Below are 72,089 nucleotides of genomic sequence, written 5' to 3'. Positions count from 1 at the left end.
TGTATTTCATTATTGGCTTCAGCCACATGACCAAATCGAAAGAACACATCTAGTCTTTATGCTGGTAAGAGCACTCTTGCATTTAAAAATCAGCAAAGAGGAAACGAAAAGAAAAAAATGAAAACTTTAAGTAAAATTACAGGGATGGTTACTGAGATGCTTCACTAGTGAAAGCAACGTTCTGATTGCGTTGTCTATTTTCCCTTCAAGTTCTTTTAGGAGTTACAAATGTTCCAATCATACCAGAACAGCCTGTTTTCACTGCCATAAATTTTCTGTAATATTTCAGCATATATTTGTTTATGAGTACCAATACCATCATTATCCTAGTCCTTACATATTTTATGTAGCATATTAATAATAAATACACAAACTTATCAATTACCATATTTTTAAAAAACTTAGTAATTTACAAAGGGAATATATTAAAAATTAAAAGAAGAAATGTACAAACAAAATCAAGTGCTTGTGGCGCTGCAATTAACTGACTGGGCTGCATACTCCATCAAAGGAGTCCTGAGTAAAGAGAGGGGTTTACAAAATGGCACCTGAAGCATCAGCTAGCATCTCCATATACCCAAAGTGGCCAGCACCACTGATAAAGCTGACTTCCAGGTTTCTACAAAATGTAGTAAGCAGGTCATACTGCAACCAGCAAGGCATCCTCCAGTGACCTTAATGATCCCACAAGGCTATACTGGGGAAAGTAACCTATCAGATAACCTGGTGCCAAGCCCTGAACTTAGCTCAATAGTAAATAGGTAGGCAGGGCAAATGCATCAACTCCAGTGTATTATGTGCATGGCCAGACACCCACTCAGCTTTTGGGCTGCTGAATTCTGTACCAGCTGCAGCTTCCGGACCAAATACAAGAGCAGCTCATGTAAAGCTCATTACAAAAATCCCACAGAAGTCATTAAGGTTGCCAGTAAGCATCAGGTACCAAGAGGGGAGGGATGCGTTGGCACAGTGGGTTAAACTGCTGAGCTGCTGGGCTGGTTGATCGAAAAGTCAACAGGTTGAATCTGCAGATGGGGTCAGCTCCCATGCTTTGTCCCAGCTCCTGCCAACCTTGCAGTTTGAAAGCATGTAAATACAAGTAGATAAATATTGGAATTCAGATTGTCAGGAGAAATAACAACCTCAGATATGCAGATGATACCACGCTAATGGCAGAAAGTGAAGAGGAACTAAAGAGCCTCTTGATGCGGGTGAAGGAGGAGAGTGCAAAAGTTGGCTTGAAACTCAACATTAAGAAAACTAAGATCATGGCATCCGGTCCTATCACTTCCTGGCAAATAGATGGGGAAGAAATGGAGGTACTGACAGATTTTATTTTCCTGGGCTCCAAGATCACCTCAGATGGGGGGAGTGCAGCCAAGAAATTAAAAGATGCTTGCTCCTGGGGAGGAGAGCTATGGCAAATCTAGACAGCACACTAAAAAGCAGAGACATCACCCTGCCAACAAAAGTGCGTATAGTCAAGGCTATGGTTTTCCCAGTTGCAATGGATGGCTGTGAAAGCTGGACCATAAGGAAAGCTGAGTGCCAAAGAAATGAGGCCTTTGAATTGTGGTGTTGGAGGAGATGCCTGCAAGTGCCTTGGACCTCAAGGCGATCAAACCAGTCAGTCCTAGAGGAGATCAACCCTGACTGCTCTTTAGAAGGCCAGATCCTGAAGATGAAACTCAAATACTTTGACCACCTAACGAGAAGGAAGGACTCCCTGGAGAAGAGCCTAATGCTGGGAACAATAGATGGCAAAAGAAGAAGGGGACGGCAGAGGATGAGGTGGAAAGATGGAGTCACTGAAGCAGTTGGTGTGAGCTTAAGTGGACTCCGGGGGATGGTGGAGGACAGGAAGGCCTGAAGGAGTGTTGTCCATGGGGTCGTGATAGGTAGGACATGACTTCACAACTAGCAACAACAGCAGATAAAAAGGTACCACTTTGGTGGGAAGGCCACTGCTTTCCGTGCACCTCTGTGCTTAGTCATGCTGGCCACATGAAAATGGAAGATCTGCGGACAAATACTGGCTCCCTCAGCTAGGAAACAGAGATGAGCACCACCCCCAAGAGTCAGACATGACTGGACTTTAATGTCATGGGGAAACCTTTACCTTACCAAGAGGGGACAATATTGTTCAAATATTTGAAGACTGCATTGTTCTTGTTTAACATAACTGAAACTATAGTACAGTATGTTTAATAAAATCTTATACATGCCTACTCAGAAGTATGTCCACTGAGTTAAGTGGGAATTGGAGCCAAACTACATGTTACACTCCCTTGGAACTGAACGGAAACAGTTTTGGGTTTCATTCTTTCTTTTTTATCCTCACCCCACCCCCCAAGGGGATCAAATTTTGGCATTTGTACAGGAGGTTGAGATTCTTAAATCACTACAGTTCCAAGTCTGGATTGGGTCTGTGCACACTGAGGCAGGTGTTTGTAAGTCAATCATACATAGGTAAGCTATTGTTAATTAGCAGAAAGTTACTTTTGGCCCCCTCTCCAGGTTTGTGGTCTTGCAACAATCCAGATCAGTGTAGGGGTTCTGGTAGTGCAGCCACTGCGGACTGAGCTAAAGAAGGGTACGGTTTACTCTGTCCCACCATTGACAGCAATTAGAGGAGAAGTTTCCAGGCCTTGCATACTCTTTCTCCTTTCTTGGGAGCGTCAGGTGGCTTTACATCTGTGAATCCAAGCTTCTTCTGAACCATGTCCAGTATATACCCAGGATGAGCCCTTCTCTCTGCTCTACTGTAAAACAGCCAAAGTGTTCTGCTGACATACTGTAGGAAAGATACATATCTTCAAGTGATGAAGCTTAGCTAATGGGAAACAATTTTAAAATTTTGATATAGAAACAGCACTTCATGTAATATCCTCATGAATAGAACTGCATACTGAATTTCCTTCATTTTGACTTTCAGTTCATTGGTTCATTGGTTGAATCCAGATTTAGTCCAAGAGTGGTGCTCAGCATAAGTAAATTACACCTTGTTTATTTCACTGTGTCTTCTCAAAGTGTGACTACACTGGATCCCATTCCATATATTTTAAGAAATATTTGCAGTCTAGCCTGCCAGTTGCAACAGTAGAATATGTTGTGCTTTGAGGCTTCCTTTGTCATGCTAGAATTTGATTGATGGATTTAGTTATAAAATCAAATTTAGAAAACACACACCTCTTCCAATAAGTTGTGGTGCTTTTCATCACAACCATGGGGAGATGAAAACATAATGACAGTTGTGGTCAAGTCACAAACCAGTCAATCCATAAAAGTAATTACAGCTTGAAACTTCTTTCATTAAGTTCTCATTTTGTGCCCAGTAGTAACTCTAATATTCTTGTGCTGATGAGACATTCTGTCATACTCGGGGTTGATTAATGTTGCCATATAGCCACCTGAAATTTGAATATGTCATTACTGTGTCCAAACACATTTGTATTAATGAACACAGACTCTAGTAGTGCAGAATATTTATATATTCGGCAGACTTACCGGTACATTATCTGGAACATGAGACACAGATACCAGGGGAAACTGGACCCAAACAGATCATGACCCTTGTATGGGTTTTGAGACCCAGATCTTAGACCCAGTAAAAATTCCTTGATATAGTTGTAAAACAATGTCTGCTCTGGCCTTCAAACAGCAGTACTTTTGAAAGTGGTATGGAGTCTTCAATTCACTAGTTGACCCTGGGCAAGTTACAGAGAAGTCTCAAAGTTTCACTGCAATTTCAAAAAATGCTCATCTCCCACTGAAATTATAGGAAGGGAAATAACAGTGCCAGCTTCAGGAGCCGGATAGTTTTTGGATCCTGATGGCAACATGTTAGGGAACTGGAGGACTTAGAATCCTACAGGTCTATGGCTACCTGCAATATGCCCCCAGAATGCCCCATTCTGGATCCTGCCATCCCCTAAGTGCCACAGATGGGTCCACAGTGGCAGAATGACATGGCATCCCACCATTGCCCCAGTAAAGCCCTCACCCATGGAACTTCCCAGCAGCAGGGACAGAGCAAGGTACCTAAAAGATCCCAGATACAGACCCGTAGAATAAAAACATTGCACAATGCAAGGAATGGCTAAGATTTCTAAGTAATCATGTTTAAGATTACAAAGAAAGGGCTCAGTCCTATTAGGATGATTGTAACTTGCAATCCTGTAGCAAAAAGGCTTGTGGGTGTCCAATGCAGAGCAGGAAGAAGGGCAAAGGCAATCTTCATTTCCCCATTTTTCCATCTTGGGTTGGAGGGAAAGAAGACTGCAAGTTATACCCCATCACAGCTTCACCATTCCTGCCTCCTGAAATGCCCCCTTGCTCACTCTTTCCAAGGTTGAGCCCATAACCTCCCAGAGCAGCCAATGCATATCTTTCAATGCCAGCTGCAAGGGCTCAGGACATTATGGTCAGAGCTCCAATTCTCAATTCTGAGGTTGGAGCCTCTCAGATGCAATTTATGAGCCACAGGAGTATTCCCTAAATTTGATGTAACTCTGAACATGTTCCTCATCCACAGATTTCTGCCCACACAACTGTTCTCCCACTCCATATAATGTCATCAGTGATCTTTCCCTCCCCATCTAACTCAGGAGGATCAGATGTGACAGAGATCAGTAGTGGTTCTGTGCCTTTATTTCAGCATAATTGCCATGTAGTCCCTACTGCTGATCTTAATTCAAATGACAAGCACCCAGTCTGTAGCTGCTATCTTGCTCCTGTTTTCAGAAATAACAGCAAATAACAGCAATAACAGCAATTAATAATAATAATAATAATAACAATAAACCTTGCAATTGTTCAGATTTTCACATCTGAGACTCAGCTCATCATGAGACAGCAGTAGACACATTTACTTAGGAATAAGCAACATTTTGTTGAAGTACTCAAGATTCCCCCAGAAAGAATAGTTAGTTCAGTGTGTTGATCACCAGGTTATTATTTCATTAGAAAGGAAATGCAATTTTGTACAACTGCTCAAGGTATTATTCTAGTACTTCACATATTATACCTGTCAGGCATTTCACAGCATTCTGCTACTCCATTTTTGTTATAATCAAACCCCCTCCTTTTCTCCTTCCTTTCTGCTTAGGCTGCACTCTAGTGCACATTTACTTCAAAGAAATCCTTTTGAACTGATTAGAACTTACACAACACAATTATCCCTTTTCCTTGCCAAAGTTCTTGAGTGGGTGATGCAAACCAGCTCCAGGAGCTCTTGGATGCAACTGTTTATCCAGATCCATTTCAGTCAGAGTCAGGCCAGGTTTTGGCACTGAAACAGCTTTGGTGACCCTGTATTATGACTTCTATCAGGGGACGGGGGATTGTGACCCTGCTGGTACTTCTGGATCACTCAGTGGCTTTAATATTGCCCATGTTATTTTTCTAGGATGGTTGGCTGAATGGGAGGGTACTACATCCAGTTTGAATGGCCTGCTCCAGAAGGTGCTTGGGATATATTACTTGGCCCTTTAGGCTCTCCTGTATGGGATTCCTCAGGGGTCAGTCTTGTCCCCCATGCTATTTAACATCTATGTGGAACTGCTGTGTGGAGTCATCCAGAGGTCTGGAGTGTGTTGTCATCAGTGTGCTGGTGACATGCAGCTCTATTTCTCCTTTCCAGCAATGAGACTGTGGGTGTGCTAAAATGGTGCCTGGCTGTGACAATGGACTGCATGAAGGCTAACAAGTGGGGTTTACTCCAGACAAGACTGAGATGCTGTTAGAGGGTGGCTCTTCTGACCAGCAGCTGGAATATAGTCTGATCCAAATGGGTTCTCGCTCCCCTTGAAGGAGCAGGTTTGGAGGTTGGCTCCTTGAGTCATTTTTGCCAGTTAAGGCTCAGGTGGCACCAGGTGCTTTCTACCAGCTGGTAGCCAATTATCCCTCTATCTAGATGTGGATAGCTTGGTTCCAGTAATCTGCACTCTTGTAATCTCCAAAATAGATTATTGCAATGCCATCTAGATGGGGCTTCTTCCCTTGAAGACTGTGTGGAAGCTACAACTTGTGCAAAACGTGGCAGCCAAATCAATAATGGGGACCAGATGGCTGAATATATGTACTGATTCTGGCCCACTTGCATTGGCTGCCTATGTACTTCAGAGCCCAATTCAAAGTGCTAGTTTTACCTATAAAGCCCTACATATCTTGGGACCACAATACCTGACAGAGTGCCTCTCCCAACTACAATCTACCTGCACGCTATGATCAAGATCTGGGCCTGTCTCTGAGTGTTTGAGTGTCACCTGAATTCAGTTGGTGGCACTAAGGTGAAGGGCCTTCTCTGTGGCAGCCCCCAATTTCCTAACTGAGGCCCATCTTGCACCAACTTTAATATCTTTTCAGCACCAGGTTAAGACTGTTCTCTCTGACAGGGCATTTAATTTGCTTTATATTGGGACACTGCATCAACTGTGTAACAGGTCTTGTGACTTCATTTGTGTAATCCATTGTATCTTTTTTAAAAAATTAATGTTGTATTTTATGATGTTTTATTATTATTTTGTATTTTCTATTGTATTTTTATTGTATTTCATCTTCTTTGTTGCATTTTTTTCAGAGAACTTCAATATTGGGCAGTACAGAAATATTAGTGACGAGGACAATGGAAAAGCCTGGGAAAATATTTTAAAAGCCTTCAGCTAGTGCTGCAAAATCCCAGTGTACTTGTCTGGGTAAGGCATTCTGCAAATGGGGTGGCTCCACTGAAAGGAACCTCTCCTAGCAACCCATCTCACCTCATTTATTAGGCTAAGAGGCAAGGACCTCTGAAGGCAATCTGAGCTCTGAGCAGCTATCATGTGGGGGAATGCAGGTTTTATTTGCATAATACTTTACTTACTAAGGAATTAACCTTGACATTGGGAAAAATTATGAAAGTTCCCACACCCAGCCCAAACCCCTGCAAGAGAAATTCTTCCATAATTTCTATGTTGGTGAATTTCCTGAGTTGTTAATAGTTGCAAGGCTTTAATTACTACAAAACATCAAAAATCTTTCACCCTTCAAGCTTTCCAAAGTACTATAGAATTAACATTTAACCAGGCTGTGACTTTCAAACACTGTGAAATACTTTTCCACTTCCATCAGTTGAATTACACATTGTGTAGATGGCATCACCTTTGAAATGGAAATGGTTGGGGTGGGAGGGAATAGATTTCATTTCTTAGTTCCTTCTCAAAAGAGTGGCATGAAAACAGTATAGCACAAAAAGATAGTCTCCAGAGAGCCAGGCAGTCAGAAGAATTGACAAAGCATTGCTTAGCATTTCTCTTTCCCGCCCTCCCTTTCTTGCCCTCAGGAAACGTGATTCACTTCTGTTCTGACCTATGTGCTGGGATGGATTAATGGTAAACATACCAAAGACTGGGGCATTTTAATATCTCAAGACATACAGAACATATGGTAGCCATTCACCACTAGATGTTTTCTAGATGTTTTCTATGACAACTCCCATACAAATTGTTTTATATGCCAATTCCTAGCCATTATCCTTGCTGTCTGGGACTGATGGAGGATATAGTCCCCCATATGTGGAGAGCACCAGGTTGAAGAAAACAGACATGTGAAAGCAGACCCAAAAGCAAAGGAGCTGGTCTAGACTCTTTATCCGTGTATTGTCAACACTGTCTATTCAGACCCACCGCTGTTCTCTAGGATGTTCAGGAGAGGATACCCATCACCTGCTCCCTAGTTCTTTTCACTGGAAAAGCCAGGGATTTGGATTAAATAATTTAAACTGGTCAGAGAGCTGCAGCTGTGGGGTATCAGGATGAAATAAATATGCATTCATGCTCTCTGCTATGGACAGCCCTTCTCTTTCCAACCTACATAATACCTAGAGCAGGGTTGGTGAAACTCTTTCAGTCCTGAAAGGGTTTCACATGTCCCAGTGTGAAATCCAAAGGACAGGCCCAAAGAGCAAAAATACTAGCCTGCTTAGTGTAATCCTCTTGCTTCTGGAAGCTAAGCCTTAAGAAGTGCAGGATGTGGCTAGGCTAAGAGGCCAAGTCCATGGCAACCTGGAAGAGTAATCTGACATTCCACACAGGCTGAATTTGGCTGACAGCTTGGGAAGCAACACCTTGATCTAGAGCGAATCAGCTTGCTGACAAAAGTTCATATTGTCAATGGTATAGTTTTCCCAGTTATAATGTATGGCTGTGAGAGTTGGACAATAAGCGAGACTGAGTGCCAAAGAACTGATGCTTTTGAATTGTGGTGTTGAAGAAGACTCCAGAGAATCCCTTGGACTGCGAAGAGATCAAATCAGTCAGTCCTAAAGGAAATCAACCCAGGCTGCTCTTTAGAAGGTCAGGTACTGAAGCTGAAGCTCAAATACTTTGACCACCTAATGAGAAGGAGGGACTCCTTGGAAAAGACCCTGATGCTGGGAACAATTGAAGGCAAAAGGAGAGGGGGATGGCAGAAGTTGAGGTGGCTGCATGCGGTCACTGGGGAGGTGGGTGTGGGGTTGGGTGGACTCCAGGGGATGGTGGAGGACAGGAAAACCTGGTGTGCTGTGTTCCATGGGGTTGCAAGGAGTTGGCCACAACTTTGTGACTGAACAAGACAAGACAATACACAAGAAAATGGATAACAGGATATTGTGCTACAATATTTATTTATTTATTTATTTATTTATTTATTTATTTATTTATTTATTTATTTAAACAAATCATATGCCGCCCCATCACATGAGCCTCGGGGCAGCTTACAATCATTAAAATCCCATATAAAATTCATCAAATATAGAAACTACAAAAAATAAAATAACAAAATAAAATAGTGGATCCAGCCTGGTCAAATTAAACCAACAAATAAACCATTAACAGTTAAAATAGCGTTTAAATAAAAAGGTCTTGGCCTGGTGCCGAAAAAGAAGTAAGGACGGCGCCAGGTGGACCTCTCTGGGGAGCGCATTCCATAGGTTGGGCGCCACCACAGAGAAAGCCCTCCTCCGAGTACTCACCCTCCAAATATCCTTCATGGAGGGTTCCCAGAGAAGGGCCTCTGTCACCGATCTCGGGGGGCGGGAGGGCATATATGGACGCAGGCACTCCTTTAGGTAACCAGGGCCTAAGCTGTTCAGGGCTTTGTAAGTGATAACCAGCACCTTGAATTGGGCCCAGACTTCAACAGGAAGCCAGTTTAGCTGACAGAGGACTGGAGTTATATGAGAACAACACCCAGTCCCCATCAGCAGCCTGGTAGCTCTATTTTGCACCAATTGAAGTATCCAGACCGTCTTCAAGGGCAGCCCCACGTAGAGCGCATTACAGAAGACTAATCGGGAAGTGACCAATGCATGTGTCACTGTTGCCAGGCAGTCGTTCTCCAGGTAGGGACACAGCTGATGGAACAGCCAAAGCTGAAGGAAAGCGTTCCTCGCCACTGCTGTCACTTGAGCTTCCAACAATAGCTCTGGGTCGAGGAGCACTCCCAAGCTGTGGACTCTGTCCTTAAGAGGGAGTGCAACCCCATTGAGGACAAGATCCAAGTCACCTACCCAGGAGTTTGAACCACCTACCAGCAGGACCTCTGTCTTGTCTGGATTGAGCTTCAGTTTATTGGCCTCATCCAGCCCATTACCTCGGCCAGGCACCGGTTCAGTACAGCCACTGCCTCACCTGGATTGGTAGAGAATGAGAGGTAGAGCAGGGTATCATCAGCATACTGATGATTCTGCAGCCCACACCTCCTGATATTAACAATAATAATAATACCACCCCATAGCTGAAGCTTCCTGGACAGTTTATAACAATCCATAAAACACGAATTGCATAAGGGATGGCATATAAAAGTTTTAAATAAATAAATAAATGATTATAAAATACAATAAAATATCATAAAACCAGAGAAACATTTAAAAGTTTAAAATAGCTAAAAACAAGCAACAAAGAATGACTCTGTAAAAACACATGGGCTGGGCAATCCTGTCAAGCCACTACATGTCCAAGTAAGTCTTTAAAGGCCTTGGCATAAAGAGCCATCTTAACCTGGTGCCAATAGGAAGGCAGCTTTGGTGTCAAGTGAACCACAGTGCGGAACAGGTTGGATTGGGAATGATTTCAGCCAACGAATTTACAAAGATTTTTCAGGAAAGTCCAGATGGCATGGCCTTCCATTGAAAGCCCCCGGCTCCTTCCATCATTTTTCTTACTATAAAATAAACTCTTTAGGAAAAAAAAAAGACAGAATAGCCACAAAATGCCTTTGGAGTGTTAATGGGAGAAGCTCTCTCTCTGGAAGAATGCCAGGATGCACATAGACCTAGAGGGACTTCCAGGAATGGAACATCTGTTCTAGAAACTTTCCATTTCCTGGTGTTGTAGTATAAACTTTGAACCTTGCACTTCGGATGATACTGATCATTTAAAAGTACAGGTGAAGAGAATCCCTGAGGTTATAGATGGACACAATTTGGTCAAATAGACAAATCTAATGGAATGGAATGTGAGCTTAAGGGGACTCCGGGGGATAGTGGAGCACAGGAATGCCTGGAGGAATGTTGTCCATGGGGTCACAATGGGTCGGACATGACTTCGCAACTCAACAGCAACAAATGGAATGGAAACAAAATGATTCACTACTTTCATCTGGACCTAACCTGAGACCAGGTACAAGTACCCTAAACCTTTGTAGTGTGTACTGGCACACCCATTTGTCAGACTGAGACCTTCTGTAACCAGGCAAAGCTGGATGAATCTAATTTGGTCGAATCTGTTAAGATATTATTTATGCATGAGTTGGTGTCATCCCAACACCCCTAAAGGAGTTAAGAGTTATGCATATTTTATGTTTAATCACATCTTCGGTGACACCAAACCACAAGCAAAGGCTTAAATTTCAAATTAGAAGAAGGTGCATTTAAAGTTTCATAAGAATCATTCCTTGCAGACTAATTACATCTTAACAATCACTGGGGTGTTTTATTAGAATATACTTGGTTGCTTGTAGCAGGTAATCTTCCTGGATAATATTTAGATAGTGGAATGAGCATTAAACTATACAGTCCATGGATATAATGTGCATTTGGCAGACCCCATTCCACAAAAATGACCCATGAACATCAAAGGATTTCTACTGTGTGCATAGGGATCAGAATCCAAGGACTGGTTCAGATGTCATCACCAGCAAAAAGAAAAGGAAGAACCTCACATTATTTACCCATCTTGAGCAGCTTGGCACTCTCCTTCAGCATGTAGAGGAGACATTTTCAATCTGTGTTCCAGGAAACCCTGATAGATCCCTGAATTAGAAGACCAATCAAGGTGCCCCAGTAAGGCAGCCTCTCCTTGCAAGAGAAGTGCAATGCAATCAAACGGATGTTGCTATGTCCTGCAGAGTTTACTTCTTTATCAGAGGGTTTAAAAAGGTAAAGGTAAAGGTTTTCCCTTGACATTACGTCCAGTCATGCCTGACTCTAGGGGGCGGCGCTCATCTCCATTTCCTAGCTGAGGGAGCCAGCGTTTGTCTGCAGACAGTCTCTGTGGTCATGTGGCCGGCATGACTAAAAGTGCATGGAAAGCTGTTACCTGCCCACCGAAGTGGAACCTTTTTATCTACTTGCATTTGCATGCTTTCGAACTACAGGGTTGGCAGGAGCTGGGACGGAACAATGGGAACTCACCCCATTGTGCAGATTCAAACCGGCGACCTTTTGATCAACCAGCCCAGCAGCACAGTGGTTTAAACCACTGCGCCACCTGCAGTCGCATAAACATAAGAGTGTTTAGTGGTCCAATTTTCCCTCATGACAGTTGCCTTGAAATCCAGCTCCATACCAATCTCAATGGTGATTTCTTCTCTACCCCACCTCTTTCAAGTGTACCCACCCTAGAGTTTGGTCAACAAGGAGGGGAGGTTTAAACCTCTCCAGCCCTACAGGTTGAGATGTGTGAATATATGGACATATGCACCCTTTGTGCCACCAACCCCAGATGTAACCCTTGGGGCTGCAATGACTGCATACCCCTACATGAAAGAAGGAACTTGGAAATGTTTTAGATCACAAGTCAAATATGAGCCAACAATGTGATGTGGTTGGGCGGGGGCACGGGAGCAAATGTTCTTTGGGGCAGCATTAACAGAAGTACAGGTTCCAGATCATGTGAAGTACTGTTTCCCTGTACTCAGCACTACTCAGGCCTCATCTTGAGTATTGTGTCCAGCTCAGGGCACTTTACTTCAAGAAAGATGCAGGCAAACTGGAAAGTGTTCAGAGGAGGGCAACTAAGATTATCAGGAACTAGAAACAAAGCCCTGTGCGGAACAGTCGAAAGAACTGGGCATGTTTAACCTGGAGAAGAGAAGACTGAAGGGAACTATGATAGCACTTTTCAAATACTTGAAAAGCTGTCACCCAGAAGGGCCAGGATGTGAAATAATGCACTCAAGTTACTGGAAGCCAGAGTCTGACTGGACATAAGTAAAAACCTCCTGATTGTTAGAGAAGTATAGAAATGGAACCAATGATCTAGAGAGGTGTATGGGAAAACATGCGGAAGATTATTGTCTGGCGAGGAGTTAGGTGACATGTCCCATTTCCTCTCATGTTGCCATGATCAAGTATGTTGATTTATGTTGAGTCTTCAGTTATACAATGGAATGTGTTTATGTTTCTCATCTTCTATTCTCCCAGGCATAGAGCATTCAGGAGGATCCTAGATTAATCTGCAGTTGTTTAGCTCAAAGGCCAGGTGCTGGGCATGCGTAGAATGGAAGTTTGTGAGTCAGAAGCATTCAACTATAAAACCAGGAGGGTGAGAGCTTGAATTTGGGAGCTTCTACACAGATCAGATGCCAGATGCTGTGTGATCAGGTGCCACATGCTGTGTGATTGATGGCCTGGAGTCTCTCTTGCTGCCTAACTGGGGCTTCTGACAGCTGAAGGGGAGAAGATACTCTTGCAAGGTATAAATGCTATTTTGTTTGCCTGTAGATAAATAAAGCATTATTTTTCCTTCACCTACTGGTGCGTACATTGCCTCCAAATTCCAAAAGAACCCCTGCCTCCTGGCAGAACAAGAGATTGTGAGGTCTCCCACATAAGTGGCATTCAAGAGACCACTGGAAGGCCATCTCTCAGGGCTGCTTGATCTTGGAGTCCCGCATGGGGCAGAAGGTTGAACTCAATGGCCTTATAGGTCCCTTGCAACTCTACTAATCTGTGATTCTATGATTGCACAATGAAACTTTCATCTCAAAGCATTCAAACAGACCTTTGGCCTATATACTTTTGAGTAGCCAAAAGTTATTTTAATTACTCAGGGGTTGTTTATTTCTTTTAGTGTTGCATTTTTCTTTGCATGTTTAAGTTATTTGTTTCTATGTTATGTATTGATTAAGATTTTGTTTTTATCCTTGTTTTTCTTTTTTCACTAACTGCTCCGACTGCCAGTTTTTGGCAGAGAGGTAGTATATAAAATAAGTACATAATATTAATTACATATTTTTGCATGGCTTTGGAGCAGTGAGGCAACACTTCTAAAAAACAACAGCACAGCAGCATAAAAATGTTATTTTTCTTCATCTGAGCTGGTGTTGAAAAATATAAGCTGAATTCCTTTAAGACTGTGTGGATGAATGGATACAGAGATCATATTAATTGTTCTGCCTATCACAGAATAGCATTCTGCAGCTAAATAGCCTATTGCCACAGGCTGAGTGTCAGTATTTGGCATGGTGGGTCAAATGCCAGGACCCAAAATCCTAGCGGGGATACTGCAGCTTACGCTGATATCCTTTTCTATCCTTTTAATGATGTTTATGTGTCCAAGCGTGCGCACGCATGCACACACACACACACACGCAGAGGAGGAATGTCAAAGTATTGGGAGGGTAGCTGCAAGTCAGTTCAAAACTAATAAGAAAAGACCCACATAACTATCTGCACAGGCATACAGTGAGGTCTCCGAAAGTTCTGTTCATTCTTCTCATGCACGTGCAAAAACACTCAAATCCCCTGCCGGGCTGAGATGTTCGCATGCGTGACAAACCATTGCAGCATTTCCTCAAGGCCTGGCCTTGCTTTTCTGTTGGATGTCACTCCACATGATGCCTGTGACAGCCTGGGCTTTGTCTTTGCAGCCAGAATCCTCCCTCTACCTCATGCCTGGGCTCCCGCTGAGAACATCAGTGTGTTGATGCCAATGCAGAATTTCAAATACATTTTTAAACTCACCCCATCAATGAATATGCCAGAAGCTTCAGTTCAGCTTGGTTGGTTTGTTTGTATTTGCCCTGCTTTTCCTGATAATGTTGAGTGTATTTGGAGAAGTGATCTGGTTCTGATGAATACAAAAGCTGTCAAAATTCCTAAAATTTGCCAAATACTCTTAAAGGAGTGGGGGCAGAGACTCTAAGTTTCACTCCTCATTTACTAATATGTCAAAAGGGATGATGGAGAGATGGGTGAGAGAATGAGCAGAATCAGTCCAGTGTCTAAATGACTTTGGCAGATGGCAGAGTCCCAGGGCCCCTTGCCTTCTGCACTTCACTAATGGATCACATGCTTGGCCTATAGAAGGTTCCCAATTCAATGCCTGGCGTCTCCCTTCAAAAGAAGGTGCTGTGAAGACCTTTGTGCACAGTTCTGGAGAGCTATTGAAAATAATGGGTTGCATGGGCAAATAATTCAAACTGATGTAAGATAGCTTCTAGTGTTCCTTTAACCACTGGGTCTTTGCATGACTAAGCCACAAGCTGTTGAAGCATGGTTGATCTGAACTCACCTGAGATAGCAAACTATGATGAACTGCCCACAGTTCATAACTTAGCAGTAAACCATGGATTACTTTCATGGGTTGAGGTTAACAATCCATGGCTTGTTACTTCAGTTGGATTCAAACACCACAACAGCAATTTCCACAGCAAGTCATGGTTCAACAACAACCCATCCTCAACCCATACTCCATCCTTTCAGTGTGGGTTATCATGTTGTCTGAACCCAAACAAGAACTGAGAAGGGCTGTCAAGGAGAGGACATTTGGTGGGAGCTTTTATTCATAGGGTCCCCACGAGTCAGAGATGACTTGATGGCACAAAGTAGCAGCAAAAACATTGCTATTCTAAGTTGACATCACAGCAAATCAGGGTAAAAACAAATCACAGCTAAATTCTTACCAAGCAGTAGGGGTTCATAGATTTTATTAAATTCATTCTGTGTTTTGCAGATGATCGAGTATTTTTCATTTCATTGTCCATTCATACTAAGAATCACAGAGGGTTTTTTTTAACCAGAATTTCATTCTGTTTGCATTATCAATCAACTTTACAATTAATTCACATTAGCTTATTAGAACAAATACGCATTTCCAAAACTTAGTAAATGCACATCAGTTAATGTCCATATAGGCACATGAATTAACATAACCTCTACCAAGTGAAAAACCAGTCTGCTAGTTTGCAGGATTTAATTCAGAAAGGGGCAGCCTATTCATGAATGTGCAGTTTGGAGTCACAGAAATCTAACTCATTTGAATCAGTAGGATGCTTTGTGTTTTCTTGTTTACTCTGGGAGTTGGATCTAGATCAGGAAGGACATTATTAAAACCTATTCTAGAGTAAAAATGAAAGCCTGATGTAGCTGCTAGATACAGAACATAAAGTAAAGTTTTTGTGTGTTTTTTTTAAACCTTCGGTATAAGCCAAGACTCCTAGATAGGGGCTCACCTCACTAAAAGTTCCTCCATATAACCAATGCCTCCCACATGGAAAAGTAAGGCTACAGACCAATGGACATTTATCTGAGAGTAAGCCCTACCAAACACAGCACAATTCACTTCTGAGTAAACTTATACAGGGCTGTGGTTTAAATGACTTCAAAACCCTGCTTAGCCTTGAACCCAGCACACTACCTTGAACTCTTCAAAGGAAAGGTGGGATATAAATAAATCCCATCAATTCCATCAATAAATAGCCAAGATTTCTCCATCACACAATAGTAAATGTGATGTATGTGGAAGACCGTGAATAAGTAATATACATGTGCCAGATGATTTGAGGGAGGGATAAGGTTGGTAGCAGGGCCCTCAAACTGTGGCCTCTTGTAGGTGTGCACAGTCATGACACCATTTTGTGCTTCAGGTGTGGACCTACTCAGTCATCACATCCAACATAGGACCTTGTGAACAGATATGCTACTAGTTTTATTCCAGTCTGGATCTTAATTTGATATCTACTGTGAAAGGCTGCCAAATCAATCCAGTCTGGAGCTGCTGCAAGGATCTCAAACTCTGTGTTAGGAGAGGAACTGGAAATAAAACTACCAATCTCATATGCCCTCACACAAATCTGCTGTGCAAGTGCACTTAGAACATTACGTACAATTCTGGTCCTTGCAACTAAAATGGATATTGTAGAAATGCAAAAAAAGCAGAAAAGGGCAGCTAAAATGATGAAGGAGTTGGAACCACCTGCCTGTGAGAAAATCATTACAACAGCTGGAGCTGATTAGCTTAGAAGAAAAGGCAAATAAGGGGAGACATAATAGAGCTATACAAAATTATGCATGGTGTGGAGAACGTGGATAGGGAGCCACTTTTCCCCCTCTCCCATAATACTATAGCCTAGTGTCATTCCATGAGGCTGATAGGAGGGAGCTTCAGGATGAGTAAAAGGAAATACTTCTTCACAAAGCGTGTCGTTCACCTGTGTAATTCACTTCCAGATGTAGTGACGGCCCCTGGTTTGGAGGTCTCTAAAAGGGGATTGGGCAATTCATGGAGGAAATAGTTATCAATGGTTACTAGTCCTGATGGCCATATGCGATTAGAAGCAGTACATCAGGTGGTGGGGCACATGGACAAGAAGTTTCTTTCGCACTTGCTTCTTGCTTGTGGGTTTCCTTTCAGCAGGTGGTTTTCCACTGTGTGAATAGCAGGCTGGAACAGATGAGCCTTTGGGCTGTTCCAGCATGGCAGTTGTCATGTTCTCAAGGGATGTGTTCTGAATATGGAATTTTTAAAAATAAGGTCTGTCCTGGCATAGGTGATATTATTTTGGCCCCAGTCCAGTTCTGTGTGTGCAGATCAGCTAGCAATGCACAAATGTATCTTTCCCAGTTAATCAGGAATCACATCAATCAACAATTTTCCAGAGAGGATAGTAGGTAAATTAAGCCCAACCTTTTGCTTGGCTTGCTGTTTTTTGACAAGCAGTGTGCTAGTGTGCCATCAGTTTGGGAGTGGAAGGACATATGCAGCATCTGTTTGCTCACCTGGTTCTCTGGGTAGATGCCTACTTCCATGGCTACATGGGGGCTTAGATGGATTACAAGAACTGTGTAAGCAGTGAGAATATTGATGCAGTTGATCGTTGAAGAGAAGTATATATTAAGTAATCCCTTAACTAACTCACCATTTTATTTAGGTCATTTGTATTTCATATAAATGCTCCTCAGCTGTATTTAACTCATGCTAGTGATGTCACTGTCAGCATTTGTATATCACCCTTCCTGGGGGGAAAAATCTCTGGACATTTTAAATGCATTCTAGCACTGCAGTGATTATTTGCAAAACAATCTGGCTTTTATTGAAACAGCAAAGAATTAACCTGTCTACTTTTTAGAGAGACTGAACTGGCTCAGCATAACTAATTGCTAGAAACAGCTGTTTGGTCATTCCAGAAGCAGAGTAGCTGTCACCGTTTACTGAAAGGAAGCTTTTATAAAGTACAATTTACATTCATAAGGCATCCTCTGTCACTTATGGGCCACAACATTTTCCAGTAACAGTGGGACACATAGAGTGTGTGCGCATATTTCTGCACCTACCATCTCTTATTTATTTATTTATTTATTTATTTATTTATTAAAACATTTCTATGCCGCCCCTTGCCAAGGCCTCTTCAAATCGTGTGATTAGTATGTCCTGGCTATTGAGTCACTTCCCTGTCTGATGATGTAGCTATTATGAAACAGCCTCCTTAGGAAGGTTCACCAGTCACTCCACCACTCAGTTCTGGGAACCATTTATATTTTTAAAAACTTTAAACCAAGAATGTTAATTTGGTAGCACTGTGTTTCAACTCTGTGTTTTGCTCATGGCATTCTATTGGTTCATATAACTTCTGATCTTACCATTTCATATTTTATTGTGCATTACAAGGAGTCTTCAGAATGAGAGACACTAAATAACTTCTGCAGAGTAATCCAGTGGGGAGTGGTGGAAATAGACTCTATGGCAGAAAATACACGATGCTGAACTTGAGTTGCCCAGGGTAGAAAATGTAGTTTTAACTTTTCTTTTCTTTTTTTAAACCATGTTTCTGGGTGCAGAAGCTTGACATCAGCCCAATGAGAGCTCTGATAATGGTCCTACAGGAAAGTCCATCAGATGTTTTTGATGCCACGCCAAGATGCAAGGACCCAGCAATCCATCAGCCTCAACCTCCAAGAATGGCTCTCGCCAAAGACTCTCAGTTCCTCAGACATGTAGGAGCTTAAGATGACAAAAATGAGTGTGAGCCCTTTAAGGTTTATTTGTGTGAACTGTCCCAAGGCTATATAGCAAGGGGATGGCATACAATAACTTTAAATAAATTAATAAGGTTTCAGTCAGTATCTGGTGACAGGTGGAGCTTTTGAGTAACTTGAGTTGTTCTGCCTACTAAGCCCTTAGTTGCTGCTAGCCCTTTACTAGAACAATAGCTTCTTCCATGAGAAACTACCCCAGCTTAGCAGTTCTTGTGAAATGCTTCCTATGCTACCTGCTAATAATCTCTGCCTAACTGCCTTGTCATGGTGCAAGGGCTTGCGTAGCTCAATGAAGCTATGAGCTATGCCATGCAGGGCTACCCAAGACGGACAGGTCATAGCACAGAGCTCTGACAAAACGTGATCCACTGCAGAAGGAAATGGCAACCCACTCCAGTATCTTTGCCATGAAAACCCCATGGACAGTACCAAAAGGCAAAGAGATATGATGCCAGAAGATGAGCCCCTCAGGTCAGAAGGTGTTCAAAATGCCTCTGGAGAAGAGCAGAGGGCTAGTACTTGTAGCGCCAGAAAGAATGAAGCGACTGGGTCAAAGCCAAAAGGACACTCAGTTACAGATGTACCTGGTGGCGAAAAGAAAGTCTGATGCTGTAAAAATCTATACTCAAAAGGAATCTGGAATGTAAGATCCATGAATCAAGGCAAGCTGGACGTGGTCAAACAAGAGATGACAAGACTGAACATCGACATCTTAGGAATCAGTGAACTAAAATGGACAGGAATGGGTGAATTGAATTCAGATGATCATCAGGTATACTATTGTGGGCAAGAATCCCTCAGAAGAAATGGACTAGCCTTCATAGTCAATAAAAGAGTAGGAAAAGCAGTACTGGGATACAATCTCCAAAATGACAGAATGCTCTCAGTTCAAATCCAAGGCAAACCATTCAACATCACAGTAGTCCAGGTCTATGCCCCAACCACTAGTGCTGAAGAGGCTGAAGTTGACAGGTTTTATGAAGGCCTACAACACCTTCTAGAATTAACACCAAAAAATGATGTCCTTATCAGCATGGTGGATTGGAATGCTAAAGTAGGAAGCCAAAAGATAACCAGAATAACAGGCAAGTTTGGCCTTCGAGTACAAAATGAAGCAGGGCACAGACTGGTAGAATTTTGTCAAGAGAATACAATGGTCGTAGCAAACACTCTTTTCCAACAACCCGAAAGACGACTCTACACATGCACATCACCAGATGGTCAACACAGAAATCAGATTGACTATGTGCTCTGCAGCCAAAGATGTAGATGCTCTATACAGTCAGTAAAAACTAGACCAGGAGCTGACTGTGGCTCAGATCATGAGCTTCTTGTTGCAAAATTCAGGTTTAAATTGAAGAAAGTAGGGGAATGCACTAGGCCACTCAGGTATGACCTAAATCATATCCCTGATGACTATACAGTAGAGGTGACAAATAGATTTAAGGAATTAGATCTGATAGACAGAGTGCCTGAAGAACTATGGATGGAGGTTTGCAACATTGTACAAGAGGTAGCAACTAAAACCATCCCAAAGAAAAAGAAATGCAAGAAAGCAAAATGGCTGTCTGAGGAAGCTTTACAAATAGCTGAGGAAAGAAGGGAAGTGAAAGGCCGGGGAGAAAGAGAAAGCTACAAACAATTGAATGCAGAATTCCAGAGAATGGCTAGAAGAGATAAGAATGCCTTCTTCAATGAACAGTGCAAAACAATAGCATAGGGAGGACCAGAGATCTCTTCAAGAAAATTGGAGATATGAAGGGAACGTTTCATGCAAAGATGGGCATGATAAAGGACCAAAATGGCAGGGACCTAACAGAGGCAGAAGAGATTAAGAAGAGGTAGCAAGATTACACAGAAGAACTATACAAGAAAGAGCTTAACATCCCGGATAACCACGATGGGGTGGTCACTGACCTCCAGCCAGACATCCTGGAAAATAAAGCCAAATGGGCCTTAGGAAGTCTGAGCAACAACAAAGCTAGTGGAGGCGACAATATTCCAGCTGAGCTATTCAAAATCTTAAAAGGCGATGCAGTAAAAGTGCTACACTCAATATGCCTACAAATTTGGAAAACTCAACAGAGGCCACAGGATTGGAAAAAGTCAGTTTACATTCCAATTCCAAAGAAGGCCAATGCCAAAGAATGTTCAAACTACCGCACCGTTGCACTCATTTCACATGCTAGCAAAGTTATACTCAAAATTCTACAAGCTAGGCTCCAGCAGTATGTGGACCGAGAACTACCAGAAGTACAGGCAGGATTTTGAAGAGGGAGAGGAACTAGAGATCGAATTGCCAACTTATGCTGGATCATGGAGAAAGCTAGGGAGTTCCAGAAAAACATCTGCTTCTGCTTCATTGACTATGCTGAAGTCTTTGATTGTGTGGATCACAACAAATTGTGGCAAGTTCTTAAAGATATGGGAGTACCAGACCATCTTATTTGTCTCTTGAGAGACCTATATGTGGATCAAGAAGCAACAGCGAGAACTGGACACAGAACCACTGATTGGTTCAAAATTGAGAAAGGAGTTCAGCAAGGCTGTATACTGTCACCCTGCCTATTTAACTTACATGCAGAGCACATCATGAGAAAGGCAGGGCAAAGCTAGACAGCATACTAAAAAGCAAAGACATCACCCTGCCAACAAAACTGCATATAGTCAAGGCTATGGTTTTCCTAGTTGCAATGTATGGCTGTGAAAGCTGGAACATAAGGAAGGCTGAGTGCCAAAGAACTGAGGCCTTTGAATTGTGGTGTGGGAGGAGTCTCCTGTGAGTCCCTTGAATCACAAGGCAATCAAACCAGTCGGTTCTAGAGGAGATCAATGCTCTTTAGAAGGCCAGATCCTGAAGATGAAACTCAAATACTTTGGCCACCTAATGAGAAGGAATAACTCTCTGGAGAAGAGCCTAATGCTGGGAACAATAGATGGCAAAAGAAGGGAATGGCAGAGGATGAGGTGGCTAGATGGAGTCACTGAAGCAGTCAGCGTGAGCTTAAGCAGACTCCAGGGGATGGTGGAGGACAGGAAGGCCTGGAGGAATGTTGTCCATGGGGTTGCGATGGGTCGGACACGACTTCACAACTAACTACAACAAACTTTGTTCTTGTTTACCCATCATAACCCAGAGACCGTAACCTTCATTTTTATCAAAATAAAAAATAAATGAATAAACAACTGGCAACTGCATGTCACTTTTGCCTTGATAGTCATAACCTTCTTCTACCATATCTTGGCAGATATGACTTCCTTATACCACCCAATTAACCATCTGCCCCCCATCCCTAGCAGCAATTCCTAGCCAGGATAATTTTTCTTTCCCACTGGTTTTAGTGGGAGGGGGGAAAGCCACCTCTAAGATTGTCAATGTTCCCCTCCCAATAGCAGATCTCAGGAAAGAGTCAGCTTTGGCTCTGGCAGAGCAAAATCTGCTCCAAATCCACCCACAGGCACAAGGAATCCCTGTTTCCCATGCTTGCTGCCAGTGGGGTACCTCCAGCAGAAACTGCTCCCATCAGAGATGGCCTCTGTGGCCAGGCCTCCAATCTGCACTTCTGGAGAAGGACATCTGCAGTGATTCCTGTGACACCCTCCCAAGCATCGCAGGATCATACCTTAGGCATATCTGTATGCAAGAAACACCAGCCTCAAGGAGAACCAAAGGTTAAGCAAATTCAGCTGCCTCTAGTGCAAGTTGACTGTTGACAGAGTTAATGAAGGTCAGAAATGATACTATAATTGGAAGCTTTTGGTGTCACTTGAACTACACATGATCTCTTTGCTAGGAGGAAAAAAAACACACACCAGGAATAAGAAACTTCGGGACAGAATTATATTTGAATCTCTTACATGCCACTTACTTACATAACACCCTTTGACTTCAAAACAAAAAGAAAAGAAAATGATTAGTTTTCAGAACTTGTAATGGTTATCTTCCTTTTTTGGTGTCTGCTGTGGTAAATTATAGTACTTTCATAACAATTGGCTGTAGCCCTGAGATTTTCTCTGACATCCCAAAAAAAATGTTCTCCCCAGTTTACAGATATGAAAAACATTTCTCTTCCCTCACTTCCCAGTTAGGCTAGCAGTAATTCATTTGGGGGCAAGGGCACAAGAAGAGAAAATCTATGGGCTGGATCTGTTGAATGGGAATGAAAAGGATCCTTCATTTTATGGAAGAGATGTGGAAGTAATTGCAATTCCTGATGTTCATGCAACTGTCCACCAACATTTCTGCCAATGCATTCCCAAGCATCGGCAGAACACCACAGCTGTGGATACTCAGGATCCTGGTTCTCAGGATCTGAGCCATAGTTTTCCTGTTTTAGCTGTTTTGCATTATAGATCACAATCTGTTTGTTCCTAAACAATAAAAGAAGCAAAGGTCCAGGTTTTAAATATCTTCTGTGCTCATGAAAGAGTTGATCTGAATTTTAACATGCCAAATCTGAGACAGAGAATGGATGATTCTGGATACTGCATGGCAGCATTTTGCTGCTCAGAACTACTTAAAGGGAATGGGTAACAGGAGCAGCCAATGATATAGTCTTTCATTTCTAATGCAAGATTCATGCTTGATCTGGCTCCCCTTACCATCCCAGAATATTGCTGCACATACTTTGTTCAAACAAATGTCACTAACGAACCTGAACTGGATCTGGGTGGAAATATTTTCTTACTTTCTTGGTGGTAATAAGCTTAGAACCTAAACATTAAGTGAGCCTACTGTTTAATGGAAACTGCTGAGGACTGTACATATAAGAATTTTTGTGTTCCTAGAAAGCCACTTCTGAAAATGTAACTTCAACAAATTGGAGAGGGACTGGGACAGCATGTCCCAGTGGATGCTGAGTGAACTTAGTTTCGTCCCAGAATAATGCCGTGTTTGAAGGCAGTCTCCAGAATAGGACTGTTGAGGACTGAATGCAACACTCCAGGAAGGGACAACTGACTCCAAGGCCTTGCAACATGCAGGTGGAATCATTTTGTGTGTGTGCATCATAGCTGCACGCCACATGATGCAGCTTTGTATAACAGACAGGACTGCCATCCTTGCACAGAAGTAATGGCTGCCAAAGGAAAGCTCAGCTTGGAAAAATGAAACTCAGAATGAATAAATCATGGAGGGGCTCTTACAGCCCTGACAGTTTATCCAAGCTCTTCAGGTGGTGAAAGACAGCACAATGCTGAGCACCAGGACGGAGTACCATTGTTCAGATGTGTTTATGTGCCACATGAGCCCCTCAGCTTGGATTCATGGTTTCTTTTTAAAGCAAGCAGCAGTGGAGCTGGCAGTCTGGCAAGGGGGGACATGGAAGGGAACAAACGGCTCATGCAGGTCATCCACGAAATGCGCTCTGAGATCATCAAACTAGAGAGAGAAAATAGAGCCCTCCGTGGGGAGCTTAAATTCAGTGGGCAAAGGGGAGCAAAGCAAGAGGAAGGGGCAGGAGAAGAAACCCGAAAGGAGGACGACGCAGCTGAAAAGGTCGCTGGCTCTCCAGTGGCTCTGCGCAGGAATGTCTCAGCGGGCTCAGGTCTGACACTACAGGAGCAGAAAGGTACCAGGCTGCCACAATTACTGAGGGGGGCAGTATGAGACTGTGGAATTTGCGTGTGCCACCAGTTGCAGATTCATGTGTAGAGTGGCCACTTGTGAAGAGCCAAACAAGCAAAGAAAGGAATTTTTCACCAAACAAGACATTGATGTGTATATGGTCTGTATATACTAATTGATAGAAAGTGATGCAAGCTTAGAAATAATTGTTGTAATTCTAATGGAAATATCATGGATCTCACCATAGTGTAGAAGACAAGTGTAGTGCAGTGACCAGGTGGGCGATGTGATTGTCTGTTCAGTCTACTATCCAAGGGCTCTTAATGGACCATAGTTCAGATGATACTTTAACTAGACAGGTCAGCCCTTCAAATAGTGGAGCCCTTCAAAGAGAGGAATCTTCTTTGAAAAAGGGCATATGACCACCATATAGGACTTGCAATAGGGAGACTAAATCAGCCTTTCCCAGCTCAAGGCCCCAGGTGCTGCTGGAATACATCATCCTGACTATTGGTCATGCTGACTGGTGCTGATAGTAATTGAGGGCCAATTACAAGTGAGGACTCTTGGCTGGGAAAATATGAACTGAAGCACCCACTGACAGCTCATACTTTCTGGGTAGGCCTCAGGCACATCAACCCATGGGCCAAATTTCCAATCTATCACAGGTAATCTAATGCAAACAGCTCTTATGAGACTGAATTTGGTTTAAAGGCATTTTGCAGGACATTAAAACATTCATTAGAAATGGTAAGAGAATTAAGCAACAACTCAGCATAGGTTGCCTAGCATCACAAGGAAATCTTTGCCAGCTGATTGTTCATTTAGTCTTGTTATGCTTTGTTTTTAAATATGATCCATTTCAGAACTGTGAAGGGCAGGGACTGGCATTTCCCCTGTTACCATAGTTCTGGTACATTTCAAATACCTCCTTTTACAGAATCCTACAGAAACAGAAATAAGAAACAACGCTTTGGCTGGTCAATCCATAAACCCAGTTCTGGGATCAAGTGTCAGTTCAAGAAGGCAGAATCAGTAGTGAAGGGCCTCTTTTCTCTTATGTAAGAGAATGCGCCTTGAATGACATGCTTTGCTCAGAGAAGAGGTTGACTGTCAATATTTCTAATCAAGGGCTGGTTATGTCAACAGCTATTTGTCATGTTGCTAGTGATGGTGGCAGTGGTGAAAATTCTCATTCCCCTCAAAACAACCAACTCTCTATCCATAGGCAGCAAAGATGCTGGTTCCTGAAGGCCAGGTTCCCTGAGAAGGTTGTTCCCAAAGACAAGGTTTGGAAATTATTACTCCCAAAGTGGCATCAAGTCCAACTTTGCCATAATACAGAGCTTCTTTAGCATCATTGAACTCTGACTCCCACTTAATTACAGTTGAGGAAGATTAAATCTTAAAATGCACACACATCCAAGAAAGCTCATTCTGACACAGCTGAAGAATTTAGCTATGTAATGATCATGAAAAGAACTCAAAATAGGAACCAAACCAGATAGGATCACTAGACCTTGCATCATCACTATAGATTTACAACCTGATCATTGAAGGACTCCCGTTTCTTGTTTTATCTACTGAATATTTCAAGCAAGGCAGTGAAACAATTGTTGAAGATCTGGACCAACTGTGAAGTGGGGGCTGGGGGTGACCAAATGACCCCCGCTGTGGAGGACAGTCTTCTGCTTGAAGAGTTGTTTAATGCATATAAGGTTTAAAGTCAAAGAATGTTCAGAAGAATAAATAGCCAGGCCTTGATATTCCCATAATTTGTTAGGACATGGACAGAAGGTTGAGCAAATCACCTAAGTCAATCTTCACCAATATGGCAAGCTGACTTATTGCTCACCCTGGTCTACACTGGGTAAGTCTACGATGTTCCACTAACCTGATTTCTGGCTTTGTTTCCTCAGGTTTTTTGCCTGAGAGTCTATTGCCTGTTATAAAAATGGGGGCTGAGGAAGTTGTACAATCATTCCTCCTCTCTCTGTCTGGAATAACTGGGGTGTTGAACCCTAAACTGTCAGTTTTCCCCAGCTAGAGCTCCCATGATCCCTGAGACCAGGTATGAAAACCTGCATCTCACAGGCCAGGTGTGATCCATGGAGGTTCCCCATCTGAATTGGGATTGGTCTTCTCCTATGGGCATACCAGAGTTTCCTCATTGGGAAAAATGTTTTGATGATTGCAAGGACTGAGACAGGTCCTGGAGGATGAACAACCACAAACTACAATGAGTAAGCGACTACAAATGTACAATAAATGCCTTGGGTAGAAAGATTCCAAAAGGGCTTGGGGACAGTATGGGTAGAAGAATTTCCTTGTCATCTTCAATCCCAGATGATAATAATATGATTCTTCTAAATACCACTTGACCTCTCATTGTTTCTAGATTTTTAAAAAAATACAGAGGCAGAAATGTATGCACTTCACAGTCTTATTAAATTAATTATGTAGAATATGAAAGATAGAGACTTTAAAACAAACAAACAACAACAAAACAAACATACAATATGGTCACATTTTTTAATGCAGGTAACATTATGACTGTCAGGCGTTATTCCATCTCTTCATCTGTGCCTTCACTTTCTGGGAACAAACACCACAAACTCGACAAGAGGAATCCATTCAAGGGAGCCCTTGAAGTCAAGGGAATAATCAAACCAGCAGCCCTTCCCAAGGATGTGCAACAAACCAATAAAGAAGAGAAAGGGTGTGCAAAAATCTCATCTGATTGTCTCTCCAGCAATAAAAAGACTTCTTTCCAAGATCAGGTTTACAAATGCAGGTACGCCAGACTTAATGCTGAAAAAGAAAAGCTCAAGAGAACTATTCTCAGGTTATCTAAGAATAATAAAACTTGGCTACCTGATTTCCTCAGTGCAGGGATGAGCCGAAACCAGGCTTGTGGAATCCATATTCCCCTTTGTAGAGGCTTAGGTAACATTCATTCACTATGAATTATTCTGTGTGTGTCCACTTAGAGTACTTTTATAAAGCAAGTATGGAAGGAGCGATCTAGAACAGTAGAAGGCTCAGCTGACCTCCAAGTGGCTATAGAAAGCAGCTTTCACTTGTTTCCTGAACACTATACTCTGAATTAGTTGGTTTACAAAATATTGTATTTTTTCCTCCTAAGAACTAGATACCCTTTGTTAGGGTATGCGCTTTTAATATTGCAGGGGTAACGCTCCAGATGATCTGGCCTACAACTCACATCAGCCCTAGCCAGTGAAGTCAATGTTGAGGGATGAGTGGAGTTGTAGGCAAAAAAAAAAAAAAAAAACAGTTTCCAATCCTATAACACAGGATACTTTTCCACTGGTAAGTCATGTTGTACTGATGTGTGTGTAACTCATACCCCCAAAGGCATAATCTACAGCTCAATGTATTTTGCACATCTTTCTTTTCTAGGAATAAAGTAAAGGCTGTCAGTTTCTTGTTACCAGTGGACATGTCACCTAATTCAGAAAATCAAGGCTCTTTCACATGCCCCCCAAATCAGAACACAAAACAGTTAAGTACCATTATGGAAAAGGATGTGTGAGTTGTTGCATTTTTAAAGAACCATCACTGACTCCAGAGATAAGCCAGCCCTGTGACTGCCTGCCTGGGGTTACATTTCTGCAAAGTGCTTTGGCAGAATGCCTTCCAGAGAAGCATCCAAGCCTTGTTTCAGATCACTGGTCAATTGTTTAGGACAGAAATAAAACCTGGGACAGAGACCATCAAAGGCCTGTGAATGGACTGTTGAAATCCAGTGATGACAAATATCTCTCTATTGTATATTTTTATAAACCCCATGGTTTATCTCAAGGACTGCATTAAAGAGCATTTAATATAGCAATTTTCTCTACTGTCTTTTTAGCATCACGCAGTATAACTGGTATTCGTTATCACTTAAACTACCAGAAAGAAAGAAAGTTACTTTTAAAAATATGAGAAGTTGCCTGTTTATGAAGCTGTAAACCTGCCTTCCAAACCTGGTGCCTTCCAGTTATTTCAGAGTTCAACTTGCATCAGCCCCCAGAAGGGCTGATTGTCAGGAAAGCTGGAAATTGTAGTTCATACTACCAGAAAGGGACCAAGTTGGAAAAGGTTGAATATGAAACAATGTTAAAGGTACAAGAGCATATCCATCTACCATCTAAAAACATGGCCACCTCTACTTGTATTTCACTCCAGGCAGCATTCCAACAAATGACTGAAAGTAATGTACATTAAAATGGAGTGGATTTTCAGTTTCCACTGTGAACGTGGTTCAGTGTAAATGTATGTCATTCGTGTATCATGGGTTTGAACTAGACGTAGTCATACTTAGAGTAGACCCATTGAAATAATTGCAATTTAGCCATGACTAACATCATGGTCATTTATTCCAGAGGGTCTACTCCAAATACGTTTAAGTTTGGATACAGTAGCCTATGAGCTATCCTCAACATCTCTAACCTTCATTTAAGAGATAGCCCACATATTAGCAGAGTGGACTGGTGTATGCGTTTAACTGTTTGTGCAGTTGATCTGCTTATAGCAGGAAACAACAAATTAATTCTATGCTTCAGTACATTAACTGTCCTTGGCTGTCATCTTCTGTTGTTATGCTGACTAGTTGAAAGGCTAGAAGAACCTAGTCCTACACTTTGCAGTTGGCACTAACCAGATGCTTTCAGGAAGTGTATAGTGTATGGAGACTATACACTTGGTGAACATAATCACAGAATCCTCATGTGGGCAGAGAAGGAATGCATTAAATACCGAATTGTGACTCCATGAGTATACTCAGTATAAGACATCAAAGCAGCCTGGACTAATGCGTTGGAGGCAACTGAGAATGACAGAAGAAGGTGAGGTATCAGTGGCAGCCAGAACAGAAGTGAAACTGACTAGGTTCAAGCCATGCGACATTCAAAGGTTGACCATGGGTTGAGTGAATTATTATTGGACCATGAGTAGCTGAAATTTGGGTTATCATATTATGTGAATCCAGCTTGGCTAACAAGCTACAGCTTACTAACCATGAGCAACTCCTGATTTGTTGTTGGGTTGTAAACCAAGTTTTTCACCATGGTTTCCTATGGTTCATGATACAAGCCACAGACAATGCAATGGTATGTTCATCATGGATTCAGACAACACAATAACATTTTTCAACAACAACCTATGGTTTCAGTGACAACCCATATTCATCCCTTGAGTGTGGGTTATTCTGTTGTCTAAAGTGGATCATCAGATGCTTGACAAATGTGTTGGTGCCCAGAATGAATCTTGAAATAGAGGGGGCCAGCATATAGGTATACAAAAACTAAGGCCTATGGGCCAAATCTGTCCTACCTGGGGTCCCAATCCAGCTCTCCAGAGTGTTTGTAGACCTATCCCTTTCCATTGATTGAATGGTTTCTCAGCTTCCTCTCTATTTATTGGCAGTAAAAGTGTAAAGTAAAATGTATGTTGGCACTGTCCCTTTGCCATTGGTCCCTCCCTATTTTGTCTCCAGCCCCACCCACCCCTGAAATGTGGCCCCTGAGAATTTCTCTGAAGTTGCATTTGGCTCTCAAGAGGAAGGAGGTTCAGCATCCCGGTACTGATTAGATAGATTATATATGCTGTGGTGTCATGCCTGCCATTGTATCAGGCTATGCACACTGCTGCATTACACTGAAAGGTGTGAGGGGCAAATCCTGTGGGATCCTTATCTGTAAGGGCCGATCCACCTGTTGTCCGGGATGGAGGGTAGGTTTGCCTTCCCTACATCATTGTCTATACTTCCCTACATTAGGAGTCCTCAAACGTTTTAACCAGGGGGCCAGTTGAAAGGTGCTGGCGCTGGGCGCGGGATGGAAAGGTGGTGCCGGCAGGGTGTGCGGGCTGGTGCAGGGGTGGGGGTGGGGCGTGTGGTGAGGGGAAGCGCGTGCCACAAGGTGGGTGCAGGGGGCAGCAGCTGGCTCACTTGGAGATCATTTTCTTTGAGTGAGAAAACTGCTGCCTCCCCGCACGCTGGGTGAGGTAGGCGACGGCGCAGGCGCATGTGGGGTGAGGTGGGTGGCAGCAGGCACGCACATGGGCATGGGTGCACATGCGTGGTGGGTCCAAATGGGCATGGCAGGCTAGAAAAATGGGCATGGTGGGCCAGATCCAGCCCTCAGGCCTTAGTTTGAGGACCCATGCCCTATATCATGAGTAAAGGGGAACTACTGAGTTCTGTGACAGGAAATAAATAATACTCAAAGGGCTAGATATGTAGGGCTAAACATTAAAATAGCAAAATGATTTTAGGGTGGGGGTAGAAAGAAGAAAAGCTAGACACCACCAAATGATTGGTAGCTGGGAGAATGGAGGTGGAGGAAACCCTTGGGACCTAAACTGGGACTTGAGCAGGACTGGATTTGGGCCCCAGGTCTAAGGTGCTGCACCCCTAAGCGAAATATGTTCACTGCCCTTATTTGCATAGGCCATTTTCAATCAACCCAGTTCCTTCTTACCTATATAGTATTACCTAGCTCAGTGATAGTGAACCTTTTAGAGACCGAGCGCCTAAACTGCAACCCAAAACCCACTTATTTATCGCAAAGTGTCAACACTGCAATAAAACCTGAAAACAGCCAATCCAAGCGCGCGCACACACACACACACACACACACACTTGGCAGTGCACTGACTGGCCATGTGAAAGCTTGGATGAGTCACAGCTAATGTGTTACAGCTTGTGACATCATCACCAGGCACCACTACTCCTTTTCGAGCATGCGCATGGCCCCTACGTGGACTGTTATCTGATGCTCAGCTGGTGGGGTGATGCTGGGGTGACTTGGCTCGCATGCCAACAGAGAGGGCTCTGTGTGCCCGCTGTGTCATGCATGCCATAGATTCACCACTAGATTCACCACTAGATCCTGCTCCTTGGCTGTATGAGGCTGTGAGTATAAAGTCCTATAATGGAGAATGTGTGTTCCTCCAAATGTTTCCAGACACTGTTCGCTATGCTGACTGTGGCTGATGGGACATCAGCCACATTGCACCATCACACATTCTCCAACCCTGCCGTAGACTGTGATGGGATGTGGAGAATGGGAAGATTGTCAGAGATCATTGGATGAGTCACTGGACAATTCTCTGGCTGTCCACTTGAAACATTTCACTGGTCACAGACATAATGGTGGCTGGATCCTTTGGAAAAGAAATGCCATTCTTGCTAAACTTCACCTTATATGTGAGGAGTGCTCTTGCCATGCCATAAAAATGAATGCTACTTCTGTATCTCATACAAAACATTTATTGTCCAAATAGAAATTATGCTGTACACCATGAAGGCACATTCACAGTGACACTTGTACAGATAAGGAAACTGTACCTGTATATACTGAAATTAGTTCAAAAGTTGCCTCTTCCCCCCCAGCAATGCATTGAAAGATCCCATTGTCTCCTGACCCTCCGTGATTCTTTTATGACCTTGTAAGGTGAGAATCTCAGTATATTCTACTCCATTTTAAGGCAAACTGCATGTGACTCATAGTTCTGAAATTCCTTCTCCCACCCTTTCCAGGCTTCTGTTATGTAAAGCAGCTGCAGGTAGTTTTAGGCCCAGTGAGGACTGGTGAGGTGCACAGAAGGGGATCCCCGCTCTTTCCCTCCAGATCTGTATCACCTCCTTTCAGCTGCTTTGCTTCTCACAGTGCGGAGAACCCAGGCTGCTGTATCTTTGATCCTTTGGGGGGTGGGGGAGTCAAAGGTGTATTCATGTATGTTTGATTGTGAGGGGTGGGAAGGGGGGGCATATACAACATTAGACAAATAGATGAAGACTGAGTCTAACTGAGTGCTAAACAGAGCCTCCAGGCTCAAAAACAATTCGATTCCATCTTGTTTGGATGTTCAGAGATGAGTGTTCATGTAGCAAAAGGAGCACCAGTCCCACCCAAGGGAGCAGCATCAGGAGACTTTGCAAATAATAAAAAGGACCAAACCCAAAAGCAAAAGGCAGAGGGGATACAGACTGGCAACCATTGACACAGAATTGAAGAATAAGCCTTAGGGCATGGTCAACTGGACTGCTCTGTTGATCCCGCCATGCTTTTCTGGAATGCATGGGGTTTGGGGTTGGATGACAAGCATTTTAAAATACGGAAATCCTGGAAAACAGTGCCCATCCTGCCTCACACAGCTAGATGTGTCATACTGAGACAAGTAAGACAAGTCAGTACTGTGATTATAAAATGTCAACATTTGTTTCATTATTGCTACCAGTGATTTCAAGATATGTCAATATTAGACCACATGCTGTACTACTGTATGCAAAGTCAAGACTCCAAGAGAGCAACAGCAAAAAAGAATATCACAGAACACACTTGTACTCTTCAACTTTAAAATTCAGGAGCTTTTTAAAGTAAATTGCAGAAATTGGATCTGACGTTTCTGACATTCCTGATCCGTGGTGCTTCCGCTGCTGGCTTTCTTCTTCCTTGCATGAGATGATAAGGATCTTTCCTTGGTTGCTGGTCACCATGAGGACTTGCATGGGCCTCTGTATCATGTAGTTTGCCTGTAACAACATGCCACTCTGGTGAGAAGTCTTAAGATTAGGGATCTGGGGCTTAATACGATGGAGTACTAGAGAGCCAGCCAGTGCAGTGCCCAGGTTAGAGTGCTGGGCTGGAACTTGGGAGTTCAAATTCTAGTCCCCTCTCAGGCATGGGCCAGTCACTAACTCTCAGCCTAACCTACCTCACAGGGTTGTTGTGAGGATAAAATGGAGAGAGGGACCATATAAGCCTGCTTCAGTTTCGTATAAGGGGAAAAAAGCAAGATAGAAATTAAATAATTAAAATTATTTCTAATGTTATACACTACTTACAAAAAGATGTTAAACTAACAAGCAGACTTTTAAACAATCAGAACCACTGATTAACATTCTTTTTAGACACACGTATGCCTCTCTGTGTTGGAGGTCTGTATGTTTGTACACACATGGTTTTTTATAATGCATTTTTAAGGTTTTAATCTTTGTAAACCACCCAGAGAGTTTTGGCAATTGGACAGTATAGATATAGAAGGAAGGAAGGAAGGAAGGAAGGAAGGAAAACCTAAAGCGTTCAAAATAAGAACAATAAAGCATTAAAGGAGCTGCTTAAAAGGCTAACCTAAAAGGGTGTGTTTTCATATCCTATCTACCATTTGTTGTTCTGGAGGAAGTGCTTTAACACTGCAGCTTGGGAGACATGCAGGAGAAAGCTCTTCAAGTAAGGCCAGGAACTAAGATGTTTGGGTATTTAAAGGTTAAAACACACAGCTTGGATTATGTCCAGGAAGCAGTTGCACAGGTCTCTCAAGACTTTCCACATGGTCCTAAAATGGCAACAGACATACACACTCATGCTGTATTTCATCATGTGAAACAGCCTGAGAGTGAAAAAGAGGGTCAACAGTTTGCATTCAGATAATACAATAATCCACATGTGTTGGTTTCATGCTGGGGAGACACCAGCACTGTATTCACAGGATTAGTCCCAAGGCTGCTGCAGCTCTCAGTCTACTGAGAGCTAACTAAGAGCAAGCTCTTCCCTCCAGAACTGACCAGAGCAAAACAGGTCTTCCTGTAGCTGCAGCACCTGCACCTTCCCTGACGGCTCCAGCCTCCAGGCTCCAGCCTTCTGCTCCTTGCCATGATCCCTCAGCAACATAGGTCCCCCCGTTTGCTGCTGTCCCTGCTCCTGGTTCTTGCCACATCTGCATCTTGCTATGTTTCCTGTCTTGCCATGTTGCCTCAGCAATACGGCTTTGCCTGTTTGCTGTGGTGCCTGACCAGTCCTGCTCCTGGTTCCTGACTTTCCATGTTGCCTGGCTGCTGTACCTACCTCCCGCCTGGCCTAGATCCTGCCTCGCCACCTTGCTTCAGTAAGGCAGGAGTTCCTGACAACTGTGGTTCAGATCCTGCATCTTGCCTGACCCTTGCTGTGCCTGGTTCCTATTGCCTTGTGTATCTTGCCTTGCTGTATAACTTGCCATGCTGTATCTCTGCCCTGTTATCCTGTCAGAGGTACCTGCACCTCCATTTGTCCTCCTGGTTCTGGTACTTCTGGTTCCTGACCTCATTCTGTATGACAACTGGGATTTGGACCTGACAGTATACCCTGCTTTTGAACTCCATCTTGCCTGCGGTTCTGTTGCCCTGGTCCTGGTGCCTCTGTAGTTTTCGTCTTGCTTTGTCTTTGGCCACCCACATCCTGGCTGTGGACCCTGACATTTGCTGCCATGGGAAACAAACCCCCCAGAACCCTACAACATCTCATGTTAATCCCCCAACATGTGAGCAGCATGGAGTGATTTGCCCACACCATGTTCTCCTTTAATCCCATCTTTGCCATCCATAGCACACTAGCCAAAGCGACCCTCTGTCTCTCTCTCTTTTAGACAGTGATTGGGAGCAATGCTAGTCCCACAGAGCACCTGCCATCTTGATACCTGTGACATCTGTCATCCTCGTTTCATTTCTCCCTTTAGCATCAGTGTTTACATCCATGGGACTATCTGCATACTTCATTGCTATGACTGGAAGCAATTCCTCATCCAAATTTGGCTGTACATCTTGAACTTTAAGAGAAAAGAAGATGCAAATTAATCTTCTCAAGAATGTGGAGTCCTCCTCTTCATCTTCCAGGCAACCTTGCCCATCGCCAGAATGCTTCATTCCACTCTCCCTCTTTTCACACCCACTAGTTTCGCTGTGCCACCCCTCACCATAGCCAAGCACAGGCATTCAGTGTTCTATTGCCACTGCACAGGTCTGGTCCTCACTGGACTTTTTGGGAGGCCTCCAATTCCTTTCCTTATTTTGAGGAGTATTTGCATTTCTTGAAGGTTTGGAGTTTAAATCTACTGATACCTCCTTCCTGAGTATGGGCAATGCCGTTTTGACTACATAAGCAATGGTACACCCAGCCTGAAGTCTGGAGATAAATAGAACGATTATATCAAAATAATAATTGTCAGTTTTTCTTCCCCTACCTTGGGAACATGAGTTTTTGAATGCATCGACCTTGCACTCCTGAAACAATTGAGTAGGTTCAGGGCTCAGGTCAGACTCCCTAATTGACTTTCCCATGATCTCATTCTCAGATGCAATTGTATTTCGAACCAGGAAATAAGTGTGCATTTTCCCTTTGCCCTTCACATCAATTTCTCCTCTTTCCAGCATCTCAAAATTCTTGTCCTTTAAGCATCTGAAACATGAAGAGAGCAACATGAATTAGGCTCTGAAACTATTTCTATATAAAACAATAATGCTGTTTTCCTAAACACATTTACCTGGGGGTGTAAGTCCCAGTGGGGCTTATTTTTGAGGAGATAAGTATAGGATTGCAGTGTATCAGCATTCCTTATTATACGCTTGGGTATTATGCAAGCTGCCCCACATACACACAGACTTTTGTACTGGAGACATTGCTTGAGTTCTAACATAGATGATTACTTAGTGAAGGACCTGCAAGGGGGATGCAGGGATGATTCAGGAAACTATGCAGCAGCATGCACTGCTGTTCCCAGCCCCCGGGAACAAGGTGTGACCATGGAAGAAAAACCATTGCACTTGCGTCTTGCTCCCTCCGGTGCCATGCAGCGGCCTCCCACAACGTGGTGCTGCCCAGATGTTTTGGACTACAACTCCCACAAGCCCTAGCAGGCATGAGACCTGCATGAACTGGAGAGGCCATTTTCATGCAAAGCTTAAGAACTGACCATCCTGAAGTTACTCACTGATGAACACTGGCACTGAGGTGGATTTTGCTTGGTACCCCATGGCTCTCCATCCGGGATGCAATATTCACTGTGTCTCCAAATAAGCAATAACGTGGCATTTTTTCTCCAACAACTCCCGCAAGGACAGGGCCTGTGTGGATTCCAACTCTAATCTGCACAAGAATTGCAAATAAAAATATAAATCTCTTCCTAACCATCAGCTCCAACACACACACTAAAACAATCACAGTGTGAATCTGGGGTTCGCTCTGAAGTCTGTTTGGATCAAGGCCACAGTAATTTCTCATGAAAGCTGATAAGCACGTTTGGTGCCTACAGCAACAAGGTATTTCTTCCTTTTGGAAGGGTGGGGCTGTGGCTATAAGTACTGCATTCAGAGTCATGAAACTGACTTGCAGCCAGTGCAACTATCTGGAAAGTATTTCAGGAGATGATTACTGCAGTTGACAAAGGGCAAAATTCACCATGGCATTCCCCTTCCCTTTGAAATTAAGTGGAAATACATATTTTGATTCAAGTAGTTGGGTATTTCAGGACACAATAGCCTTCACAAGATAGCCATACAAGTCTAACATAAAACATAACATAAATCAATGCTTAAAGCTCATACACCACTTAAAGGGTACAACGAATTAATCTAAAAATGGACAATTAGTAAAACACAGATTAAAATAAAAATACTTAAGTGCCTTTAAAAAAAGAAAAAGAATTCAGATAAAGCCAAATGGATTTCTAGAGGAAGTGACTTAGATGAATATGGGGCCACCACCAAAGAGCCTGCCCCTGAGACTCATCCATCTAGCATTTTTCATTGATGAGACAAAGGGTGGAGCCTCAGACACGGAGCTTAATGCATGGCAGTGCAGGTCATATGGTGGCAGGTAGTCCCTCAGATGGCCAAAGGTCAAGTAGGGGGAATGGGAATTTCCAGAGTGCCAAAGGACTCCCTGTGCATTATTGTAGGCTGGGGGTACACATGTCTCACTCCTTTCCATGTTCCAGATTGCAAAGAAAAAAAAATTGTTGTATTAAGCCAACTCATCAATAAACAGTGTAACACAAACAAATCATGCATTTCCATCAGCTGAAGACAGATGGCAGATATTTTAGCCATCTGAATGCAGTTTGAGAAACAGGTTTTGCAGGGGTGGGTGGGGGTGTAAATGTTTCAAAAACCCACACTGCTGTGGATGAACTATGGAGCAAAAGAAATCTATTTGTGCATTAAGGGGGGTGATGCTCTCTCATACCTCTCTGAAAAATGATTGCCTGACTCCAGTCTTGGAGGCACAGTCTAACTCACAAGATGATTTACAGCAATCCCATGAGCACTGAGCATGCTTTAAAGCAGACGGATTTTATCCAATCCTATTAGGCCCCACTTTCTTAGTCTTCAGTGGATTAATGTGCTAAGGCTATTTGTCTCTAAGTCTGCAGAGGCACTGGATGCTGCACATGTTCTTCTACTGCTCTCTAACAGATATGTGTACAGATCCAAAATCCATTCTCTGATCAGATTCCTTTTTGTTGAAAGGAACAGGCTTCATGTGTGCATCAGTTTGTGTCCGTAAAGCTTCCTCTTCCATTGAAATGAATAGGGCATCCTTGCAGCAAAGAAACTGTGTGTGAATATACATTGAAGTTCTTGCAACTCAACAGATCTGATGGCCTGAACATTGGTGTTTAGCAATTTCATTGGCCTTGCCAGGCCAACCAATGAAGCCTTTTGGGTGCTGGCCAGCAGAAAAGCCTACAAGTTACTGCATCAGATCTAGACTTAGGACATGCTAAGGTCAATGACATTCAAGTTAGCTATGTGCATTCTTGGTCCCTCCGATTTTATTACTTCAACATTTAATGTAATGAAACCTCAGAGCAGCTTATATTAAAAATATTTTAAAATCCCATTTAAAATATGCATACATTACAATATAACACTAGACAGAAAATTCAAGAAACAAACAGACCCAGCCAAACATACCATATGCCTCCCAGTCTGCCCAGGGGAGTGTTCCGGAGGGTGGGCACCACTACTGAGAAGACCTGTTTTTAAGATGCTACGTGGCAACATTCTGTAGGTCCTAGACTGGCCAACAACACCTTCTCTAAAGAACATAAAAAGTTGACTGAGTATATCTAGGGCAGGCAGTCTGCTAGGAATCCTGGTCCGGGGTTACTTATTCAATGAATATGCTAAATATGACTGAATATGGCTCCAACCTACCACATGTACATCACAAATCATTTCTGTAGTTGCCGGTCATTATAAATCTCCCCCTTTAACCAAGGCGTCTTTCTTCACAAACACTGTAGCTGTGTTCATTAGCAACTCACTTGAATGGGATTTCCAGAAACTGGATTCTTTATGTCTTTAGCGGCCACTATCATTCCAAGGGCAAAATTGGCAACCCGTTCAGCGTGGGTTGATACAGGTACAGGAACACCCCCTACTACCATGTAGGCATCTCCTATGGTTTCCACCTTTAAAAAAGAAGGAGATATATCCTAATATTTCAATAGTTTTGCCTTGTGCTTATTTAAAGTTAGAATACAATATTATCAAGGGCTTGCCCAGTCATTTTAAAATCACAGTAACTGAGAGTAGAGGAACTCTGTTCCTAGGCTTATTATACAACTTGCCCCTCATTTTCCACTCACCCATCAAAGCATTGATCTCCTCTCTTTCTACTACTGGACAGACAAAGCACAGTGTAAGATCATGACAGATGATGAAATGGCATGAGCATAAGCAGAGTCCTGCTGAATCAGACCAACGTTTTACTTTTCAGGGGATTGACATTCTATTCACACTCCAGATGTCAGTGGGAAGCCAACAAGGTTATAGCAGGAAAGAGATCCATGGTCAGAAATAGGACAGATCAGGCCCTCAACTCGGGAAGCCATCCCGAGGCTCGTGCGAATGGGATGGCATACAAAAACTCCAAATAAATAAACAAACTGAAGGATTGCCTTGCGGCCCTGCACAGTAAAAACAACATGTGTCTTTGATTTGTTCACGTTTAGCCTGAATTTTTATTAGCATGAAAGTATTGCATTTTAATATCTGAATTATTTCACTAAGTAGTATTGTTATGCTGAACTGTGATATGAAACAAATGGTGGGTATTTTCTTTTTTGTTCAGGAAGAGAGACCTTTAAAAATGTATTCTGTTTGTGGTTTTGTGCCTCTTATTAAATCATTGCCACCTTCTCTTGGCCCACAGCTAGCGGCATGTCAGAAAATGGGCATAGGTGGATCAGGAGAAAACTAAGGACAAGCAGTCAAGGAAGGAGGGATGAATGAAACGCAAGCACAAAGGCAGGCAAAAGAAACTGAAGCTTCTGCACTGAGATATGACGCAGAGCCCAGAAGCTCTAAAATAGGGCCTGTTTTACCTCTTCTTCCTGCTTTACTTTTATACTAGCTTTTAGATTCTGGAGCCAAAAAACAAAACAAAACAAAAAAAAAACAAAACCCAGGGAAAGTGCAATGGCTTCTGGTGATTTAGTCTCATATAGAGTAAACCCATTGAAATGAAGACATTTGAATTAATCATAACTAACCTATAAGAAGTCTTATTCATTTCTTTGTCTGTTCTACATAAGACTGATATTACATGCTAAGCAAAGAAAGCAAAGAACCATCTAAACATTTCTGGAAATCTTCCATTTCAATCCAGGGCCAGACTAAGAAAAAGTTGTTCTTGACATCTATTCCCCACTAATAGATGGGGATGACCTCCCACTAATGTCATTTACAGGAAACAAGCAGAACTCTTGTCATTGTGCAAATACCTTGTAGACATCATGAACTGTGGTCAGCCTGTCAAAGCGCAGATACATTGCATTTAACATGAGGACTATCTGGATTGGTTCACACTGGGCACAAATGTTGGTAAAAGTTACAACATCACTGAATAATATGGTGCACTCTTTAAATTCACCTGCAAAAGGAGGGAGAAGAAGCATATTTTTGTTGTTTAGAAGGCAGGACAACAATCATACCTGTTCTACACTCAAGGTTTTCATTCGGAGTGCCATTCTATGGCCATCTAATATTGTCTGGAGGAGGCATAGGATAAGTTGGAGTCCCAGCAATGCCCTCAGAAAAACAATTTGAAGCTGAGGCAGGAATGTCAACCTTGGAAGGCCCTTCCTCCAGCCTCACAGCCAAGACAGTTCTTTCCATATGGCTGGGCTCTGAAGACAGAAGACTATCTTCAGCATTAGCCTGAAAGGTGGGATTCCTGTGGAGTGGGAAGGGACCAAAGCTAGCTAATAAGCAACCTCATCTAGAGGGCCCAGGGCAGGCCATTTGTGTTCTTCCATATGTTTTGGCCTTCAAGTCTCAGCATCCCTCACCATTATCCATGGAAGTTGTAAATCTGGAGGGCCCCAGGTGGTCCACCCCTGGCTTAGCCAAAGCATGCTTACATCCTTTGATTTCATCATAACCATTACATATAAACTTAACTCTTCATATAAAACCAGAAGAGGCCCCACACTAATGACGGATGGGCAGAAGTGCACAAAGCAAGGCATGAAGTCACCAGCTCTGATTTCCATGAATTCCCAGAATTTGGTATTCAGAAGGCCACTGCTTCTGAACAATGGAGGGGCACTTGCATTGGAATCAATGGAGCTTTCATTGACCAGAAGGCACACCATACAGCATTTTGCATAGTGACCTCCCTTGAATGCCCTTCACAAAAAAAAAGCCACCTGGCCTCTTCGCTTAAAGCCTTCTTCTTCCAGCAGGCAGCAAATTTGTAATCTGTTGCACTGCTTACTTATTTTACTGCTGACACCTAATAGGCCCCTTCCAACTCCGCTATTCTATAATTGAATGATAAACATTTTAATACTGTATTAATTGTTTTGGTCATTATTGCATAGTTACCTTGAGTGGGCTTTTAAATGAACCCCACTCTACCAGTTGGGGTTGATGGTATATACATTAACTAATGAATAGATAATTAGCTTAAATGGCTTACATGGAATGATTGTGACTGCATCCCACTCTCAGTAATACAGTGGGGAAAAGGGGAGCCTAGCCCAGCTTTGCTTGGAGGCCCATCAATCCGTTCAGTGGTCTTGAGACGCACTTTGTTCACTGCTTGCAAGCTTTTCCTTCCCCCTGAAATCTGACCTCATTCTCAGAAGTGGGACACATCACATTACAGCCCAGATTTTTTTGCCCTGACATTTCTTTCACCCTGCATTCATTCACCTGCCTCGACTCGTTTCCCTTCTTTCAGCTGGTTGGCCACATGCTTTGGGAGCATGGCATATAGAAGGGCTTCGGTTTTCTTCTTCTCTTCTTCCAGATGCTTTGACAATATTCGCAGTTCCTCTTTCTTTCTCTCAAGCTGATTGGAAAGCTCCATCTCAGCCAACCTCTGCTGGTTGAGAAGAATCAAATCCCGGGTGACATCATGGGGTGCAATGTCCGCAATGTGCATGCTCCTTTCTTCCAGCTCGTGCAGAGTGCGAAGGAGAGGAGAGCATAGGTAGAGCATGCACTGAACAGACTCCATCCAGATCATCTGCCCTGGTTCAGACAAAGGCATCATCATGGGTAGACTTTCTGCAGGCCAGTACTTTTAGCTATCAAAAAGTTTGTCTTTCTTCACTTTGTTTTAGATGACCATCCCTCCAATTCCCTTCTTCTCCACTCAGAACAGATAACCACAATATTATGATGATGACATCATTTGAGAATTCAAGGGGAGGGAGAAGGGGGAAATTGGGAAAGCTCAGCCCATATTTTCAGCTAGGGCTATGTTGCAAAATTTTTAGGGCCTTACTGGATGTCTTCAAGCATCTGTTGGGAATGCCCTAGTTCACAATTGCCTTATTATGATGGTGATGACTACATTTATATCCCTTTTTTCCTACTGGGAGAACCTAAGGTGACTTCCATGGTCTTCTTCCTCTCCATTTTGCCCTAAAACAACCATGAGAGGTAGGTTAGGTACTGAGTATCAGTGACTGGCCAAACTCGTTCAGTGAACTTCAAGGCTGAGTGGGGATGAACCCAAAGCTCTTAAGTCCTAGTCCAACACTCTGACTCCCACTCCCCACCAAATGGCCTACAAGGACTCCTCTAGCTGTACAGTTTGATTGAAGATTTATACCTTTCAATAACTATAATACTGTTATCCAGGCAGATGCACCCTGCACTTGAGCAAATGGGATATGTGTCTTTGTCATGCATAAGTGTTAGATGGGGCCCCTCTCACTGTTTGTGAGGATCCCAGTCTGTCTGTGGAACCAGGGTGTTGACCATAAACAGGGCCAGCCCTATCATTAGGTAGCATGAAATACTTGCCTTGGGTGGCAAAAGCTGGGCCAAGAAAAGCAGCGAGTAAGTAGATGCAAGATACAGGAATGCCCATTACATGTGTCATGTAACTGGTCTCTAGGTCTCATTAAATTATTTTTTAATGCCAGAGGGTTTAGACATGTGGGTCCTCATCTGTAGTCTGAAGTTGCACAGTCCAGACCAAGGTTCACCACCTTGATGTGAAACTCTCCTTTGTCCCCCATAGTTAGTCCTCAAACCTACCTAGTTGAGTCATTGGTCACATGAATAATGCCCAGCCTCAGTCTTCATTGAGAAAACAAACCAGTACCTCTCAGTTCCAGCATAGGACGCTGCTTCCAGGATTCTGGCATCATCTCTCTCTTGGTCCGGAAAACAAATTGGCTGTTGATGAATTTCTGGACACTGGAAATGGTGAATGTCACTTCAGGGCGTACAATACTGAAATACTGATTGAGGCGGATACCCATGGTCTGAAGGCCAGGCACAATCTTCTGAATGCTGACTCCAGCTTGCTTCACTCTGAGCTTAAAAATATATGCATTTTTAAAGGACTCTTGTACATCCCTGTGCTATTTTGCTCAACCTCCCAGAGAATTCCATTTTATAACTATCAGTGGTGTAGAGATTGTTTGCAACCCTTCAAATTATGATTGCATGATTCAAAAACGTCCTATCAGTCATATCTCTTGCTGTCTCCGCACACATTGACCTATCTTCAGCTTTCTTCCTTGCAAAGGATTGTAGCAAATGCTAGTCTTACTCAAAGTGAACTGACTGAAATTGAATTAAGTTAGGATCCAACGTAGGGGGATTGAAGTCTTTCATTCAAGGACAGAATTCAATTTCAAAGCAGAATTTGGGGAGCACATTCCAGCGATATGTGGGCCAAAGGTTGGAAACATCATACCAAAAATACCAACATATTTGAGTTTACAATTCTTATGTTAGCAGCAATGTCTTGGGAGAGACAATTTAACATTTTAGAATGGGAAAAACACGCAGAAACAGGAAAAAAACCCCATACAATTAGTGCTTGGGGAAAGAGGGTTGAGGCCACGAGAAGGTGGTACAACTCATTGGGGAACCTCTGAAGACCCATTTGGAACCCAGTGTCCTGGGTTTGACCTGAGGCCTGATCTTCTGTATCCCTGAGTAGGCTAACACAAGATCAAATCCATAGACATCTACTCCTGGATCCTGAAATACCACATCATTAGGCTGATGGATCTTTGTTCTATCATGCTACTGCATTCCCATGATTGTGGCGAGGAGAGGATTTTTTTTTCTTCTAGGCAAGACACAGAACCTAATCTGACAACACTGTCAGAAGTAGCATGATGTTACAAGGGGTTATCATCTTAGGGTAACTGATCATGTCAACAAGCTACCATTAGCGTTTCAGCAAAAAGCGATAACAGTAAAGAGGTTCCTGTATAAAGAGGTTCCTGTATCAGGTGATTAAGGCTGCAATCCAATACCCACTTGCCTGGAAATATACCCCACTGAACTTACTTCAATGGGACTTACTTCTGCAGAGACATATAAAGAATTGCTCTTCAGGGTAGCTATATGTTTGGTTCCATGCAGAGAGAAATTACTTATTCTTAGTTTGACTTACTTCTTCATCAAACACGATATGGAAAGGAAGCCCATTGCAGAAAGTCTTTGGATCTATCCAGAGGGTCTTTGGATAGACAGGATCAAATCCTCTCAGAAGTCGTCCTGAAATATGGGGGGAAATGATGCTTTCAACTTTACCACAGTTCACTCAGCAAATCAGTAGCAATTTATAGGTAGCATGGTTTTCTAAGATGGTTGACTACACATTCAATCAGTACTCTACCTATCACATCCCTCTAATAGTGTCTCGGTGCTATACATGAATTTTCTTTTTATTTGTACACTGATATCAATTGCAAATTGAAAGTACTGTTCCTTAGGCTTGCCCACTTATGCATATATCGGAACCTGGTGCAGATTAATGCAGTGACAGGAGAAAAGGAGCCTATTTGAAAGCTTGTTTAGGTCCCATTATATCTAAAAAAGCTTGTTTAGGTCTCATTATATCTCAGGCAGCACCACCCATGCTATTTATTCTTCAAATATACTTTTCAGTCTCGTTTACTATATTTCCATACCACCCAATAGCCAAAATGCTCTGGACAGCCTATGAAATTTAAAGCTTTAAGAATGTTATGTAATGCATTATCCCTTGCACAATTCGAACATGACTTACACAATATCCACACTACGTTTTTATTAGGGTTTTTCAATACAGAGCTTTTCTACAGAAGGATGCTAACTGTAGTGTCTACAGTACTTTCAGTTTCTGTAGCACAGAAATTCTGTAGAATTCTAGCATTACACAGACAGCATTTCCTTTTCTGCTTTTCCTTTTCTCTAGGAGGCAATGTGCTATAGTGGAATAGTACATCAGTAGGAAAACAGATTCTCTTTTACTATCAGAAATAATGCTTCATTGTCCCCCACTATAAAACCTCCCAAAGTGTTTTAAAACAGAAACAAAACTGGAAGATCATAACTTCATCTAAAGAATCTAGAACAACCAAGAGTAAGGGATGATAAACACATGATAAATGCCTCATGTGGAGAAGTTCACAATACTCGGGGCTACATTGGATATTTTGCTGCCTCAGATCAAGGACAAGATGATATCCATTCTCCACCACCACCACGCCATGTGCAGAGCCCGACTGGATCGGCAGCTGAACCTTGTTGCAACACTTGAACTGCTTCCCACCCACCAGCACTTGCTGCCTCACTTTGTCTAACAACAGGACCAGCTATAGGACCAGAGTGCATGGAACTTTACAGCATTTCACGAACAAAAACTGGCCATGCCCCGTGCAACCAGGAGCTTATAATCTAAAATAGATGTTGAGAAAACAGAAGGTGAATGAGAGTAGTTGTGTACCAGTGAAGTTACAAGTACTTAATTTTAGTCAAAGCAAACAAAACATGATTTGAAAGAAAAGGTCTGAAGGAAGCAGAATTTGGAGCAAAGGCGAAAGGGCTGGGGTACTCCCAGAGTAAAGAAATTTGCAGTAGGCAAGTTCTGCTTTAGGATCTGAGCATCTCGTGCCCACAAATATAAATGCAGAGCAGGGGAGCAGAAAAATAGGGGGAAATGGTTTTGTTCCAAATGTTTTTGTTTTCCAGGCCTTCAAATTTCCAGGCAGGAACAGGTTAGCGAAGGCTTCTGAAAGGAATGCATAGCTTTTAATTTACAATATAATGAAATGATTCTATTATATAATTATGTCAGGGTTCTGGATTTCAGTTGATAGCTATTCTGTCAAAATTGCACGCTACATGACAATTTGTATCTGTGTGCATGTGTGTGAGTGTCATGTTTTCATTGTTCTATTGTAGCTTGAATTTTTCATTTAGGTGATTCTGAAGAAAGACGCTTGACAGTGTTACCGACACTAAGAGACTGGCTGTCTGATCGCAAAGCATCTTGTGGTAAATTGTAGCTGTTACTGCAAAAAGAGACCAACGTGGGTTTCTCTATGTCAATGCTGAAACAGAGTCAATGCCAAACACTTTTTAAAGGTACAGAATTTACCTTTTCCTATTGTCACAATTCCTCGGATGGTTTCCCAGTGGCTTTTCTTAATAGGACGGGTGGAAAGCCGACTTGTTTTATCTCTGATCTTATTCATCGTTCTTTCAAGATCCTGTGGAATCAACACAAAGCAGTCACTAAGCCATTTAATATTTTAAACAATGGAATGGATACTAGGGACTCTGCATCAGCAAAAGAATAATGGTGACAATAACAGACAGACAGTGTTTTAAATTTATTTCTCTACACTTGGAACTGGAGCACACACAGAACACAAGCGAATATGTTTCATTCTTGCCAGTGCTTTGGAGGCAATCCTTCAGATTACTGAGCATAAACATGAATTGCAGGTGTTCTGAATATAAAATATCTCCTATTTACATCCATTCTTTCTGATTATCCAGCTCAGGATAAACATTAACAAAAATAAAGAAGTGAAACACAGGAGCTTGGCTTAAACTAGGGCCAACTTTATTAAGCATAAGTGTATGAGAAAAGCCATGCTGGATCAGACCAATGGCCCATCCTGTACAGCATTCGGCTCAAGCAAACCCGTAACAGAGTCTGCAGAGGTGACAGACTGTGTGGGGAAAGAACCACTTCTAGATCCTAAAGGCAACTAGCCTTTGAGTTATTTCAGTGACCCTCCCCAGAGGGGGAAGTGGGAATTTGTCCCCATCTTTTCCTGTCCGGAGTTATCCCTTCACTGGGCCCCACAATTCTGGATAGATGAGACAGGGTACCTGAAGGGATGTCCACTCCTAGTTTAAAGTTTTTTAAAAAATAAGACATGAGAGTGGAAGGGGATTTAAAGTTGCTCATCAACAAGCACATATGTCTTTGGTCACAGTCTTCCACAGTATAGTAAGATACATTGCATTTCTATTTATAGCAAATATTTCTAAATTTCCCCATTTATATTAGCATATACAAACATTATGCAAATCAGTGTCCTCTTTTTTGGAAATCCATAAAGGACCACCATGTATGGTCACCCATTATCATCTCAATTTTCCCAACTCCAAATGAATCCCTTCCTGAGAACTTTTCAGGTTGGACACAGGACCATTCGAATCAGCCATCATCAAGAACCACGAACTTCTGAGAGTTTAGAAAATCTGTGCGCAGATGTATTCTAGTCTACAGGATAGGTCATCTAACTCTCACACTATGGTGCTAGTGCAAATTCAAGTGGAATTAAAAGATTTAGAGGCAGCAGCTGAATAACTTTACCACACTATCATATCAGATCAAGTATTCTGAGGCTACTGTCAGTAGGTAACTTGTCCCACTGAAATCAGAGAGACATAGTTCTGAATAAGATGCAAAGGACCAAGTAGTATGTTGGCTTTAGACGTGTGAGTTTTGACTGGTCACTTAAACAACAGCAACAGTGCAATCCTATTCATATCAATTCAGAAGTAAATTTCATTGCATCTTATTCCCAGGTAAATGTGCATAGGAATTTATTATAACTTTAGTTAAGGCTACTGAACAATTTTAAAAGTAGATCTTACAATGACTTCCCCATTCACCTTAAAGCTAGGGTCTGTCACATGCATAGATCCATGGTGCAAATCATGAGCAATGTTTCAGCCGAACATGGTTCCTATTTATGCTGGTCCTTTAAATAAAGGTCTTAACCCTAGGTATATTTTGTAACTTGCAGTGAAAGTCAATGGCCCAGGAAAAAAAATAAGAAAAGCACCTTTCTCCTGTACACATGTCATCAGCGTTGCAACATAAGTATTATCTGAGTGGCTGTATGGTTTTTATTTCCGCTAACAGATAAATATATTGCACAACATGTAGCTCTGAAATTGTGTTGATGCTGTATTTTGTATAAATGCATTTTCCTGCTGATGCTTCTGCACAGAATAAACATCACAGTACCTCTTTATTCAGCTGTTTTTCTCCTTGTGAACTTGAAAAGTATTGTGGAGAGGAAGAGAATTTGTTTCTTCTTTTCTGTGAAAATACCGGTTGTTGCGTTACAAGGAACACAATGTGCTCTTTTTTCCCTGTCCTTTCTTCTTCTTCTGTTTGATTAACAATTTCCATGGAAATTTCAATGTTGAAAAAATCCAAGGCTGCTGCACCAATGATTCCTAAAGCAAAAGAAGCATGTTATTGTCCTGTCCTGTGGATGTCATTCCTAAACACATTTTCTCAGAAATACATCCTACTAAGCTAACAGTTTTCAAAGCATTACTTTAAAAAGAAAAGATTTATGCCCTCCCTTCCTACCACTAAATAGTGTTCAAGATAGTTAACAACAGTAAAAGCCAACATTTAAAACAAAAACATATAGAAAATATACATTAACAAATGCTATTAAGAACAAGACAAAAAAATCATAGAATAACAACAGCACCCAACTCAACTAACCAAATTACATGCCAAAGACCTACTCAGATGAAAATGACTCCTGGTGGAAGGACAGCAGAGAGAGAACTAACCTAGCCTTCCTCGGCAGAGAGTTCCATGTCTGAGAGCAACCACCAAATAGGCCCTCTTTTTTCCCTCCTTCAAACATATCTGATGGTAGCAATATCAAAAGAAGGGCTTTCCCCTCAAGGACTGGGCAGGCTCGTATAGGAGAAGGTGATCTTTTAGGTAGCCCTGTCCAAATCTATATGGGGCCTTCCGGATCTTATGTGGCTAGGTATTAATTTAGCAAATGTTTAGGTATACACATAAGCTTTCAGCAAGCACTGAAGTGCCACCAAAGCAGCACCTCTAGGTGCAGGGAGTGCGGGGAGAATTCCAAAGGCAGGGCATTGCAAGCGACAAACCCTTTCCTTAGTCACTGTCAGATGTCCCTGGGCAGGCAGGGCAACAGGGCAACCAAGAGGCCATGATCTGTGGATCTCAGTGAAAGGGCAAGTTGGTGTATGAGAAGAAGATGACTTATGGCTAATGTGATGAATAAAGGGTATGACAGAGCTCTAGAAAAGGCAAAACATGCTTGATGTGAAACAGTCTGTAGACATCAGTCCACTGTTATGTCTTTCAAAGTCCACTTTGTAAAAAAAAAGACATACCTGGAACAATATGACACAACCCTCGTCTGTCTGAGTAATAATGCAAATGCATTGACCCGTCTTCATTCTTTTCTACCCTAAATGAAGGAGCATTCATTTCCTGAAAAACATTCAAAGCATTAATACGGCACATTTCATATATTTTGGAATATTTTCTTCAATGGCACCTTGAAGCAGGAGAAGCCTATCTGTGGGTCCAATTAAAGCAAAACAGTGGGTTCCGTTGGTAGCTCTGCCAATTAGAACCACAGAGCACCCAAAGCAACAGTTCACCACCTCATTTAATTTATAAACAAAAGAAAGTTATTTTCCAGCATACAGAGAGGCTAGAATGGATCGAAAAGATATCATTGTATGTCTCTGTATTTTTAGGTGGTGCCATGGCTCTGACTGCCACATGTACTTCATAAGGAACATGTTCTGCCAGTGGCTGAAAGCTGAAAGCTCCAGGACGCCTTCCATGATAGTCCTGCCTGTGAGATTTCTTAGCATCACCCCTGCAACCTCGTCAGGAAAATCAGTGAAGCGAACATTTTTCACATCAACACCAATCTTGCAGATGCTGATGTCACTCAGAGCTATCAACAGCTTGGGAATGTTACATAAGCACCTTACTTATACCGGGTGAAACGCTTTGTGCACCTAGCTCAGTTCCATCTGACTGGCACAGGCAGAAAGAACTTGGTGCCCTCCAGATATTTTGGATTGCCACTCTAAGAATCCCACCTGGTAGAGCCTCTGTGCAAAGTTCCATACAAATTTAAATCTTAGAGGAAGGTAACCAAATCTCAGCAGCCCAGTATTTTAAGCCCAAGCAATCACAAGCACAAAGCATCTAAAACAACTAACGTAAATAATTTAGGTAGCATGTATACCAGAAACATGTTTTGTGAGGTGCTTGCTATTGAGAATATGTGCCCTGTCTAGAGATACAGGAATCATACATTTCTCTGCTAGCATCACAGAGATTACTGATGTCTACTTGCCTGGTAAGACAAACTCAGGTAGCTGTGCAATGCATCCAGGTTCTCTATAAATTCATAGAGGTTTCCTCCCAGAGTTCTCAGCATATGGTCATAACCAGACCGCTTACAGAATTCAAAAAAATACTCTCCAAACTGCTTCAGGACCATATCTGGAGGAACATCTGGAAAAATAAGCATACATAACATGGAACCATCATGGTTTGGGACCAGGAACATGTTTTAACTCACTTCAGTTAGAGTACCTTATCCCAAATGGCTTTAGAATAGACAATCCCAATCTATCAGGACTTTTACTATTAATTGCAAAAGGATCAGGATATAACTGTAAGCCTATTTGAATCATATTTCAGTGAAAGCAAAGTACATGGATTTAAACCAGCTTGGAACCTGATGGTCAGTAAAAGATACATAGGAATACAAAGAAGACTGAAGAGAAATTAGTTGCTGCCATAGCCCCTAGGATTTGGTGCCTATGCGGCTACTTCACATATAGCATTTTAAAGTACACCATGAAATCTGAATCTGCAACAAATGTATGCAATAAAAGCAGGTGTTTTCAGCCATGAATAATCCATAAGAAACCATGTTCTTGGTAGCCCTAATATGATATCCATATTTTGTTGAATTCTTCTCAAAAACAACCTGAAATTCAATGCACACCTACCCTTAACCCAGTCTCTTCCTCCCAGGAATGGCCAGCCATAGAATTTTGGGAAGTTCATAACGAGGACAGAGAGATGACAGAGGTTCTCTATTACTGTGTTGTTGTTGTTGTTGTTGTTGTTATTATTATAACATTTCTATGCCGCCCCTTGCCGAAACCTCGGGGCGGCTTACAACATGATAAAATACATTGAAATACAATAGTACATAATAAGTTACCATTAAAATGTGGTTACACTGTCTCTAAACATGGAGTTGGTATATAGTGACCATAGCTAGTTGCTATAAAAGATCTTTCCTCTACGTCTAACTCCTATGTCTGAACCATCAAAAGTTACAGTGCATTCTTACATAGTACTTCATAAGATTCATTTCTGAACAAATTAAGCATAAATTATTGCTATGCTAGCAGCCATTAATACATCTATTATAGACCTGGTTCACATACCACAGCAAACCAGAGTACAGGTTGAGCATAGCTTGTTAATGAATCATTAGAAGTTGTCAAATTGTGGGTTGTTGCATGAACCTAGCTGTGCTAACAAGTCATGGTTTGTTAACCACAAACATTCCACAGTTCACAATCTAACAAACCATGGATTCTCTCAGTCAGTCATAGTTAACAAACAATAGTTTATTAGTCCAGCTGGGCTCATGCAACACAACAATTTGCAATTCAATGGCAATTCATGGTTCAACAACGCTCTTGATGACATAATTGCAAGGGGCTGGTGATCTCACGACTCTGATCCTTAGGTAAATTTTAAGAGACTTGTGAATTCTCAAGATCAAAAGTTAAAATAATGCACTAACAGTACCATATACTGTATTTGAAGATAAAAGGTATACTTGGAAGGAAACAAAAATCGAAGAAATTAGTTGTGAAAAAGAGAATAAGAGATCAAAAGCTCTGTCATAGGATCAGCAACATTTCATCTTGTAACTCAGTTTTCAGAATTCCCACTATAATCCAAGAGTCATAATAGAACTACAATGGAAACTTTCCATTTACGATAACCTGGATAGATGAATGACTTTAAAACAAAGTTTGGCCACCTAATTGCTAGAACAATTTTTTAAAATCCTAGCAGAAACAGAAGTTGTTTATCCATTTTTTTTCTTTTCCATGGGAAGTGACAGAAATGTTCCTAACTGTTTCTAAAAATGTCCTGTAAACAAAAGACAATGCATGATTTCCCTCCCCTCTTGCTATTTTCACTAGCAACTGAGGACAAGATGGCATTTCAAATTGGCCAGCGAGTCAATTCTCCATCTTCATAGAACCATAGGGAGCTGCCTGATACTCAGTCCGAACAACTAGAACAGTATTGACAATGCTAACCAGCAGAACCTCTCTGGGTTTTTGTAACCCTACTTGAAAAACGCCAGGAATGAACCAAAGACCTTCTGTATGTGAAGCAAGCATTCCACCACTGAGCCCTAGTACTAGCATGCTGTTTCTAAGCAGTTTGACTTGATATCTCTCAGTTACGTCTTTACTTGCCTATGTTTCCATCACATGCAATGCTAGACCTGGGGCTCAGGCCTATAGGACAAAAAAGCACACATTTGCATATTTTAATTTATATGTACAAGTATATGCTCAAAATTAGAAATCATTACTATAATTTAAATGTTATGCAAAGCAAGCTAATTAACCTCTTGCTTGCTTTTGGGACAAAACTGTGCAACATTCTAAGTTGTGCTTGCTTAATGCCAAGGAGTAAGCGCATTACCCATAGTGAGTTTTATTCCTCAGTAAATCCTCTCCACCTCTCCATCACCAACAAGCACAACAACCCTGGACAGAGATCTCAGAACTAGAGGCCGTTGCTTTGCCTTGGACCAGGAGAGGAAACTGAGAGAATTGTGGCTAGGTGCAGTTTGCAATTTTAAGTTTCTAGAAACCTCATCAACAGGCAACCCTTATGGAACAATCACACTGCCCCCTCCCTAGGTGCCTGCAATCCTTCAGAATCAGAAGCTCAAATGCATTCAATGGCCAGAGTGAAGTGCAGTGGTGGCAATTTTAGCTTGGCCTTCTGGATAAAGTGCCACAGAAATGAATAGAAGGAAGTTAGGGTGCCACTAGGCATTACATAGACCCCTGCAGCCTCCTCCTTTACCTGCCTCTTTCCTCCCCTTTCAAAGGTGCATTACTTTGCTTAGCTAGAGTAGTTCTTTTTGCAGTGGCTGCCACGGGGGAGAAATGGGAACTTGGCCACTGAACTCCAATTCCTGTGGTTGGAAGACCTCCGTGATGGAACTCCAAAGAATCCTATGATGTCAGGAAACCATAGGGCTGCACCAATAAAGTGCCGGAGGTACAGGTGGTTACCCTTTTTAGGACCAAGCAAAAGTCCTAATAAAGGCATTGCCCAACTGCATTTTTTGGATTTATATTTTTCATAGCAACATGGCTATGTTTCGAAAGCAACAAGAGGGGGAACATGTGTGGGATAAAAGCCAGCTAATCCCTGGGTTCCAGATTAAATAGAGATCATCGGGGCTCTAGTACCTTCATGCTAGTAAGTCCCTTTTCCCCCAGTTACATGAAAACCAAAGTAATTTTTTCAAATGTTCTATTCAGCGGAATCCAGTCCATGGACTCTGGACTTAATGAAAACAATGAGCACACTATGAAAAGAAAGGTGAGTCCCTGCTCTAGTTTTAAAAGCTGGTGCTACATTCTGCATTTGTTTACTAAGGGAGTGAGTTCCAAGGTCTCCTAATAATTGCAAGGATACTGAGTTCAGGAGGAAGACACAGGCTTGTATTAAGGCAACGGGGGCAGCTCTAAAGATCGGAGGCACACGCCCAAGTGAGCTTTTTATAACATTGCTCACAGTTTTCCATTTGTTGCCTTGCTGCTAATAGAAAAGTAATCTTTCATTTAACAGTTCATCAAAGCCTGTTAAATAGAGAAGTTCTTATTTACTACTTCAACAAATGTGAGGGAGCAACTGTTTTTAAAAGGTTATGATTTGGTAAAACTGCATGATTGGGTTTAAAAGAGGTTGGGCCCTATGGATTTCAAAAGCCACTCCCCACCCCTAATCTCCCCTGTTCAAATATAAAAATGCAACCCCGTACTGAAAGTATGATTTACTTATATTGAAGTGAAAGCTGCAAAGTTGCAAGATACCTCAGTCAGACCATGAGGCCTATTTAGCTTCAAACAAGATATAGATACAAATATAATTTCTTAAATCCGTAGGGCCCAAATCTTGCATTTCCCCCAGAAAATACATACCCAGCATTTTGCATGCCTTGTCAATTAGCTGCATTGTGATCTCATCACGGTAAACTTCAAAGGTCATAAAGCTATCCTGTACTCCAGTTTGAACTCTGTAACAGAAACAGAATTTCTTAACATTTTAATAACTTTTTAAGCATTCAATTTCCTTTTCAATCAGCTGGCCCACACTTAAATAGCTATTACTCAGCAGGGCTATTTTTTTCACTCACTGAAGACAAAATCAGGTGTTCAGAAATGGACTAAAAGTACAATCCTATGCAAGTTTAAAGGGGGGGGGGAGTCCTACAATTTCCAGCATTCCTCAGCCAGCATGGTTGACTGGGGCATACTGGAAGTAGTATAACTTTTTCTGTCTAAATATACATAGGACTGTTTCCTAAGATGGCCATGCTTTAGCAGTAGTGTACCAGTAAATTTTCAAGTGCAGGCACGCCTCATTATAGTTACCATATCAATGACCCCAAAAGGAGTCAGACATTCATACAGTTGGATGGATCCATATCAACAAAGTAGTTAAACCAGGATCAGATCCTTGTAAATTGAATAGGTCTTAATTGTCCATTCAAGACAAAACAGGGCAAAATACTTTACATAACAGGAAACAATATATTGTAGTGAGGAGAACCCATTCCCCCATCCATTTGCTGCTGTGAGAATGCAGCTAAGCTCAGAGGGAGCTCTGGGATGGCAGTCCTGTCTCTCCCTCTGCCTCCCTCCCCCCTACCCCCCCCTCATTGTGTTTGTGTGTGTGAAGTCCCAAAGCTGCATCCCTGAAATCCCAATGAGACAAGTTAATCATGACAAAGTTATATTCCACTGATTTCAATAGATGTAATTGCCCTGGTCTGCATCAAAATCAATATTATGAGATACATGTTTTTAGAATGAATGTTTCTATGTGTAGATGTACATAGATGTTTTCCATAGGGCAGTGTGCTTCTGCTCTCCTGCCATGGTAGCTGACCTCATGGGAGTTCTGATTTATGCCACAGTGATGCATCTGTTTGCTAATCAGGTTGGTAAAGTAGTTTCCCGTGAACTCTGCTTTGTAGAGATCCCAATGGAATTGTTGGAGACAAGGGTCCAGACCGTGGGTCCTCAAACTACGGCTCGTGGGCTGGATCCAGCCTGCCATGCCCATTTATCTGGCCCACCTCAGAGGTTTTGGACCCGTGCACACCTGCTGCCACCTGCCTCGCCCCGTGTGTGGGGAGGCAGCAGCTTGCTCATGCAGAGATCGCTTTGGACTTGCTTGGAGAAAACAATCCCCAAGCGAGCAAGCCACTGCCTTGTGCGCCCGCCTCGCAGCACGTGCCACCCCGCCTCGCCCCCCCCGCTCGCCACACACGACCACCCATGACTCCCCTCCCCTCACCGCGTGCCCCTCGCCTGCGCGTGCTGCCTCCCCCCTCTCTCCAGCCCACGCGCCTCGCCGGCACCACCTTTCCGGCCTGCACACCCCACCAGCACCTTTCAGCTGCCCCCCTGGTGAAAAAGTCTGGGGACCCCTGGTCCAGACCTTGGCATGCTTGATCCAATTAAGCATGACAAGGGTGAAAGACTGAAAAAGTATCATTATTTGCGAGAATAAGTTTGATCACAGCAAAATGACAATAACCCCCAGGAGCATGGCAGAGCCCCTTTTATACCCTGTATGACCATGGGGTTGAAATCCCCACCAGGATTCCTGGTCGTCACATATGAATCCAAGTGATCTCCACACACCCCTGGGAGGCTGGTCTACCTAAGTGCTGAAGTGGAGGGTCTTGGGTGAGAGACTGCTCAGTCTTGGGCCATTGTTGATTCTCTGTTGTTGTATGCATGCTCGGGATATGACTAGTCCGCTTCCACCTAATGCCAGCCAGCCAGGTGTGTCCTACAAAATGGATGTGATGGACATTTATTTCTATACCTATTTTTTAGAAGGAAAAGTCAGCACAAACTGACTTTTTCTACTGGTGAATAAATAACCCTGCAAAAACATTCCCCTTGGATATGAAAAACATGGGGAACAGTTTGGGAATGGAAAAAATGAGGGATCCTGACATTTCATAAAGAAGGACTCTATATCTGATTATCTGGCTAGTGCAAGGATGATGATTGGCATCCCATGAGGTCTTTCCCTCTACTGGCTCCAGTGTCCTCACAGGAGCAACTGCTCCTGAATGTTCTGTGGGCCTCCCATTCCAGAAATAAGCATTTCTGCTCATTCAAGGTTATTTTCACAAGCATAAAAATTCCATTGTGCAGGTGTTCACTTATGAGAGGACCTGGACACAGCAGGATACTTCCCACAGCATCCATGATCAAAATAGGTTAGCTGCTGTCAATACTAGAACATCAGCAAAACTTAACTCTACTTTTGTAACCATAGCTACTACCATTGGTAATAACTATGATCAGTCTTTCTACACAGCAGTGTAACATGATAGGTATAGAATTACACTCATTATTTTATCAGTTCATTGAGTCACAAAGAAAGCAGTGTATAGGCATTGCTGTCACCTTTCTATTTAAGGATCCCTTCCTTTATTTTACATATATTAAGAATATAAACATCATTTCTGAAGGGTCAGCAAGTTAATCTAGTGTAAGGCTATTGTGTCTTTGACAAAATGTGAAGACCATCAAACTCAAAACCCATTGCAAACAAAAGAATGTCTCCATAGAAATTTTAGTTAGCAAACAAACAGAGAGAAAGAAATATATATATATAACCGTTTCACTTGCAGTTAATGACACTTAAGGTTGCCAATTGTAATAACTCCAAAAGGCATTGTGGCTTCATTTGGCATAATGACTTTTTAGCCAAGATACAAGAAGTCAATGTGTCTGTTGCAAAAATGTGCACCTGAACAACTTGCCATTCTAAATCATGTTGTATAACAAATAAAGCAATTAGAACAGGGGAGTGTTCCGTGTCAAGGCAATCTCTTGTCTTTGTCTCAATAATTGTTTCCAATTATTCTCAGCAGTGGGAAATCATTCTCCTATTTTATATTCTTTCTATGAATTGTTTGCTTATGCATGCCTTGCCTAAAAGCACTTTCACTATGGAGTAACCCTGCTGAGTCCTGCTGAGAGTCTGGTGTTTCCAGATGTTCTGAAGATATATGTGTGTATATTTGCCTCCCTAAGTGCTATGATTTCTCAGATCTAACCTAATTGGTAGCTTATGCATTCATTCCCTCTTCTGTACTACTGTAATAGCCACATTTTTTCTTCTTGAAAATTGCATGCTGCTGTCTGCTCCAGGAGTAAACAATCTTTTCCTACTGCTCTTTTTAATGATGTAGATTCTGGTAGGGAAATGCTTTGTGCCATGGGACAGCCAGCCCTACTCAGAGGAGAAAATACTGGGGAAGTGCATTGGTCAGTGAAAGGTCAATGGATGACTTTAGGAGAGCACACCCCATAGGCATTGGAGCATAACTGACAGATGTTGGGGACTATAGTGTGCTGGTAGATATTCCAGATACATCGCAATTTGAGCACTACATGGCACAATCCCTAAGATTTCAAAAACTAGTTAATTATGTTTGTTTTTTGCAAGTGAAATCAGAATCAAAGTTACTGAGTTTCACTGAGACTCTACTTATTTTATAATTGCATGTACAGGGGGAACTAACATTGCTGTTGCACCTTAAAGACACACGTGGTACTTTTCCTTCAAGATCTTTGCTCTGGCAAGAGAACTAAAAGCTTTGCATTTAGGTTATTATGTGACACCATCTTGGATCTTGCTAGTCATATCCCAGTTATAAGACTCTTCCTAGTTATAAGACCCTGTTTGTTCTGCTTCCCTGGAGTCTGTGTACCACCTGTTGTCCCTTCCCTCTTCAGAAGGTACAGATGCAATCCTATGCCCATTAAGGCAGAAGAAAGTCCCATGGCTCAGAACATTTGTCGGCCAACATTCTGGCTGGGAAATGCTGTGAGGTGTAAAAACCTTTCTGTATAAATGTGCATAGGATTGTGCCCTTAGTTTGTTTACTGCAGCAAAACTAACCAAGAATCATGTGGCACTTTGGTTGTGTTTCCTGCTTTACAAGCCTGGTTTAAAGATGCAGGGGGGAGAACAGGACCCTGGAGTTGTCTATCAAGAGTAAGAGCAGGAATGCAGACAAAGGAAGAATGTAGGGAACCTTGCCACAGTCTTCCTCATATGATGAGTTGGCTTGTGTTTCTTCTTAAATTATAGTTGTGGTTTCTAAATTTGCATCAAATCCAATAAATTAGTATATATAACTATTATGCAAATCTAAATTTCATTTGTTCCCTTGTTTAGGTGATACATTTCCTATTTTTCCTCCATGTTTAAAACTAACTGATTTATTGTAGCACAAGCTCTAATAAATTAGATTCCTTCAACTGATGCATCTGATGGAATGTGTTCTAGACCATGAAAGCTTATTTCAAAAGTAAATCTGTTTAAGCTGATCAGTCACCTATATGTATACAGGTGTATGTTCATGCAAGTAATTGTTCCAGAGCCCCAAACATTACATAAGAAAGTATTCTTCTATGGTTGTTGTGCTCCTTCCAGCCCTAGACATCTATGAATAAATTTATTACCTTAATTTTTCCCATATTTCTTCACCATATTTTTCAACCACCAGAGACTTCAGGCAAGTATTTATGAATCCATACTATAAAAACAAATGTGAGAAAGTAGAGAAATATATTAGAAAATGCCATTTGCATGACACTTTCCCACTTGTATTTGAAGGCAAAATCCTGTGCATGTTTATATGACAAAAACCCTACAATTCCCAAAATTCTGGCTGCCTTGGGCATGCTGGGAGTTGTAGGCCTTTTGTCCATCTAACATGCATGGGATGAGATCCTCATTTATTTAGAAAACCTATACCCCGGCCTTCTAACATACTTGCATTGCTCAGGGACCTTACAGGCATTAAAATGAAACAATTGTTTGTTTGTTTGTTTATTACAGCATTTATATCCCATCCTTGCATAGAAGCATCAGGACGGCTTACTACAACAGAAATAAAACTGAAACAGAGTCCACAATTAAAAAAAAAAAAAAACAAATCTTAACGGGGACCTAACACATGCAATGACAACGTCTACCCAAAATGCTTGCTGGAACAACAAAAACCAGTCTGCTAAAAACTGTACAAATAGCAGGGCAAGTGGATCTCATTGGATAAGGTATTCTACAACCTGGGTGTGTTTAGCAAGGTACAGTCTCTTTACCTCGTGCTAATCAGGTGTTATTATTTTGAGGTTACATTTATATCCCACCTTTCCTGCTCTTGCAAGGAACCCAGGCTACTTACAAGGTTCTCCTCCTCTCCATTGTGCACTCACAACAGCTGAACTTAATTAAGCTTCCATCTGAGTTGACATGTCTCAGTTTATACTGTTTTAAAGCAAATAGCCAATACATTTTTGTGATTCAAATATTAAAACTGTTATTATCTTCCTCCAAGGAGTTCAGAGTTGTAGACATAAATTTGTCCTACTTCTATCTTGACAACAAACTGCAAGGAAGGCTAGACAGAGTAATTTGTATAATATTGTTTAATCAGGGTTCATCAATAATAAAAGATGCTAAGCATTATCAATATAAATCAATATAATTCAAAACATTTTATGCTTTGCACATGTTGCATGCTGGCCATATAATACTTGATTGAAAAAGCTACTGAGAGGAAATGTGTTTTTGAAGTGGGAGCACTGGGGCATCTGTGCTTCGTCGCCTCCAGGCCACATGCTGACAACTAAAATATACCAGCAATAGAAATATCTGAGTTTCTCTTGGAAATAAGCATTTTAATTATATACTTGCACTGAGTCTATCCCCAGTGAATTCAGCCATTGCCTTTAGCTAGGCTCTCCTTTTGTAGCTGGCATTGCAGCCGTATGAACTAAAATAGAGAAAATCATAAACCTTCATTTGCAAATTGAACCACATGAGCCCATTCATGTTTGTTGTTGTTAGTTGTGAAGTCCCATTTGACCCATGGCAACCCCATGGACAACATTCCTCCAGGCCTTCCTGTCCTCCACCATCCCCCAGAGTCCACTTAAGCTCAGGCAGACTGCTTCAGTGACTCTATCTAGCCACCTCATTCTCTGCCGTCCCCTTTTTTTGCTGGGATTTCGCTCTGTGTAAGATTGCAGTCCTAGTCTTTTTCGTATGCCGTTCATAATTTACTATCTCTAAACAGAATATAGTTTATTTTGCATTTTCTTTGAATTGCTGTATTCATATCTAATATGTCCCACTGTTTCCTGTTTACTAAGCAAAATATTTATATCCACCTCCTAGAATGATATATATGTATACTAAAGCCTGGGGAGTGAACAGGAGTTTTTTTTGCTGTACACCAGTGGGGCATTTGCAAGACTGGTCCTATCCCGATCTTGTTGTTAACATAGGCATGCTGAAATGACTATGCATACAGTTGCACATTAACCCAATACTTGTTGAGTCATCAAGACTCTGTGTCTAAAATGAGTAATCAATGCTGAAGACTACTTGAAGTTTCCTCTCTGTTGCAACTGAATTCAATGGGATGTATGCACTTTGTGGTTTATCCCCTCCCCCAGTATTTTGACTTACAAGGCACACAAAAGCTGCAAGATTAGACACACTTAGCTTGGAGTGCATAACCCACTGAACTTCTGGGCTTGGTTGTGAAGATGCTTGCGTAGGAATCTCTAGTAAACATGCATCTATTCAAGCCACACATTGCAAGCAGATGCACATGCACAGAAGAGGCACTGGTCAGGGTTGTTTAAGAGCAAAAGATCAGCCTCCCCCCACCCCCAATTTCTTACCTATGTTTCTATTTCCTCAGTTTGGTGATTTGTTGGCTGCCAGCAAATCTCTCACACTGCTGTTTGATTAAGAATACCAGTTTATCCAATGAGAAGATGGCTTTAGGTATCACACAACACCATCCTAACGATGCCTACTCAGAAGTAAGTTCCATGGAGTTAAAAGGGACTCACTTCTTTGTAAGTTGCTATAAGACTGAAGCCTTTATTTTTGGAGTCCTCAACAAAGAATATTTAGGTGTGTTTATGATAAAGCTTTGATCCTGCTGTCCAGTCGTTATGATTCATGAACATATTTTCTATATGTCATTCATGGAGTATGACCCCTTGACACTGAGCTGGATCCAGATCCAGATGTATGCATCGATCAGCTGAAGTCAGTGGGACTTATTGGACCACGCTTTTGAAGTATGGCTATGTCTGGATTCAACTGCATTACCCCAGATGTAACACTCCAAGTTAACCACATCCCTTGTGCAATTTCTGTAAATGAGACTCTAGAGTTGGTACATTTATTGTGACATGACAACACTCTCAGTCTCGCTCTTCCTTTCATTTGGCTTGTTCAGTCCACTGCTAGGCACTTTTCTGAATATTTTAGATAGCTGCTGAAATGTTAAGATTGAAATGTTTAACATTCCAGTCTTTGCACACTTGCCACCTTACAAGAAGCCCGTGCCCCTTGCTTTTTTCTTCCCAAGATCTATTCCCAAAGAGAAAGTAAACCATTGGATGCTGTGAGGTATGAAATCAATGGGCTCAGTGAAGCCTGCCCTCAGACACGGACTGCAGCCTCAGGAGCCAGGCAGTGCCTCTAAGCACAGCTAACCGGAATCATTGCAACCCGTGCGCCACACGGCCAAAAGCTTGCACTGGAATTAGCATCCCGGAGTAAAAGGCTGCTTCCCCTTATTCCAAAGCAGCCTGAGTTTTGCTGCGAGCATTCGGATTAAAGGGGTAACTGCGGCCACCAAGGAAGAAAAAGGAAAGGAATGGTTTTATTTCCCCCTTGACGTGTGTTTTCGCGAGCAGATGCTCCTGCTAGTTGGAGCATTTATTTACTCTCTCCTAAATCTTTCTGGAAAGACTGACCCGACGCCCTCTACTGACATCAACGGCTGTTCGTTTGACTTCATTGGAGGCTGGATGGGTCACCGAAGTCGGGTGGGAGGGACCGCCACCGATTGCGATCTCAAGAAGCCACTTGGGCTGGGTCGCAAGCCACTTGATTGATGGACGGTCTTGCGGACCTCCAAGCGGTTGCACTGAAAGTAGTACTACTAGTAAAGTTACGAGGGCATTTCCGGAGCCAAGGCTTGGAGGATCCCGTCTCCATCCTTCCCGCATTTCTGCTTTCTCTCCTGGAAAAGCAGCAGAGCAAAGCAGACATTCCTCTGCTTTCCTTCCACCCAACCTAGTCCTAACACCGTCTAGCCACGAAGTCATCGGATCTCCCCCAGACGTCTCGATCGGCGTCCCAGTCTACGGCGCACTGAAGCCACCGAAGCCCAAAACGTGGTTGCGGGCGAGGGGGCGGGGGAGACCATCGCGACTCACCATTCTGGCGCATGACTCAAAGGATGGAGAGGAGCACCATCGCTGTCATTTCTTCCCCTGGATCAGGATGCTTGGCTTAGAGAGACGAAGCGTCCATCCCCCGGATAGCCTTTCCCTGCCCGAAGCCGCCGAGCTGGCCAAGGGACCTTGCCGGTCAGCCCCTTCCCGCAGCGCAGAGGTCAGAAGCCTTGCCACACGCCAAGGCATCAGCGGCTCCCCGGGGAGCCGACGTGCCCGCAGCTCCCCGTGCCCACCCGCGCACCCATGCACCCAAGACCGCTGCGGTCTTGCGCGTCAGTTTCTCTCGTCCGCTGCAAGGTTATGTTGGCCTGCCTGGCACCAGATCAGAGCGCCCGGTTCTGCCGGCGCGGAAACAGCGCCTCTGTCTGCGCGCTCCTTGGAGTGCAGCGACCCCGCTCCTTGCGGCTGCGAGGCGGCGGAGTTGCTGTCCAGGGGTCTGTGGTGCTGAGGCGTCAATCGGCAAGAGCCAGGCTGGGGAAAAGCACGCCCGCACCACAGCAGGTTCTCACAGGCTTCCGACTTCTCCAGAGAGCTTCGTCCACCCCAGGTGGAGCAAAAAGTAGGGGACGGAGTTGTAGGGCACATCTGCACTGCCGAAGAAAAAGTAGGGCATTTTCCCACAGAGGCAGAAAATCCAGGTTGCACCTCAGAGCTTTTGTGCTCAGAAGAACGGGTATCTATCCATATCATGGAGTACTTGCAAAGGAATGGGATGAAATGGGAGGTTCTTAACCTCCTCCCCAACTCGTTGCCTTGCAAAAAGACTCCTGATGAATCACCTATAAGGTTTCAAAGCAAATTTGTGTATGAGCAGATTCAGTGGTCAGACGTCTTGTGGTGAGACCTCAGCAGCCACCAGGCATTTGTTTATGTGTGGAGCTGAGTTGCCTAAAAAAAAAATAGAACAGGTAAAAGCTGCCTATTTATATAGTGTATTCTTATGTATTGTAGTTCTTTGCCATGGTCGAACTCAAGATGTTAAAAACAGAGCTCCCAGGAATTATCCCACTGGACTTTGACTTGCTTAGCTGCAGAAAGGTTGCTCTGTCGGGTTTGTTCAAGTCAACAAATGTTTTATGAAAAGAATTTCTCTAGCTTGCCAAAAACTGTCCTTTATTTTTGTTGTGTGGACTGAACAGGTGGGAAAACTAGTCACTTGATTCCAACCCTAATTCTAATGGAAGGTTGCTCAGCTCAGTTCAGGGGACAATACAGCTCTTCTTGCAAGAGTTAATAGTGTGGACACTGATTTAAAAGGCAGGACAGGCTGGGGATGTTGGTGCCGGAGAGGCTCGTCATCCAGCACATCCTTTATTTTGAGCTTTCTAGGAGCTGTCCAGGGTGCTCCATAGTGGAGTGGATCTCAGCTGGTGTTCTTTGCAGGGAAAAAAGATGGATGACAATGTCTATTTTCTGTCTTTACCGTCCAATAGCCAATGCTGTTTGGGCAGTTCACAGCACTACTGTATCTGAGCAGGTACGTTTTGGAATGTGTGGGGCTCAGGAGTTTCTAATAATTACTAAACCTGCTATACATCTCCCAGTCTGCAACACTCCTTTTATTAGCCTCTGTTGGCTGCATCATTGCCCATATCAGACTTGGTCTTCAAGCATCTATAGTCCTTGTCAGCCAAATTGGCACCCAGAAGACCCGAGAAGCTGAGATAGGCCATTTCTCATTGAAGGCTTCCAAGTGTTCATGAGCACTGAAGTTCTACTCTCTTTCCTCTAAAATAGGCATCCATCTTTCTCCTGACATCACTCCAATAGATACCCCTACATGATCTACTCCTTGCCATTGCAACCTAAGGTAACCCCTGTGCTTAGGATTCCAAGTGCAGCTTCACCACTTCCCTAGCACCTTCCCTGCTCCTGGAACTCCCCACCTTCTTTTGTTCTCATTCTGACATTGCCTTTAGGGATCATGAGGGAATAGCCTGCCAGTCCTATGCTGGGGGTAGTCTATTCATCACTGCTTTCCTTTCTGCAAAGTTCTCTGGTGTAGTGAAGCCTCAGTGTTCCGAACTTAACTTTCATCAGGGTCACTGAGCTACTTTTCCCACTTCATCTACTTGCAGAGCATCATCTCTAGCCCACCTTTCCCCAAGCTGGTGTCTTCCAGGTGTGTTAAACTGCAACTCCCATTATTGGCCATCCTAATTAGGGCTGATGGGAATAATTGTAGAGCACCAGCTTGGGAAAGGCTAGTCTAACTTCTGTCCTGGCAGGAAAGGGCAGTGAAGCAGGGTTTAACCACTGAAGCTAAAGGTCTCTCTGAGCTGAGCCAACAGGCAGAAGATAACTACACAGGTCTACCTCACTTTCTGAGAGTGTACAATTATTTTTATGCTTATTTCTATAGAAGGCTTTAGAAATCCTGCCAATTTTTCAGTGATGAAACAGAAATCAAGGACCTACTTTAGTAATGGAAAATATATAACATCATGTTTGTATGACCACCACAGTGTGTGCTTCTTAATGAAACATCTAGTGGGGTATATCACTATTTTGCAAAATACTCATGATTTCAATCCAGAAACCACACTGAATGCAATTACTCAAGCATAGTACTATACTGTACATGAAGACAACAAAAGAAAATACCTTAGCAATAATGGTCTCCAAACATTTTCTTAAGCTCCAAAAATATAATTGTCCTTGATCCTAACATTTCCAGGGTTAAAAGTCAAGGTTTGGATCCTTCACATTCCCCTTTCTTTCTTTCTTTCTTTCTTTCTTTCTTTTTCTTTGGTACTCATACCATGAAGGATTCATTAGGCATCAAAATAAAACAAATTAAAAAACCACCTTTTTGTTTACATTCTGTTACAGATACTCTCAATCATTTCAATATGTGAAATAATATGTAAACATCATGCAGCAGCAGCCATTTTTAAAATCGTGCTGAAAGCCAGCGTGTCTTTCCTTGGCATGGGTGGCATTTTCAGCAAGGAGATTTGTATATTACACAAGAGCTGGTGCTGGGTCTTAGAGTAATCCCATGTCTTCACCTGAAAAGTGCATTTTTTGGAGAAGGCTGCAGTGTTCTTTGAACTGTTGATGTGCAATGTAATTTGTAGGTGGCTGGGCTTATTCTAAAGTGCATTTCCACATAATTTGTCATGATGACTGCAAGCAAAGAAAATAGAGTGATTCATTCAGCTGCTAAAGAGAGTTCCTTAGAGGAGCAAATATGGCAATAGAACAGATTTGGCAGCACTGCTGAAAATGAGGACTGCCCCACAAGATCACATCACACCAGTTGCACTGGCTGCCCGTTAAATTCCAGGCCCAATTCAAAGTGTTGACATCAGCATTTAAAGCCCTGAAAGGCTTGAGGCCAGGCTATTCGAAGGAATGCCGTATGTTCTCCATATGTTCTTACCTAGCCCCTAAGATCCTCCGTGGTGGTCCTTCTCCAGGAACCCTCCTCCAAGGAAGGAAGGGGTGACAGTAGGAGGAGGACCTCCCCTGTAGTTGCACCCTGCCTCTGGAACATGCTCTCCAAGGAGGGGGACCTGGCACTGGCGTTGTACTTTTCCGTGCCAGGTTTTTATTTACCAGATGTTTTGAAGGATAGATTGGTTTTCATATTGTTTTTATCCAAACTGCTATGCTGTGTAATAACTTCAATCACTGTGAGATGAAAAGTTTTGCCTGTTCGGTTTTTTTATTGGTTTTTTAATGTTTTGTAACTGCTCATTTTATTGCCGCTATATGTTTTACCTGCAAACAGAGCACCCTATGGGCTATGGGGGAGTATAAAAGTGTAACAGACAGCCAGATGGATGATGGCGTGGCTGGTGTCCAGCAGTGAATCCTATCACACTAAGTAAAGACTTTTACTTAGCAATTTCTGCAGTGTCCTCATAGAAATCCATGTGCCACAGCAAAGCAGCAGCAGCCTCATGAAAATAAAGCCCCAATTTCAGCCTATCGATTGAATCCACACTGTACATGCAAAACTGGAAATTGTAATCATTCTTGTAATAAATAAAATAAAGAATCCATTCATGTTCAGAAGCAGTGCAAGTATTTCATCTGCATTATATTTCCCTTCATATTAACATTATGGGTTGTGTCATTCTTTTGAGATTATGCTGATGTTGATGCATTTATTCACTTATTTATTATATCTATATTCATCCTTTTTCCTGTAAGGTACCCAAGGGGGTTTACAAAACCTCCTTCCTCTCATCTCCATTTAATTTTCCCAGCAACCCTGCAATATAGTTTAGGCCCAAAGTTACCCACTAAGTTTCATGGCCAAGTGGGAACTAGACTCAGATTTCTTCTAAGCTTTGGTCCAATGCTTTATCTACTATGGTACACTGGCTCTTCATCAAATAGCCTTTGATATGCCCCTGGCTTTGAGCCTTGTGTGCATTGCAGATCAGCCTTCACTCAGATATATTCCTACCAACACACACAGTACACTGCAAGCAAGGGCCTGTTGCTGGGCTGGAGCTCACAGTGCATGAAATGTTCTTGCCGCCATCACCACCACCATCATCAGTAGCCATTAGTGTTCTGCTTTTCTCTCTCAAAGGAAGCACAAGCCGGCTAACAACTTCATATGGAATGCAACAGTATTATACAGCACATCAAATAACAATGATATGAACACATTATGAAATAACAAAAGCACTGCAATAAGCTTATCAAGAGAATTTCAGTTCAAAACTTACAGCCTCCCAGGCAATGTCAAGAGGCCATGCAGTTGCGCTGTTATGCTCCAGTCCAGTAGCCAATATAGTAAACTGTTGGTGTGTAGCATTCAGAGAGACAAATCTCAATCTGGGTGCTGGGTGGTCTCATACAATGGCCTTTCCAGATGAGGATGGTAAAGGGTTAAGCCTTGCTGTAACCTGGGTTGGCAAGGTTAAGGAAGATGCAGGTGCCTCGTGAAGAAAGTTGGAAGGATTTTATCCTGGTGACCTGGACATCTTTCTGAGACGATCTGAAAAAGCACAGAACAGAAGAAAAACCATGCTGGATCAGCCCAAAGGTCCATCTGGTCCAGCACACAGTACACATGCCAGCCAACCAGCTGCCCACAGGACCTCTCAAGCAGGATGGGTGCAAGACCTCCTCCTGCCCAAGGTCCTCGGAACCTGGTGTAGGTAGCCATGCCACTTCTGCTAATGGAGGTAGCACATAGCCAGCAAGACTAACAGCCACTGATACCCTCCTCCCTCATCAGGCCTTCAGTCAAGCAATTCCAAGATGATAAATACACTGTATGGTTGCAACTCCCCTCAGAGATCATTTTGGAAAAGTCTGTTTCCTTATCGATCAGTCCAGCAGTTACTTGTATGGTCAAAAACTAATCTAGCAGAAGTCAGAGTCAAACACTTTGACAATTGCTTTAACTTCTACATGTACAGAGGTATCTCAGCTCACGAACGCCTCAGTTCATGACCAAATCGGGTCACAAACAAAAATTTCATTAAAAATTTAACTCAGGTCGCTAACTCCACATTGGATGGTGACCGTGATCATGGCCATCTCCCCACCCCACCCCCGAGTGGGGAGATGGCCGCGATCATGCTGGAGGTGGGGGGGGGGAGGTGGCCAAGATCGCACCCATCTTTCCTGCATGAGTGCACCCATAATTAAGCTTGTCTTTCCTGCACGAGCGCAACCATCTTGGCCATCTCCCCCCCCTCAGCACAATTGCACCCGTCCCTCCCACCCCCAGTGTGCCCGTGATTGTTCCTGTCTACCCCCCCCCCCCAGCACACCAGGATGACAGGCATGTGCAGGGATGACGGGTCCGATCACGGTCATCCCTGGGGGGGTGGGGAGATGGCCACAGATCTTTGTTGTTCTTTGTCACTTTGCTTCACTTTGCTTTCTGATTAAAAAAAATAGTTACAGAACGGATTAACCTTATTTACATTGAACCTAATGGGGAAATTTAACTTGGGTCACGACCAATTTGGGTCACGACCAGAGTCCTGGAATGGATTAAGTTCATGAGCCAAGGTACCACTGTATATGAATATATGTACAACTGTATATGAAGCAGATACTGTTTTTGTTATACAGCAGAATCTTGTTGATAATGGAGGCACTGGACAACGTCCAAAGTCTTGCCACTAGAGGGTATTCTTTCCAAATGTAGATTTAGATGTATGGCCAACAGAGTGATGGCACTCATATTTCTAAATGTTAATCTCTCATGTTAACAAAAAAGAAAACAAGAGAATGTACAATTTTATGAATGACAGAAGATTTTCTTATGCATAGTTGTTTAACAGCTAATCTAGTTAAGTCTTGGATCCTAAATTTTCTGTCCAGAAATGGAAAAGTGTTCTGTTCATGGAAGGGCTCCTTCTAGGAGTTTAACTCTTGGTCTTCCTTCATGTTGCAACAATATAGTTAATAGGGTCCCCAGGGTTTTTTCCCCAGATCATTTCAATAAATGCCACCCATTGGTGGTCTGTATTGGGATTCACTGGACTCTGGATTTGCCTTTCTGTCTCGCCCAACACACACCTTCTCTTCTTTTCTCTTCCATTCATGTTGCAGTAATAAAAGCCTAGGCTGGAGGGTACCATCTACAAAGCTGTATTGTTTACTCCCAAACAGCCAACTGTCTGAGCAGTTCACCTTCTAAATATTTCAGTCTGCCGCCTGAAATGCCAGAGCTGTAAGGGAACATTTCTTCCAAATCATTTCCAGGCAGCATTTCAAATGGAATACCAACAGCCATACTGCCTTGGTTTGACAGATTTCACTTTCAGGACAATTTAAGGCAGGGCTGGGACTGATTTTATATTCACTTTCTTATGAAACCACCATTTTCATCTGACACTGAGAGATACAAAATGTTCATTACAGTTTAATAGCACAGCAGTAAACAACCAAATGACAACAATGGCAGCAAATCAGATCTTTTTGGTTGTTCAAATTACCCAAACATCCACATCAAGAGTTTCTCAATCAGGAGCACAAATACACACGCATTCATTTTTCAAATACATTTCAGGTGCATTCCAGTCTGGATGGCAAATAACCATCTGAACTCACTATGGACAACCGATGCAGCACAGAGGAAGGCCAATGTCATGGTGCAACTGAGTCTTTCTCCTCTTCCAATGCACTGCCTAGAATGCCCACTCAAGCTAGTCTCTGAGATCATCTTGTGGACCGCAGAGATGTGGCCAGCACAGCTCATTCCATACTGGCTGTGAGAAAGGGAGGATACTTGGAGCTTAGAGACTCAGGTACAAGGTTGGAGCACTCCTCTGATCTGGGAGCTGGGTATAGCAGCCATAGGATTGTGCTTCCCATAGGTCAGTGATGCGAACCTTTTAGAGACTGAGTGCCCAGACTGCAACCCAAAACCCACTTTTTTATCGCAAAGCGCCAACACTACAATAAAACCTGAAAACTGAGGTTTTGGTTTAGAAAAAACACCTCCAGCCAGTCCAACCAAATATATATATATCCTTGGCAGTGCACTGACCGGCCATGCGAAAGCTTGGATGAGTCGCAGCTAATGTGTTGCAGCTTGTGATGTCATCGCCTGGCACCACTACTTTCAGAGCATGAGTATGGCCCTGTGTGTGCTGTTATCCGATGCTCAGCTGCTGGGGCACTGCTGGGGCAACTTGGCTCACGTACCGACAAAGAGGGCTCTGTGTGCCCACTGTGGTACGTGTGCCATAGATTCACCACCACTGCTATAGGCCTTCTTCTTTACATGTTTAAATTACTTTGGCCTTTCATGTAAACATATCCTTTTCCAAAGGCCAGCCTGACAGTGGTTACACTTCAGATTCTTTAAGGGGAAAAAAGAGGCTTAAATGTTGGATGGTGATTGCATATTAAAGGCTCCATTTGGAATATATCACCTTGCTAAAGTGCAGTGCCTTTTAAGAGTTTGTGCATTACTTCTTTAAGCCTAGAAATGTCATCAAGCACACATAAAATATTAACCTTGTTCTAAAAAGGAAAGGTGTCTCCTTTTATGTGCAGGTCTAGTATATGTTATTGTTGTATATTGCAAAAATTCTCCATGTGTACTGACAGTAAGCTTCCCATAAAATACAGGGGCTTCTAAGGAAATGTAATGTGAGGTCCAAAAGACAGGGGAAAGTAAAATGCCTCTTCTTTCCTCCTTAAAAACACCCTTCCTAACATGTGTTCTGGCTAATGTAAGAGGACTTTTAACAGTAAGTTACAGTATACAACCTGATATTAGAGGAACTGAACAACCTGGTATTAAAGAAAGTGGAGAACCCAGAATTAGAGGAAGTGGGAAAACCTGATATTAAATGAATCAGAAAGTCAGAGAAAAGGTCTCTAAAAGAATAATATATCACTTATTAAGCATAAAGCAGAAGAGACATTCAGCAATGTATTTAGAAGTGTCAAATGAATGCCTGCATTTACTGGATTAACAAAAGCTCAAAATTTTATAGAAATTAGCAGTCCTAGCCAGTATAGGGAGAAATGACAAACAGGGAAATATAACTTGCACTGTACAGTTTGCTAATGTGTGCACATATGCAAATATGGGTAGGGAAAGAAAGGTTATGATCCAATCAAAAATTCACTGTGGTGGAATTGCAAATGATTGAGTTCTAGGGTGATGCAGGCAGGAGAGTAAAATGTGAGTTTGGCAGGTGCAAAAAGATACTGAAACATGGAGGGGAAGGATTTGAATGTGATGAGAGAAGTGTTTATGGATGTAGGATAGGAGTGTGGAAGCTCTTTTAGCCTAAGAATACACTATTGGAGCATTTCTCAGTAGAAGTAGTCCAGCGGTGGGAGCAGCTGACAGCAAAAGGGGCAAGGACAAAATGCCAAGAAGTAGCCGACATATTTTAGCATTTACTATCAATAAGCCAGTAGGATTTTCTAAATGAGGCTTTTAACTCACCATTTCACCAGGCCTTCCTTGCAGGATTAAGATAGTTTACTTTACATATGCTTCCCCCCCCCCCCCCCATAGCAGTTTTTTCCCCTTTACTGCCTTTCTGTATGTCCCACTGCACAACCACAAGGTGGTGCTGTGGTGTAATGGACTTGCAAAATACACCAGCTTCTTATTCAAATTCATTCAGCCATTTCCAAGTAAACTATACAGTCCTTGCTCTTAAAAAAAAAAAAAAAACAGCCAAGGAAGAGGCTCTGGAGGATGACGACAATGTGTAAAACACCCACAGGCTATTGTGATTAAGATCACGAGTGCACAATAAATGACTTGTGTAAACAAGGCCTAAGCATTTCAACTTCTTATAATGAAAACAAGAACAACTCACCAGCTGCACAAAAGTCAGGAACCACCCACAGATACGTGGTAGGGGGAACAGAGCATGGTTTGGGGCCCTGGACCCTGGGTTCAGAATCACTGGGCCTGGGAGGAAGAGCAACTCATTCACGGGAATGAAAGAAACATGGCAGAGAAATTAACTGCCTCGCTAAATCTTGGGAAGAAGCAGAGCAACAGAGTGCCAGCTGACTGGCTGACCATTTGGAGAGGCAATAGGCATTTTTGAAGAAGATATGCCTTTTCTTTTGTCTGAGTTGCTGGGCATGATGCATGAGCCAGCAGGCTCTTCAAAAACAAAATGGCTGGGGGTGGATGGAGAAACAGGGAGACTACACCGGGGCTTCCCAAGATTATTGGGTCAGTGGGCACATTTGGCATTTTCAGAGAGTGTCATGGGAATGCAAAAAATGGTTGCTTTGTAGGACTTGGTGATTCACAAAATTGTCTACCAGTCATGGTGAATGTGGTCAGTCACAAAACACCAATTTCATTAAAGAAAAATGGGCCAGGCTAAATAAAGGCAACCTAGGGTACAATCCTATGGCCTCCTGATGTTGCCTGGGAGGTCATAGGATACCTTGGAGTCCCGGCTGTGAACTCAGAAAAACACTGATATTGGAGCGCGGATCGCAACTGCAAAGGACCCAGCCTCTGCCCTCACAGCCAACATGGATCTTTATAAATTGTCTAGGCTACAAAGACAGAAGACCATAATCAAAGCCAGCAGGGG

General features: G+C 42.6%; 2 protein-coding genes across 2 annotated transcripts; one reads left to right on the top strand and one right to left on the bottom strand.

The window, feature by feature from the left end:
• Positions 1-23,819: 23,819 nt before the first annotated feature.
• Positions 23,820-27,618, top strand: LOC123024698 (putative coiled-coil domain-containing protein 195). The gene is made up of 3 exons (XM_044432743.1): positions 23,820-24,069; positions 26,607-26,784; positions 27,486-27,618. Exons 1-3 carry the CDS (start codon positions 23,820-23,822, stop codon positions 27,616-27,618), a joined length of 561 nt encoding a protein of 186 aa, XP_044288678.1.
• Positions 27,619-32,446: 4,828 nt separating this feature from the next.
• LOC123024697 (guanylate cyclase soluble subunit beta-2-like) lies at positions 32,447-61,842 on the bottom strand. The gene is made up of 16 exons (XM_044432742.1): positions 61,588-61,842; positions 58,264-58,337; positions 53,683-53,777; positions 49,767-49,927; positions 48,781-48,880; positions 47,630-47,844; positions 45,737-45,848; positions 43,766-43,869; positions 42,455-42,671; positions 41,050-41,370; positions 39,615-39,763; positions 38,154-38,300; positions 35,817-35,971; positions 35,070-35,284; positions 34,527-34,649; positions 32,447-32,607 (listed from the first exon to the last, which is right to left on the bottom strand). Exons 1-16 carry the CDS (start codon positions 61,840-61,842, stop codon positions 32,447-32,449), a joined length of 2,604 nt encoding a protein of 867 aa, XP_044288677.1.
• Positions 61,843-72,089: the final 10,247 nt, after the last annotated feature.

Source organism: Varanus komodoensis, unplaced genomic scaffold (assembly GCF_004798865.1).
Source record: "Varanus komodoensis strain SLA01 unplaced genomic scaffold, ASM479886v1 scaffold25, whole genome shotgun sequence".
In the NCBI taxonomy this organism is placed as follows: Eukaryota; Metazoa; Chordata; class Lepidosauria; order Squamata; family Varanidae; genus Varanus; species Varanus komodoensis.
This window is presented reverse-complemented; position numbering and strand designations above follow the sequence as displayed.

Bases quoted from the DNA above. Each gene is read 5' to 3' on its own strand.
- LOC123024698 (XM_044432743.1), top strand. From the start codon at position 23,820: ATGGAAGGGAACAAACGGCTCATGCAGGTCATCCACGAAATGCGCTCT. The intron at 24,070-26,606 runs GTACCAGGCTGC...TTTTTAATGCAG, and splicing joins GACACTACAGGAGCAGAAAG to GTAACATTATGACTGTCAGG. The intron at 26,785-27,485 runs GTGTGCAAAAAT...TTTCTTTTCTAG, and splicing joins ACCAATAAAGAAGAGAAAGG to GAATAAAGTAAAGGCTGTCA.
- LOC123024697 (XM_044432742.1), bottom strand. From the start codon at position 61,842: ATGCGGGAAGGATGGAGACGGGATCCTCCAAGCCTTGGCTCCGGAAAT. The intron at 49,928-53,682 runs GTATGTATTTTC...TTATTTTTCCAG, and splicing joins CAAGGCATGCAAAATGCTGG to ATGTTCCTCCAGATATGGTC. The intron at 39,764-41,049 runs GTGAATGAATGC...CTCCTTTTGCAG, and splicing joins AGGGAAACGAGTCGAGGCAG to GTGAATTTAAAGAGTGCACC.